This window comes from Buteo buteo, chromosome 3, assembly GCF_964188355.1.
Source record: "Buteo buteo chromosome 3, bButBut1.hap1.1, whole genome shotgun sequence".
Classification (NCBI taxonomy): domain Eukaryota; kingdom Metazoa; phylum Chordata; class Aves; order Accipitriformes; family Accipitridae; genus Buteo; species Buteo buteo.
In genome coordinates, this window is record NC_134173.1 from 10,764,364 (window position 1) to 10,820,746 (window position 56,383).

Sequence of the window (56,383 nt, forward strand, 5' to 3'; positions counted from 1 at the left end):
AACTAAAATTTTTCCTCTCCAGTCTCAAATTCACACAAATTATGCATGCAGAATCTCTATAAAGGGTAAGGGAGCTGGGGTCAAATAGTGAAATAATTTGGGAATTAGCTATGGATGGGCAGGCTGGTTTGTGCGAAGAGAATAAAAAGTTCTTATGTTCTCAGTGTTTTACAAGCAGACCTAATTATTGGCCTGCTGTGACCATCAGTGCTGTGTTCTGGTACTGAAAGGCTCACACGGAAACCCAGGGAACAAACTAACCCAGGGAGGATGTTCAGAGCTTTTCCAATTCCCTATGTGCCCACCACAGAAGCCAAGGTCGCTCCTAGCCCAGCAAAATTGATGCTCAGGGCTGTTACATATTTCACTGTGCAATAAGAAGGAATAATGCTGCTTGACATCACTGGTGGGGCAGTTTTCAATGTCTTCAGATACACCTCTGTAGCCACAACAGCATCTATGGCAGGACATGATCCCCAGTGCCCAGGCCAAGTGGCACCAAGAAGGGCTCATCCATGCCGCTCATGGTAGCCACCCCCAGTGCAGCCTGGTGACGCCTGCCCTGCAAAGTACGTGGCCTGGCTGTATTGTGCCCGATGTGGCACCCCAAAAATACCTTTATTTTTCATTTCAGCGCATCTGAAATGGATGTATTGCAGCCAGAGTGGGGGTTTTAATAGCAGGATAGCTGAAGTTAATGCATTGTATGCTCTAACACGTGGCATGAGGAACAGCCTGAGCGTACAAAACGCTGTGGCGGCGAGTGGGACTGAAACCCCGTGCGGTCCCAGTGTTGTTCTTTAGAACAGGAATCCTTTAGTCCTTTAGCAGATGAGCTCCAGACATTGTCCTAGGGGAAATCAGAGAGCTTGTTCCAAAGGGGACCCTTGGGACTCAGTATCCCCTGTGCAGTGCGGATGATTAAAGGACTACAACCCAGCAGCCGACCAGGCGACAAATTTATCTGGCATTTTAAATGTATTCTGACCACTTGCTGGTTCATAGGTTAGCTAGGCCAGAGTCAAATAACTCTTTGGCTCCATCCTTGTGAGGTAAATACTGCAGAGATCTGCCCATATGCTTCTCCTACAAGGAACAAACTATGCCATTGGAGAGCTCAGCAGCATGTCATTTTAGTAAACATGTGCTATGCTGATGAGTCAACCTTTATTGAGGTTTGTCACACTTTTTTGTGGATTTTGGCACCTTCTGCACTGTAAACAAAAGAAAAACTTGTGTTTTATAGGGCAAAGTTTGCCGTTGCAGCGTTAAAGGTACCTTTGTAATCTAAACTGCAATCCAACTGGAGAACTGCAGCAAAGCTCACCCAAACCTAATAAAATAAACAGTGGATGGAAAGAGTTTATATTGGAAATTATATCAATACCAGCATTAGCAAAGCAGGCTGCATGCAAGGGTGCTGAGAATCAGAAATTGTTCTGATGATCCTCAAATAACAAAGACTTATTCTTCTTTGTTTTTGTAACACATGCGATGGTGAATTTTCCAGTGCCCTTGCAGCCTGCCAAGAATGGGAAGAAGGAAAGGAAAATTAAGGGAAGAGAGGGGAATGTACTGCAAATACGGGATGACAGAGGGCAGAGAAATGTGGAATGAACTTTGATGTGGAGCAGATGTACCCCTGCATTCCACAGGCAAAACCGATGCCGAGGCCGCTCCGAAAACAATGAGGAGGGAAATGTCTCCTGTCTCCCTTTAGCTTTAACACAGAACCGTTTCAGAAACTAGGATGGGTAGCAGAAACATTTCTAATAAGCCCCCCCAAACTTTTCGCATTGAAGGAGGGGATGAAAAAGCAGGCAGAGAGAGAATTACACTCTCGGGTACACAGCAGTGCTTTTCCAAATGACTTCTGGATTCAGACACTTTGCCAAGTGCCCTATGTTACCCTCAATCTGGGGATATTTGCTCTGTCTCCTAGCGATAAAGCTAGAAAGTCATATTTAATGTGTTGTATAAAAGTGTTCAATTGACATAATATGCAAATCAGGAAATGTATCTATTTTTTAATATATTGCAATAGCAGAAAATAAAAGACAAGGGCATAAGCAATGGCAAATTACATTATTAGTTCAAATATTTTCTCTTCTTCTAATAACATTAGAGATGATCCTTTCAAGCTGTTAACAGTATTCAGAAAGGGATGGGGGGAGGGGATGTCCACAGATTATTTGGTATCAGCACTGAATCCAAACCCACGTGGAAAGCCTGTGATGTTAACCTTTCTGTTAATTCAGTCTGGGCAGAAATTGGAGTGTGATTCTGACCTTACAAGAAATTAATGGCAGAAGCTACGCTGACTCCAACAGAGCTGGTGTTTAACCCTTTGCATGGTTCTGCTTTATTAGAAACATCTGTCAAAGACACAAATTGCTGACAAGGAGATGAGAGGATTTTCCTTGTGGTTTTGCATCTAGAAGTATATTGAAATGTATACATATATGTGTTAAAACACATGCAATTATTTGGTATAGGAGTGTATGTACATATACACATATATGTAAAGATACGATGCTTTGAGATGCCTTTTTCCATGAGTCAGAATGAGTATATTTTAAAACTTTCAAAAATTTTTAGTAAGAGAAAAGAAGTGCCATTGAATTAGATGAATAGAAAAACTAAAAATGAATCCCAAAATAGGCAGCATCAGGGTTTTTTTTTTCAAACAGGAGTGACTTTTTCAGAGAATGAGCTGTGTATCATACATTATTCCTTTTCTGCCATTTATATGGTTGGAAGTTAGAAGTGTTTGCAATCTTTTAAATGAAAATACTCTTCCCTTTCTTCAGCCTAGTCAGTTCAATAGGAAGAAATTACATGTTCCAGCAATACAGCAATTTTATGTAAATTTTCTGCATGATTTAATCATTTCTATTGGATGTGTTAAGTAACAGTTAAAATAAAAAATCAAAACATAAGAGAACAATAAGAATGAGAATAGTTACTGAGGCTACATATAGTTATCAAAAATGCTCCCTACAGCATTCGGGGCTCCAGCACAACATGCTGTTACCTGTCCGTGCCAGCCCTGGTGTGCAAGAAGTCATGCAGGACCAGAGGTTTTGCAAGCAAGATATGTTTGTTAGCCAGGCTGGGCTCACACAAGAGGACGTTTGATGAATCAAGCAACCAGGGACAAGGAGTGGTGCGAGAAGGGCTACAAGCGCTCCTGTATTAGCGTACAACCCAAAGCGCTCAGCACCTTCAGAAATTTCTTCTCATGGGGAGAGGTGACATCTCCTGCACTTTCATCTGAAACGACTGATGGTGGCTACAGCCAGGAAAAGCAGCATGGGACCTTGCACTGGCTACACTGCGGTGGTAACCCCAAAGCCCCAGAGAACTGGGTTTTAGTAACTGGTTCTCCGAGGGCATGAGCGGCTGGTGGCATTTCTTCCCTTGGCTGTTATTACCACCAGCTCCTGGAAACCGGGAGAGGAGCTATGGGTGAATCTGCAGCTGAAAAGACCCCCTTATTGACTCAATGGGAGATGTCACGCTGGGACAGGGGGCTGTGATGGAGATGTCCCTGGTAGATCTGTGGGAGAGGTCCCCACAGAAGCCCCAGAGCCACCTACTAGGCAGGAGGTCTGAAGAAAACAGTGAATTAATACAATCCTTTTTGGTTCAGGACCCACGAGTCTTGTTGAATGAGTGCACAGAGGCCCACCAGGCTTTCAGAGCCTGCCCCAGCCAATGCTGCCCGTAGAGGAGCCCACGAGGGAGGCAGGATTAGGCCTGAGAACATCAGTTAAGATTTAAGCTGAAATAAAACTTGCCCCAAGGCAGCAAGCAAGGGCCGAGGTTTTATTTCGCATGTGCTGGGGCGTACGCAGAAAGGGGTTCTTTGGAGTCCCCAGTGCCTGAATGAATTTGACTGAAGTGCAAAAAAAGAGTCAGGTATTAAAAAAAAACCCTGAAAGCAAGGTAATTGCTGCCAGATGTTTTAAAATTACCTTCAGAAATGAATAATCAAATCCTGCACAAGCAAGACACAAAAGCAGAGGCAAGAAGAGTCAGGAATATTTATGAAGAATGCTGGGGAGGGCGCCTCTTCTTTCAGCAGGGGCATAAAAGACTTAACAGCCAACAGCACCCAAAAATCTGTGTTTTGGATGGTGGCTTGCTATAGAGTTTCAGACTGGCAGCCGGTTAAGCAGAAAGGATTGTCATGCTAATTACAAATGAACACAGCCATGACAAGTGTTGCTGGCCACAAGTTTTTCAGGCCTTAATTAAACGTGATAAGACACACAAAGCCTTGGTTTATTGAACCGACAGCATGAGGCCGCTGCCTGTCACTCATCTTTGCCTGTGGTCTTATAATAAACAGAAAGGTAAACTTAGAGCCTTATTTCCCTTTTGACTGATTTAGTACATGGAATACTTGGGATCATTTAACTTTATTGCAAAATTAGAATTTTCTTATTAGGTCAGTCTGCATTTTTTTTTTTTTTTTTTTTAATTCTTAAAAAAGATATCTGCATTGCACTTTACACTGTTACAGGCAGGTCACTGCAGAGACCTGGGTCCGATGCCTGCAAGCCGTCCTCTACATCTTGCCCTTCAGAACGGATCCCAGGCTCAGGTACCACAGTGCTCCACTGTGTCTTGAGTCACACAGTCAGCGTAAAGAACTGAATTGCCCAACAATGCGTATAAAAAAGCCCTAGAAGGCCTTCAACTTCCTAAATAAGATTTTTGAGAGACGGTGCCCCTGTTCATGGTGTCCTCAAGCCTGAACTGAGTACTGGAGAGTACTGTCTTAACAGCTTCAGTCCAAAAGCAATTTAATGGAACTGTTTTTCAAGCAAGCTGCATTCACTGTGAATGAGCAGTTTAAAACATAATCCATATCAGCAGGTATCATACTGATTGACAGACTTACACACAGTATGTAAATAATTCAATGGAGTATTGAAGGAAATGAGAGAAAAGATATGGCCACAGGAAAAACATCATATATAGATTTTCAATAACATTTACACAATCAGTTCTGTTGTGGGGATTTTGAGGGGCTTTGGAGTTGTTGGGTTTTTTTTAAAATGAACATCTGTATCTATGTATTCTTCAGCTTAAAAGGCAAGCAGAAAACAGAAGGCAAGACAGCTGAATGTGGTTCCTATACAGGGATCAACGTGGTTGGAGCAGAGCTAGTTCTTCCATGCCAAAGTGGGGCTGGAGAGGTAATCTGTCTCCCTCTGGGGTAGATGTTTGTAATTAAGATATGATTCCTCATCAGTCCCTAGCAAAAATAAAAGGTATTTTGTTCTCTGTGGTTCCAACAGGCAGCTGAGGGAAGGATTAAAGAGATTAAACCGAGCTGAACCGCCGGAGTAATTGTTTCTGAGGATGGACCATGCACTGGCCTACCTTGGAGCTCAGCAGCAGGTCCCTCCCTGGCAGCGGGGAGCTCCCCGAGCACGCGTGCACCACCGAGGGGAAGGGGAGTACGGGCAACAGGCAACGTTTCCAAGCCCATGCTCTTCATCTTCACCTCACTCTTCCCCTTCAGCATCACGACGAAGTTGGCGTGAGGCTTGTCCCTGGTACAGCACTTGCATGTTGGCGTGGTGCAGCTGCACCGCTGGAAGATGCTGCACGGCAGAGCTGCGGAGGCGGGATGAACGGAGTAGAGGGGCTGTGCCAAGGAACTTCTTTCTTGCACTCACAGGTCCAGCTCTCTACCATTTTGCCCACTTTAGAGTCATTTCCACTGATGCAGGTTAAATACGAGATATTCCAGGTATGGTTTTGTAGCACACTGCTTCTCTTACAATGATGTGAATGACCAGCTATTGCAAATGATGAAGTTAAAAATGTAGAGCCTGGTTCTGTCAGGCAATATTGTCCCAAAAGCTCAGAAAGTAATTTGTTGCTCCACCTGCCAATTTAGTCTTTGTTCAGGGCAGGGGAAGGAGAAGAGCTTTCTAAACTGTTTGCAGCCTAGAACTGTGTTTAAGTAACTTGCATTTCTGTAGAATATTTTAAGCAAAAGAAATTTTTTGTAAATGCCTTTATGACAAAGCTATAACTTATTTTTAAGAAAAGCTAAGACCATGGACCAGCTTCACTCTTAATGGCTTCAAATTTATTAAGATAGGTTATGTTGGGGTCTAAATTTGTTGATGAGGTCTGTACCACTTTGCAAAGGATCCTTACATCTGACATATAAAGGTACGTTCAGGACATGCCCATCACACTATATTCACAGCGATACTGCTGACATCTGCCCAGTCCTGAGTATCGTCATTTCTGACAAGGCTGACAGGCGACCAAGCTCTGCAGGACTTGCCCCCGTGGCTGGCTAATGATACTTCTGGTGCTTTACAAAAGCCAAATCCTGCGGGGGAGGAGACTCCTGATGCCTAGAAGGTACTCTGTCTGCGTGGGCAAAAGGTGCAGCCCGGGAGGAGCTTGGTCTGTGGCACTGTGTGCCCACACCAGGGATGAGGTGCCTTTCTTTTGGGCAGCCCTAGCCCCACCACCGCCCGGAGATCAGCCCAACACCCTCTTTTTGGCAGTCCGATGAAGCTGGCATTACATCCTCCTACTGAGCAAGGGGAGCAAAGCCAGACATCAACTTTCCCTCCCCAGCTTTTAACGTTTCGTGTCTTTCTGCCACCAGATCCCTCTCTGCGCCTTCCCCTGACCCTCACCAGGAGGACGCGGGTTTCAGGCTCGCAGCCCGCAGGTTCTCTCTGGTTCCCAAGCGAAGGCAGGCAGCTCTCGGCTCCTCTCCAGCCCTTCACACCCGCTCCCCGTCCCGGCACAAAGCGCGGCGTGCGGTCGCTTGCGGTGGAGAGAAGGGCAGCGACTCAGCCCCCTTGTCCCAAGGAGGAAGACTTCTGCTCCAGGGAGACTTAAGCTGAATGAATAAGTAAAACCTCCAGGTGAGAGAAGCCCACTGTGTTACCCGATTTAGCAGAACAGCTGATATAAGACAAAAACAAGAGGTCCCCGAAGATTAAGGGACACCAGGCTCTCTAGAGGAATTAAGGCTGATTCCAAGTTTATCCCTGGGCCTCACCCTCTGGCAGCCTGTTGATATGGCTGAGACTAATCAAAGCAAAGCCAGTTCCATCACAATCCACTTTCAGACATGCGCAGCGATACCCCGACGGTCGACAGCCTCCACGTCTTTCTATTTCCCCCCACTTGTATTAACAGGGCCCGTGACTGCGTCATGTGTTTTCCAACTAAGTTTCTGTTACATCGAATAAATCATGCCAGAAACAACCACTCGAGCAGCCTCTGCCTCCCTGTTATGCTGCAGGCAGTGTGCCTGGGAGCGTTCCCTCCGGAGCCAAAGGCTTTGACCTTCTCCCATCAGCAGCCAGCATTAAAGTGTTTGTCTCTCTGCGGCAATTGTGCACCAGGAGGAAAGGAGGAATGAAAACCTCCCGTAATCGAGCTTGCTTCTGCCTCTTTGATGAGTGATTTAATCTTTCTGACACAAATCCTCCCTCTTGCAAAGAAAACTTCTGCTTTTTTAAACAGCTCTAGCTACGCTGTTAAAAGAGGCATTTGAAAGCAGAGGCCATGGATTCACAGCTGGACTTCCCCTTAATTGTTCAGAGCTTATTTCATGGCTCATCTATGCTTGGACAGTCTCCTGCCTTCACAGGCACTCTGGAGAGCCAGGACTGATAGCAAAAGCAAGGGCAAAACTTTGTGTTGCTACAGTGCACAGAAATACTTCATTTTCCCTGTCTGAACAGCTCTCTTGATGTCAATGGGATGGGAAACCAGAGCACAGTTAAATACAAGCTTACATATTTGCAAGACTTCGACCTTAAGCAAGCAATGGGTTGTTCCACCTAGAAGGAATTGTTTGTGTTAGTCTTTCAGGGAAAGCAGGCAGAATTGAGCAATGGTTCAATACAAGATAAAGTTTTTGTGCAGTGAGACACAAGCCATTATCAGCACAGAATTAACTGGGAAAGTGATAAAGATCACAGTGATTTTCAAGATTCAGGATTGACTACATTTCTACACATCCTGCACAGCAAGCCTTTTGGCAGGTTAATTAGTGTGAAGATGTCTGCACAAACAAGAGACTATTGATAAAATGAAGACATTCATAAATGAAGTGGAATTCATTCTTTCTCTTTTGGATCATTTTCCTGTCTGTCAGATGTGGAGGGCCCTGTGCACGGGTCCTGTTAGTCCTTTTATTATCATCTAGGTTTATTTTGCCCTCCAGATTCTTCTCTTCCACTGGTTGCTTCTCTCCCAGTCTCTGCAAGGGGTACAGTATATAAGGATAGAAAGAATTCCCACCAGCACTGGTTGATCAAAATGATTTTCCAATATAAACAACCTAAAGGAAGGACCATGGGAAAACTTACATATGTTTAAAATAAATAAATAAATAAAAAATCAAACGGATTCACTTCCCATAGGGATACTCCCACTGTTTGGAGTTTGAAGATTGGCACAGACTTTGGTGCCAACACAGTCTGTATAAGCTACCACAACCTTTTGCAAACTGAATTTTTTGAGAAACTTTCCTGCTCTAGAACTCTGGCCTAATACTTCCATAAAATACCTTAGTACACAGTGTAGAGGAAGTACAAAAGATGATAGAAGCTCATAATGTGTGATACAAACCTCCTTTCTTTCAAATACCTACTGTTTACTCAATTAGATGGCCCCAGTTAGTTTTCTGGAAGAGAGACAAGTTAGTAAAGGAGATATAAAGCCAAGCAAAGGGAAAAGGTCTGCAACAAAATTCTTTTTCTCAGCCCTGCAATGAACACATGAAACACTAAGGAGATGATACCAGATAGTAAAGAGCAGCTCTGCCAAAAAAACACCAGGGAGACAGACAACATAACTTCCACCTGTTCAGTGCCTTCACCAAGCCTTGAGAGGGTTGTAAAGACAGCAAAGATTTTTCACAAGATAGCAGAACAGGGTCACTTTTGCTTTAACCCAGGAGAATTGTTGCTCTCCTGGCGACAGTAAATCAAGAGTAGAAAAGAATAATCGGGAGGGGCATTCCTGCAAGCTTTGCCATCTCATCAAATCTTCAGGCAAAGACGGCTGCTATCGCTGCCCAAATTTTTCATGTGATATAGCTGAGGACACCTGATAGCCTCCTGCTACTTTGAGGTCACCAGCTTTTAATCATCAGCAGCTGCATCTAGACCTGTTCTGAGGGCTAATCTCCAAACTCCTTGAGAGGCCCATGTTGTCCAGTTAACCCATTTTGAACTTCATCCCTTGTAGGCCAGTAGAAGCCTTGATTTTGCAGAAAAAGCCCTTATCTATAACTGTTCTTTCCTTTTATGGATCTTTTCCCCATCCCTCAGGTGCAGAGGACCCTGTGCATGGCTCCTGCTAGCCCTTTATTATAGTCTGGGTTTATTCTGCTCTCCATATGCTCCCATTGCACTGCATATTGTTCAGCTGTTTCCTGGTAGCAACTATATTTTCTTATTTACATCACATGTGCTTTGCGGTTTGAAATGCCTTGTTTTCAGTGTACACACCATGAGAATCAAATAGCACGAATATAATGTCGTCAGCAGTTGACTACGGCCTCCAAGGCATGATTAAGGGATACCCCTAGGCTAAGACAGTGGTTGGCAAAGGCTGAGTTCAGTCAACCTCAATCTTATATACTAAGCAAAACCGCATCATCCGTGTGCCACTGGAAGCCTAATTATGCATCTCCTATGCCTTTGTCACAGCAAGAACCTTATCTCTAGGTTACAGGCAAGAAATGAAATGAAGACATTGAGTGACTTCTAGGCCAGCAATGTTCAACCGGTATCCCCATGGGGTGTTAGCAGCCTCACGAGGGGCTCCTTGGGAAGCGGCAGGCTCCAGGCTGCCCTCCTTCCTGGGAGCACCTTGAGACCAGGCTGCCTTTCTGAGCAGCTCTCCTGGCCGTGAGTGTGAGTAGTCAGTCAGCAAGCTTCGATTGTTACTGCCTTTACTGCTCATACCTGCTTTAAAATCTTTGTCTTTAAAAGGGATGCTGGAAGTTTCTTCACCCAGCTGTCACCAGTTAATTACACTTAGGTGAGTTAGTTAAACATTCAGATTGGCATTATGTTAATAACACAAGCATCTGCTTATTTATCAGTATGTCTCATTAAAAGTAAGCAGATAATTATTTCCAAGACTATGTTGCAGTCATTTAAATATAAGATGCGTTAATGCTAGCAGAGAGAGCTTATATGGACCAGAGACAGGAGTTGTCTAGAAGCCACACTGCGCCCGAGTAGAGTAACTCTACAAGTTACTCTACAAGTAGGTTACACAGCAAGCATACACTTATCAGCAAGGATGCATTTGCTTCTCTGCTCAGGTGCCAGGGCAAATGGCCTTGGGAAAGCAAAGGCCTCACATGCACCTGCCCCAGTTGCTGCAATAAGTTTTCCTGGTTTGCTTCGTGAATTTTGCCACGTGTATGCTGTTCTTGACAGCTACCCAGCTGAGAAGCATCTAAATAGCTCTGAGGGCAAATTGTGTCCTTTAAGTGCCATTCTCGTTGCTCTGCCTTGAGAGGACTCAGCTAACTGAACTAGCACATTAAGTAAGCCCGTGATACTGCAGCTAAGCGATGTTTGCCCTGAACAGTTGGAGTTTATAGTTAGAAAAGCAGTGCCTTTTCTGTGAATTCATAGCTAAGCCAATGTCCTTGGCCCAGGAATCCTGCCCTGCAGAAGTCCATGTGCAACTACGCGCTCTAGGAGCAAAGCTATGGACAAGTATGGAGACCTTCTATTATAGTTTTCATTTTATTGGGATACCAACTTTTTGCTATGAACACTGTAGGTAGCCTTGGCCTGGCAATTTGAGAGCAGACGGTCTGAACGGCTTATCACAGCCTTGGCATTAATTGCCAGAGCTGGGACATGGGGGTGAGGCACTTCTTGCAGGAGGCCTGAATACAGGGCAATGGCCAAGGACTTTGAAGGAGCCTGAATTTCCCCATATGCCTTCACCCCTACTTTTGTACATCTTGTACATGTTACTGATGGCAGGGCAGTTTTACAGGGTAGATTAACTCAGAGATGTGAGTAACTGAAACCTGAAATGATCCTGGCTTCTCAGCTAACACCACACAGCAGCAAGAGCACCTCAGCTCCTCTAAGAATGTAGAAAAGGTACATTTGTGAATCCCCAAATTAATTAAAAGTAACAGAATGGAAATGAGTAATAAATTATTTTACAGCATTACCACAACCTGGGATTTAAGATAGGGTATTAATATTATCAAATATTACAAAAGACTAGCTCCCGCTGTCTAGAAGTCTGGCTTAGGAGCAGTGACGACTGTTAACTGGAAAAATGGTAATTGCTGTTAACGTCTGACACATGTTCCTCCTCTGAGCTTTCTTCTCAGTGCAACTTTTTTGAAGAGATGAAACAAATTCTGTCAACTGAACTTTGGCCCTTCAGGGCCACTTACTCACCTGCCACGGAGTACCTTGATCCAGGGCATCCTTTGGGGGCCATTTTGAAGCAGAACGGTTTTGTCTGCCCAGCTCTCTCCTTCCCCTAGATGGTCTCTGCAGGGATTTAACTTCACAGCTGTGTGTGATCAGTGAGGTGTTCTCCCCCACCATTACCCTCTGAGGATTAGTAGCACTCAAAGGGTATTCAAAGTTAGTGGTGAGTCTGTGGCCTTTGGAAACCTCTTAGTGCATAGAGGGTTCAGATGAAGTGGGAGAGATTTCATATTTTGGCATTGGTGTGCCGCAGTGGGTATGCCTTTATATCAGAGAAAGATCATCACAGTGCGAGGTGAAGGAAGCAGGTTATCTTGTTTCCACCAGCCCTATCACCAGTAACAGATAATAGACCAGTCTGTGGGTGCTGTAGAAATTATGCCTGCTTGTGTCCTCAGCATCTCTTCTTGTCAATTCAGGAATAACAGCCTTCCATAATACTGTGACAAAGGACCTCAGTGCATTCATGTATTTGGCTAGGGTGAAGGAGAGCAGCATAAGAAAAGAGTAAAAAAAGACATTTGCTCAGAGGAGAAAAGTGCTCTCTGGTTAGTGGGACAGAGGATACTTCCACTGGCCAAGTGCATTTCCCCTTTATATTTTATGAAGAGCAGTTGCATCGTAACAGCCTGAATTTCAGGTGCTGTGGCTGAAGCTATGGCATGGCACTGTCACAGCTTAAGAGCTTCACTCCGGGTCTGTCTTCTCACCCCAGCAGACAGGGCTCTCCGCGGTGCTTTGGTTGTGCCCTTGAAACACATTTACTTGCCCTCCCTGGCCGTAGCTCTGGTCAGGCTGAGGTTGAATGTTCAAAGCAACATGCGATGAGCCGTACGTGGCTACGAGGGAGTTTCTACCTCCTCACAGCTGCATGCGATTTTCCCCTCTCTGTGCTCAGCCAGATGCTGACAGTACCAACCATAGTCATCATCAGTCTTCAACAAGTGTCTGAAGGTCTGGTAGGAAGAGGTTAAGAGAAAAAGAGTCTGAAATCCTCCCAGCCAGGCAGCTATTTATGGACAGTGCCTAGCACGGCAGCGGCCCTGATCTAATTTGGCATCCCTGGGGCAATATCTTTTAAATGCCATTACTTCAACAGCAATGATGTTGATGTGTAATGGACAAATGAACCCAGGCACAATAACATAGTAGATTTCGTAAACTAAGGCAAAGCTTTAAGGGAACAAGCCAGACATAAGCATTTCTTCAGAGCAGAGGGTAAATGGATTTTCTGACTGAGCAGGCCTGCAAAATGACCTCACAACAACGTCTTTCTGGGATTGATACTGGGACCCCATGTGTCTGGTTTGCTTCTGCTCAGGCAGGTTTTCACAACTGGCCAAAAACCACACACCTCAAAAGGATTTGCCTTTTTATGATCTTCACTTGAAATGCAGGACTGAGAAGAGGAGAAGACCCTGACCCCCAAAGGAAAGGGCCACCCGCTCTGCAAAGGGCCAGCAGTGCAGGAGCCCAAGTAGAGTGCGGACCACTCCAGCTCCCCAAAATGAATCCTAACTGGGGTTAATCCCCTCAGGCTGACTTTCTGAGCCCTTACATGTGTCATTCTAAGCCATCATGCAAGATGGTTTAGCCCCTCTTAGCATGTCAATAGTCTGTAATGACAGCCTGAGAAAAAGCTGCCGTCTATCCCAGTGGTGGTGGGATACTTTTTTTACTTAAAAAATTTAGTGGTGATTTCTGTGATGAGAAATCATAACCAGACAGAAATGGATTGAAATCCTTTTCTTGTTTTACACTGTACACTGCAATGATTATATGAAGACAACTTTGAACAAGTAGTCCCCTAGGACCATGACGCTATGTAATCCAAACCCTGTCCTTAATCCACTCTGCGACCGCACAGAAACAATTCCAATCAGGCCGAACGCAGTGAAAGGATGCTTTTCATCTATATGTCATCACCTAGTCTCGCTATATTTTGCAGTTATTTAATGCTTTACACACTTCCTTGCAAAATGTTGGATGTGCTTATCCCTCTCGAGAGACAGTAAGGGAGGCTGGCTCAGCAATCTACTGGTTGCAGGGAGCCAGCAAGAGCCTAGAGCTGAGACGAAATTATTCGTGTCAGGTTGCTTGTGGAACCCCTTGTTGTTATAAGGCTGTTATAAGGTGGGATGCTCGCCCCAAATTTGTTTGCAAGGCTTTTTGCAAACTTCCTTTCCACCAGCTCACCTTTGTGAGTCATGGTACCCAGCGGCTGAGGGGCATGTGGGATCTGTAAGTGCTTATTACAGAATTTGCCGTGAACTATAAAGCTCGAAACATATTTTGTGTTTTTCTGGCCACACCCTGGGAGCAGTCACCAAACAAGGCTGTAAGAACTTGGGGCAAGGATGTCTTTCCTCAGGTATATTGATTCAGGAGCTGGCACAACAAGGTTTTCCAGCCTAATATAATAATTACTTGCTAATAATAATTACCACCTGTGTGCTAATAATCCTGTAGGATAGCTTTAACAATCGGTTGGTCTGAAAGGTGCTGTTAAAGCCAGGCACCCTGTTTACACAAGGGACTCTACCCGGCAGCGCTGCAGAGCTCCCTGGCCACGTGGCCGTCGGATGCGTCCTGCCCAGTCCTGCAGATGGGAAGATGGGATGTCAGAGCCTTCATCCCCCACCAACAGCAGAAATTGGCTGCTGGAGCGGGCTGGACCAGACTCGGAGGCAGCCAGCTATTCCCAGCTCTGCAGTGGCTTCACGGTTCCAAACCATCGAAATTAAATGTCGGTCTGACTGAGTTGCTTACACCAGAAATGCTAAATTACAGCGTAAAACAAACCTCCAGAAGACTTGGATTGCTCAGAGGGTAATTTTACTGTGTCTCTGGCATCCTGAGTGTGCTTCCATTATGGTTGTCCCAATAAGACATCCCTGTTGGTTTTTGTTTGATTGAAGAGTACATGCAACCTCAGAATAAAATAAATATGCACATGTGTAGATACTATACAGAAATTCTGGCATTTAATCTGTGCACATGTATTAATATATTTGCATATACACAGCCACTATATGTAGCAATGTGTGACTGATGTAAGTTGCCCCCAGAAATTTGGGGTTGTCTAATTCAAGTTACAACCGAATCTTGGATTCCTGCCCGTGAAGCCCTGTCGCACGCCCCAGGTGTCACTGGCACTAATGCCTCCTTGGTACGCAGAGTACCGAGCACACTTCAAAAGTCAGAGGCAGGTGCTCTCAGTCCAAACTGTACCCACTGGAAAGCGTTCCTGAGCCAGGAAAGTCTGGCAAACCTGCAGGTTGTGGCTCTGTCCTCATACAGACGTAAGCAGAAGTATTAACCTGTTTTAGCAAACCAGGCTAAATAAGATAGATAAGAAACCAGGAAAAATTCTGGAATGCATAATTTGTTTTGATGTCGGGGTAGGAGTAAAGCATATCTTGTTACTGCTAACCATCAACCTTTAAGAGCCTCTGTCCTGACTTCACATACGCTTCTAGACTACATATTAGGAGCTCACTTACAGTGATGCTCAAGTGTCTTCTGTAAAATATTTGCTCCAAGTTTGATCAGTTGTGAGCACCTGGAAAGTGTTAACATGGCATTTGTAGCATTAACCGAACACTCTACCCCCAGTCCAGAAAAGAGCTTAAAGCTCGTGCCACTGAGCTATCTTTTTATCTCTGGCCAGTAAGATAAAAAGATTTTTTACTTCTGTTGTGCCAAACAGCAGCTGAGCAGCCTCCGAGCTGGGGACACAGCACTAACGCTGCTGCCGTGCCCGGTTCCTTCCCCACCACCTGCAGCCCCCACGAGTCCCCTGTGCATCTCCCTTCCCTGCCGGGTAAGGGTCGTTTGGGAGCACCCTGGAAAAGAGCTTTGTGGAGAGTGGGGAAAGCAGGTGAAATGCCTGGATAAGCCTTGCTAATTCTGCATGACCTCTTCTGCTGGTTTAACGCTGGCTCCCAGTGTTCATACAAGGTGGGATGAGAGCAGTGAAAGCCTCATGGTTAAGAGCCAATTCCTCACCCGCTGTAATTACCTGAACTAGTCTCCTGGCTTTCACTGCTCCTTCATCTCCAGTTATGAAAAAAGCAGCCCCTCGCTACGGCTGCTCAGCGTAGCTGCTGTAAATGCAGCTTTATTATCCTTCAGCATCATTTATAAATTGGAAAAAAAAGAACCGAATTGCCTGTTCTCAAAGGAGAAAAGCACAGAATAAAATGAAGAGGGATGTGAAGGCACCAGTTGCCTCCTGGAAAATGAAGCTGCGAATGGCATGGGGGGGGTCCTGCACCAGCGGGAGACTGGCATGTTGGCTTAAAATGAAAGGAAGAGCTCGGCTTGGCACAGGCTCGGCACTGCAGGATGCCACCCCTGTGCTACTGCTGGATCCACCCGGGAGGCTTCGGCCACATGCTGTTGGATGGAGGCACAGGTGGCAGCTTGTGCTGTAGTCAAAATCATACAAACATCACCCCTGGCTTTGCTGTGTTGGATAGAAATCTTCCTAGGCCGCTTTTAGCAAGCAAGTGCATAGCTTGTGAAATCAAGGTTAAGACAAGCTTAAGCTGATACTTAAAAAGTGTTATCAGCCATATCCTCCTTGGAAAAAGCTGCACTCTGAGGGAGGTGGCTCTAGCTGACCCAATGCAGCACGATAATGCTATTTTTCTGTATTCAAAGAGAAACCCAGAAAAAATCCTTGCAAAGCTACTAAATGCTCTATGAGCCCACAGGCCAGCATAGAAGCCTGACTATGGCCCATGGTGATTTAAATATACCGCATTTAACTGCAATTGCAGATCATAAAGGGATGGTTGTGCAGCCCACTGCAGGTACAGCAATATATTCCAGCAAGGAACAAATGCCCCAAAATCTGCCCCCCCCCCCTCAAGCCTGGGCACTGTGGGCATATGTTCTTCAGGTGGCATTTTCAGCACATCTCCCTCTGTGTTGCTCCATGTGTTCACCTTTGCAAAACCTCTAATTTGTGCGTGAAATGGCCATTTCCTTGAGTGCCGTAAGGCAATCGCATCTAATTTTCTAATTTGTAGTTTCAAATGCTTGTTCACACAAGGAGTCATGTCTGCGGGCAAGGGGGCCCAACCATGCAAGCAGAGACCGCTACGCATCTGGACTGTGGCATTTAAAGACCACCGGCAAAATAACGAACCTCATGAAAAGGCTTCAAAAAATAACATGACCTTTAAGTGGCAGGATTACCAATAGAAAACTTAAAGGGAAGGAAATGGGGACTCATTTAGTTTGAGTTGATTCTCAAATATAATGTAGTTCATTTAAATTTAATTTCATTTAATGTTAATTTTAATTAGCAACATCTGTTGCAGAGATCCACAGGACCAATTTAACCCGTGAACTTTGGCTGCTTTTCCTGGCACTCCTTTACATAAATTACAAAATCCCACCACACCGTAATGCTACACATCTAATTGTTCCCCTGGGAAAGAAGCAGGGACAGAATGAGCTATGCGGGACGGACACTGGTTGTGTTGCTTAATGTACAGCTATGAGACATATAGATTCTGTGCTGACAAGAAGGAAACAGCTCCAACATACACAAGACAGAGGCTACTCAGAGCTATAATTCATCTTAATATTGACGCATGCACAGTTTTCTGTAGAAATGAAGAAGTGGAAATACTTCCATAAGTACTGGCTGAAATTTAAAAGAGCTTTGGCCACTGGTCTCAGTTCTTTTCTTGCACGCTTATGACTGGCTGAAGTCTGCTTTTCACACTTGCTCGTGGTAGGTGAATTTTAAGACTGTGAAATAGTACACACTGGAAAATTGCACTGGGGACTCAAATAAGCTAGGCAAAAATGATTTTTCAAAGCCAGATTAGATTTTTCAAAGCTGATGTTATGCACTGTGATGATTTTATATGGATGTAGTACTGCAGTTTACGGGAACGTTAGCAGAATTGAGATCTGGATGCTCTGAGTACCCTTAAAACAACTCTTAAATGAAATGTGCAGCAATTTAAGCTAACCAATCACTAATTTCCCTTTGTTTCAAAAAATTCCCTTTACTGTAATAATACTTCATAAAAATGCATGTACACATGCCTGTTTGTTTAGTGGCTGAGCCTAAAAGCCTCAAACAGGACGATTAAATGGGACCAAGAACAGACGAGTGGTGCAGTTGCACCCATGATGGGCTTCGTAATCTCTGCACCCAAGCACTGCATTTTATAGCGCACTCATTTCTTGAAGGCGGCACCTATGGAAAGCTTACATGACCCTTAAAGGGAAGGCTTTGACATTTAAAAAATTTCCAGTTCTTCGTAGACTGAAATCTAAGCCTGGCAGATTCATGGGCTAAATTAATTCCTTAAGCCCTTTGTCCAATGACAAAACTTATCTGAATCAGAAAATGGAAATGTACAGTGTGTTTTACACAGCTGATCAAAGATCCCCCAGAAAGTGTTGAAGCAATCAGAATGAATGATCTGCTCCCATGAATAGGAAAAGTGGATATTTTAATTGCATCAATTATTCACCACCAATTATTTGAGAGAAGTCATTTATGTGCAGGAGATTGAGAAGCATATCTGTGTCTGTTAAAATAAGCTGAGTTTTCTATCATTTTTCTGTGGACACCATTAGCTGTGGTGATGATTCAAATACAGAGATGGAGGAGCCTGCTGAAGTTCGGAGCCGACAGCTACTGCATGGCTCCTGCCCTACCAAAACTCAAAAGAAGTTAACAGTATGGTAGGAAACTGCTGCTTACTGAGCTGGCCTTTAAAATAAAGAAAAATAGACAATCTCCTGAAGAAGATGACCATGTACTGTACTTTAGCATACTAATATGTTATTATCTGGCAGAAGATAACACACACACACACGCAGGGGATGCTAACACAAGGCATTTCTTTTTGTTATTCTTCCAGGAAATTACAAAACACCTTTGTCCCCAACTAATCCATCACTCTCTTCACATCCATTTCTACCCCAACACAACATGATTTGGGGCACTTCTGCTTTCCTGTGTTTTTGCCAAATAGTTCTTTGCTGCTGAGGAAGAGCGGTGCCCACCCGGTTAATGGGAAGGGAGCTCATCCCTCCTCGGTGCTTGTCCCCCCTGTGGGGACCCTTGGCTCTCTCACCTTGCACAGCCAGGTATTGGGCTCCCCAAAGCCAGGTATAGCACCTGCACTGCTGGTTGGCTTTCAACAACTCAGCAGGGGAGTTTATAGCCCAGCCTATTGCATCTGGAATCATAGAATCATTTCATAGAATCCTTTAGGTTGGAAAAGACCCATGAGATCATCAGGTTTAACCAAACTGTGGTGCCCCTTACAGATACGAGGTTGGACTTCTCCTCAATTGACGTTAATGGGCTTGCATGGGTTGACATGAGGACAGGATTTGACCTGGGAAGTGTCCAACTGTGCAGCCTGAAAGGATGAATGCGAGTGTGGGTAAATCAGCCAGCTTACTCACATCATTGGCGATAGATGAACCTGAGATATTTCTGTGACATCTGGGAACAGTCCCTGCTTGACAGCTGCTGTACCTGGCAGGGATTGTCCACGGCATTTCATATGGAGCACATACGTACAGCATATCCTACTTTTTGAAAAAGCCTGTACAGACCCAGCATCTCTAGAAACAGCAAGATGTCCTCTTCCCAAGCTGTTTTCTGAACCAATCTCTATTTTCTGTGATGCTGCTGTCAGCCAGCTGCGGTTGGCACGAGCAGCAGTTAGCACACATAACCCGTGGCTGAACCCCAAATCCCCCTGAGACGGTAGTTGCCACAGAGTGATTTAAGACTCCTTAAGCAGAGCAGCAAGAGATCAAAAAGCAGAGGAAAGTCTATTTGCAAAGCTGAAGAAAGGCATCATATAGCTAGAACGGGAAGAGCAACAGCTGAGAGGGAACTGGAGGAATTGCCAGGCACAGGCACAGGACTGGTAAAGTGATAACAAAGTCCCAAGAGCAGAGGAGCTGTGAACCTGCAAACACTCTGGGGCTTGTGACTACTTGGACGCAAAGGTGTCAGCCCTGCCAGGTGCCCCTGACCAAGGGATGGCCAACCAACACAGTGGCCCAAATTTATCACTTTAGGAAGATTGCTGTTATCTATTTGATAAGTGTCCTATGCTGAAGTGATACACATTTCTATATGTTTATTATGGCATTAGAGCCGAATTTTTTTTTTTTTTTTTGATGAAAAGCTACAGTTGAACTCGATGATCTTAAAGGTCTTTTCCAATCTAAATGAGTCCATGCTTCTATGATTCTATCATGAAGTGGCAAAAATCAGCATCAACAAATAGGCCCATTGTGAATGAATTTTTGTTGCATTTTTTATGGAAAAAATGATTTGCAGGAAAAAGCTTGAAGTTCACGAGAGCATAAAAATCACTCCATTGGTGTAAGCCGTCCCCTCCTTTGGGACGGCTATGGTGCTGAGCCATCAGTTGTGCACTGCTGGTGCTCCTCGGTAAGGTACTTGATAGAAGATGTATTAGGGAAAAGCTGTGTGGCAGATGCCAGGGACTTTTGGCTCTTCAGCTACCTGCTCCCACTGTGGCCACAGCATCTCTCCAGGCAGCCCTGGGGGGGGCTCCATGCTTGGCATGGAGCATTTTGCATTTTGCATTTTGCAGCTTCCTTTCCAAATTCTTTCCAGCTGAGAGGCAAAGTCCTCACCGCTCTTGGGGCACTTTGCCTGGGTTGCTTTGAAATGCCAGAGGTACAAGGAATTTTCTCAGCTCCTCTGCTGCAGCCCCTCACACACAGCTTTTGAGGGTCTCGTGGTCAAGAACAGCTTCAGCAATGTGGTTTCCTCTGCTGGAGCCCAAGCAGTGTCCGCCCCTGCCTCTAAAAACCCAGCAGGATCATGAGGACTCTTAAAAACTAGGAGTGTAACCAACAAATTCTATATTTAAGGTTGCAGCAGAGGACACCCCCCAGCACCAGCAACCTCACAGGCAGTGGAAAGAAGTTGAGAGGAAAGCCTCAGGCATCCCTCAGAGCTGTGCTTGTGCCATCCCTTACACCCCTCTCCGTGTTGGACCAAAAACCCGTACACCTCCTTGCTTCATTGAGCTTGAGCTCTAATGGGGCCTGCTGAGATTTTAACCAGCACTCCAGCAGCTCTAAGAAGAGACATCACCCAAGTGCAGGGGAAGGAGAGCTGGGCTGCCAGCAGAGTCGACAGAGGTACCTAAAGGTGTGAATTTAGGCAAGGATGCTTTCTTGGTGATGGCATGGCATATATCTCTGCCTTAGACTGGCATGCTGTTACCTTTCCTTTCTTCTTTCCACCTACCAGTCTGGATTTCTGTCTCTCCCAGGGCAATGAATTAAGGAAGAGCAAAGCCTGCAGATGTGGCGGCCAAGAAGCTTCAGACCCAGAAGGCATGATAGAAACAATCCCACAGGTTCCTTTAAAAAGGAAAAGCAAGGCAGAGATGAAGGAGGGCAAGAAGAGAAGGGGAAATGAGAGATTTCAGAGGTTTTAAAGCTAACTGCTTGATCTTTTGTGGCCTGATTCATAACCACGGCATGCCAGGTGTTGGCAGTAGCACCTCTGGATCCCAACAGCCAGAGAGTGGAAATGGTGGCCAAGGCAAAGCATATGCTAAATTTCATAGTCAGCAAGAGGGACGAGGCAGAACATGCACTATAATGTATTGCAACCTGAAAATAACACCTACAAGACACTTTTAAAACTAGGCAATTTCTAGCTCTTAAAAATTAAAACAGCTATCTGAATGTCCTGAATGTCATTAATCGTAAGCCCATAGGATCTTCCATTCTTTAGATGTAGAAAGAAATCCTTGCTGAAAAAATACCAACTCTATTATATGGAGATGGTTAAAGAAATTCTAGAATGAGTCTCTAAATGCCATCCTGTCATTGTATCAATCAAACTTAAGGTCCTTGTAATATGGCGTGCTTATTAGCATTTTATGCCTTATGATAAAAGTTGAAGTATCTATTGATTTTCTACATAGCCCAAACCCAAGCAGATCATTCTCAGCTTAATAACCAGGAAACATCCCGGACTCATGCCCGTGCTCCTGTGCACATTTACTCATCAGGAAGGAGGAAACAGTTGCCTTTGACGATCTCATTAATTAGGTCTTAGGCAAACAATCAAGTTATTGTGGTGCCTTGGCAAGCGCCACGTGTCATCTGAGCCGTCGCGTGCGTGCTCGCCGCTTGCAGGAAGAACTGAAAAAATGGATTGGCCTGAGCTTCACGTGCGTTCATGGGTTTCCCAACGATCCGGTGAGCGTGTCTGAAGCGGTTGCTCTTCCCCTAAGCTGTGGCAAGCAGCTGCCCTCGCTCCGGCTGCCAGATGAAGCAAGGCTCCCCTAAACCACAGGTGCTATCATCCTCCAGGCTCTGCTGCCCGGCTCCCGCCTGGATCTTCATCCCAAAACAAGATTTTTCCAGGCACATCCTGCTGGCACGGAAAGCCCTGGCAGTCTGTTGTCTCCTGATTTTTATGTGCTGGAGAAATGAACCCGTTTCCTAAGGATTAACAATGTTAAATAAAAACTGTTTGGCCACACCATCAACGTTAGAGGCATGTTAGCCAAAGTGACAGATGACAACAATCTGTTCAAACAGCCACCCAAACGGGAATTCTGGGTGCATCTCTCTTCTCCATCTTTGTCTCTATGAGGTGCTGGGAGGGATGTCTTACACGAGACTTCGCAGGGAATCAGAAGATGAGGACATGTTCTCCTTAGCTCCAACGACCACAAGAAACCCCTTGACAACTGAGTTACAGCCCTTTATTCGTATAAAGCAGACACCGGCCTAGTAACGGCTTCTCTCAGATCTAGAGGTGTTCGACTGTGGTGTCAGCTTGAAAGAGCCTTGATGCTGCCGCTTTTTAGCACTGGCAGTCCTTAATTTAGAAACCCCCAGGTTTAAAAGCTTTAAAATGCATCTGGTAGTGGAGCCGTGGCCACGTCTCTGTCCTCCCTGAGCTGGTCCGGCTCCGCCAGAGCCAAGGGGACTCAGCTGGGGATGGAGGACTAGGCCTCGTGCAACTTCTGCCTGCCCAGCACCATTAAAACCCTTCTCCCACCTCACAGAGAAATGGGGGAAGGACGATTTCTTCAGACCCCATCAGCAGTGGAGACCTATTTCTCTCTTTACACTCCGGCATTGATTATTTTACAAAGCAGAACTGTGAAGAGTTGGTACAAACCTTACTGTACAGGGATATGGTCTGCAGCTGCATTTAAAATTAATTTAGGGCTTAGATTCCTTGTGTTCCCCCATAACGCCTGGAGGTCCTTCCCTGGGCTTTGTAACCAGGGTCTGGTGAGGGAGGACCTCAAAGAGGCAACCAGGTTCACCCCAAAGCGCAGCCCATGCAGTCCCTCAAGTCACCAACACCTCTAGCTCTCCTTTATTTGGGAACATGGTGGCCATTATTGTAAACATACCCCTCAAAAGTACACTTCCAAACCAAAGTGTCTGGCTTTCAACATGCGGTTATGTGCTCTCCTCATCCATAACAGAAACCTTCCCCCAGTAAGACCAAGCATGTCGAAATCATTTGAGCCTCACAGCCGTGATGCCAGGCAGAGCAGGGACCCCAAACCAGGTGTCTTTGAGCCTGGGGCAGATGCCTGTTCTCCAGACGCGTTGCCTAATAACAGTAGCTCTAGTGGGCTGTGATGACTCCATCACATCCTATCGAATTCATTTTTTCCTGAAACAGCTAATCTAAAGAGATGCCAGAAATGCAGCCTGAGCATTTGTCTGCACCGTGCGTGCCGTCGCGCCAGCTGTTTTTCCTGGGCAGAGACATCCGCTCCAGTTCACCCATCACCTCTGCAAAGTTTCCAGCACAGCAGCAGGGCAGGGAAAAGCTTTTTTTTTTTTTTTTGGAGAACAGCAAATGGGAAGGAACAAACCCAAGAGGAAGGGCAATGCCTGAAGCTGGCGTAAAGGCTGAGTGTGGGGCAGGTGGGCAGCGGATGCGTCACCATGGGATGAACGCGTGAAAATCAGTGCTGCCCAGCTAAGTGAGAGAGGGCAGGGAAGTGGTTCTACCTCTGGGACCCAGTGGGAGCTCCCTGTAGATGCCTCTTGGCATTAGGCAAATGGTTCCCTTATTTTCTCTCATAATGGTTGAAACTGGCACTCTTTTCTCCCCCTTCTCCCATGTGCAAATGTTGCTTAAAATGAGACACAATTCTCCACGGAATTACTGAAAATACAGGTGCCACGAAATGAGAGCTTTTCATTAGCAGTCAGTGTAGCCCTCATACAAAAATGACTTTCACAATTACTTTACCCCATGTAATTACACAGCAAAGCCCCATTTAACATCCACTACATAACAGCAACTTTCTGTTTCAAATCAGATTAATGTAAGAGTTACCCAGCCATTTTAAGAGATAATAGCTGTAATTAAGGTGTTTCTCATGATGGGTTCCTATTATATTGTGGCAGATGATTCTCTGATAGTCTTGTTGGCTGCATTAGTCACAACTGTTTTCATTAATATTGACACTATTCTCTTGCCACACAAACAGAAAAGCAGATTAATCAAAATATTGTGCTGGTTTCCTATGCTCTGAGCCCTTCTTTGGGGCTGATGCTCAACTCAGCTTTCAGTAGGAATAAAAAGCAGTTTCTGTAAGATGTGCAGGCAGCTTCACCCATGTTATTTAAAGCAATATTGTGAGAACAAAGGGAGAGAATTATTTTACTGCAAATCTTAAAATAAAGCACTGGTGAAACTCAAATGTTACGATTTCTAAACAACTCATCTGGTTCCAGTTTGGGTGTCAGTGATGTGAGACTGCTGGAGTGTATTCAGACTGGGGAATGAAGTGAGAGCATGTGCATTTGGGTTCATTATTATGGGGAAAAAATTGCACAGACCAGGGGACAAGATGGCACGTGAGCAATTTGGCTTTGTGAGGCTGGCTCAGGAAATTGGGGGTCTCCAGTGGCAGATCTCCATGGTGATGGTGCAGGATAAGCAAGCAGCTTGTTGAGGTCCAAAATGATGGGAGAAAAGATTGTGTCTTTGTAACGTCATTTCCAGTGAAACCAATGAAGATAAATGAGGGATGGATTTGAGTTAAAAAGCCCCATAAATGTTCATTTTTCATGGGTATTGATTCTACACAGTCAACTGAAACTGTCAGAGGCAGCATCTCCTGAATAAAGTTATCATGACAAGTCATCCAGAAAAAAAACTATGTCAAGTGCCAAAAATGAGAAAGACCAAGACGAGCAGGGAGCATGATGGGAGTGCAGGGCATAATCTCCAATAACTCACAGTGAAAAGGGAGGTAAAGGAACAGCTTTGCTTCAAGTAATTTCACACATTGATTTCCAGATCCAGCAGTTTGCCAGTTAAACAAGGAAAGGAAGAAACCAACATTAAAATGACACATTTGGGAGCACTGTGATTATTGACCACTACACGCGGGGTAGCTAAATGTCTTTCGAAAATATACCTGTTAAATATGATGATATAAGTCAGTTAAATTTGATTTCAGTAAATTTGCATATTGTGAAGAAATAGGAAACTGTGAATCCCTTAATCCCAGTTTTCTTGAGAAAAAACATGATAATACCAAGGGAAAATATCTTGGCAAAAATTTTCATTCACTTTCTGCATTCAAATTCTAGTTACCAAGATGCAGGCTCCTAAATATTGTGATATCCACAAAATTTTGTTGGCGGAGGATGCACTGATCGGACAGCCCCAAGCCTTCCTTGTGTACCTTCAACATATTTACAGTGCAGAAGGCATCATGGTGTGTAAATGCTTTTGCTTTTGTAGGCACTAAGTTTTCATATAATTAATGGAAAACAGGTATTTTCACGTAACCATTCAAATGTGTATAATCCACACTGCACATAAAAGTACCCTTCAAATTTGCAAAATGGCAAATAGCTATGTTTTATCAAAATGTATTGCATTGCCTATCTATATATCTAGCAGCTTAAAGGGATGAAATCACCAGAGCCTGACACCAAAGGGCCTTACAGATCATTCATTATTGAAGTGAAAATAATAATTAAAAAAAAAAATCTCTGGAAGCAAGGAACGCATCTTCTCTACGGGAAGTCTCAAAATGCCTATCTCCTGCAATAACATTGACTTTTAGAGGCTAGAGGGTTATAAGAGCATGGCTCGTTAATAATTGCCTTGCTGACCTTTGTAACATGGACTCAAATCCCACTGCATCTCCTGACATTTGGTGTTGCTTATAGAGGACCTGCGGCTCACTTGGGCTGGAGTCCCACTGGGATATGGCTCTCCCTTATGGTCCCCACAAGCAAGGCAGCATGCATGATTGTTTTCCTGCTCTCTAGTTTCTGCCCTGGACACAAAAAATATCCTCATGGGAATGCAAAACTAAGTCTTTTAAAATCATAAAAAAACCCTCTTCTGAGTTCTGTATATAAAATTTTAATCTATGACCCCCAATTATTTTTTGCTAATGTTTTGTAAAATGTTCTTGTAAACTCACTTACTGAAGGCTACGCACTTACTTTTTTAAAGCTAATAAAACTATTTGCATGAACTTGCAGAGAGGAAGGCTTCAGCAAACTCAGTATTAAAAAAAAAATATCCCAGAGTTGTACAAAAGAAGCAAAATACATTGTGACACCGACATATCAAATTCATTACTGCTCAGTGTCTGTTGAATAAAAACTATTGTCTGTAGAGGATGTGAAAAGCATAAGGTTTCAATAAAGATGAAGCGTTGTATAACTCTTGAAATGAGAGCTGCGGTTGTATACAGTCTTTAAAAGATTATTTTCATTTTAGGTTAAAAGTTCGTGTATTTTTGGCAAGGCAAGGCAGGATATTCTTGAATTTATACTTTAATAAATGAGAAAAAGTACTACTGATATCAGTAGGATTAAACAGGGGTAAAACAGAATGGACGTGTTTTAACTGAAAAATACAAATAGCATAAAGATCATACATCTATGAGTGGAAATATATTGTAGGGGATGGTGTCCAAAGTAACAGAAACTGTAGTTTAAGAAAATAATAGTAACAATGAGAATGATATAAAGACCGAACAAAGAGAGAGAAACAGAAGAATATACTTAAAGGCATAATTATTTTGGCCCATAAGTCACATCATATTGCAGGTACGATGTAAAGTTGGTTGGTGATGCATTTAGCACTTGTTCTTATCATCAATGTAAATAGAAAATAAGCACATCTCTAAAGTTGTGTATGTTCTTAAGCATTTTACTGACTCACGTCTCCACTTCTATTTGTGTCGACAGAAGGTAATTTCTGATTAATTTTTATAAAACTGAGTATAAAAGGAGTGTTTCATTGTACCATCTTCTGCAAAGAACATAACCAGAAGGACACTTGTAGTGTCAAATCTGGGCCTCTCATCTGTCGGAGACATAAATGCTGAAATGTGCGGGAATTTTGCCAACAACCCTTCCTCCACAGTTTTCTCTTCAGAAATGAAGAAAGGATCATTTGGGCATGATAGTGTAGGTGTGGCACTTTCCAAAAAAAAACAGTCAAAGCCTTTGGAATAGGGAAATACAGGCACAAATGATGCTGTTGCCATTAGGCTCCAGGACCACACTCATGGCCCAGGAGTGATGGGTAGCTTTAAGTTCAATACAGGTTAAAAGTCTTTACTAACTCTTAAAGATTTAAAAAACTAAGCATGTGCTTAAGAGCTTTGCTCTAATTAGGCTTGTGTCCTTCCGGTTTTTCAGCTTATGGAAAACTTGTATACTGTTTCAGTTTGGGTTGGAAGAAAGGCTGATAGGCATCACAAAACCTGGTGCCATTTAATGTGTTTCACATAAAATGGCTACAATGTATGGTCTGCCAGTCTGTGGCAGATGGCTTTCCGTACATAACAGATAAACTCCAATCTTAATGAATTTCTGTAATTGCCATTTTTTATTTCTGCACATATACACTGTCATCCATCCACTATTTTAAAAGCACAAACAAAGCGCGATGCTCACCAAAGGACTGACTTCACACGTAGGGCGACCATCAGAAACACCTAGCAGCTGCACTCCGACAGCACCAACACAGCATTTTTAAGGAGATGCTTGTCCCTATCCTAGGGGGTGGGCAGGGAAGCATTTTGTGGGGAGCAGGAGAATAAAAGCAACCCTTTTTCTGAGCAGCTGGTGTGCTCGTGGACAGAGACATTGCTAAGGGGACCCACAAGCAGCGGCAGCAAGCGAACACCACAAAGGGACTGGTGGAGCGGGGATGCTCTCCGTGCGAATCCCAATCTGACATGTCTTTGTGCAGCCACTCTCCAGCCCACTTGCACGGACACACTTCTATGAGGAGCAGCAAGCAAATCTCACAAGGGAAACACAACCACGAGCACCCTCCTGGCTACGGGTTCATTTTAAGCCCGAGACACAAAGCCAGTTCGGATTTCTGAATTTTCCCATCCTTGTTCACGTCACAGTGGTTGAGCAGGATCTGGCGGAACTTGTCCAGGTCCACCCCACTAATGCTGGGCTGCAGGCAAAAGAGAAAAACGTGGCTCAGAGAGAAAACAGCTCTGGATTTCCCCAGCCCTGTAAAGCAGCAGGCTGTGCAGCGGCTGGGAAATCCACCCATGGAGGAGTGACCAAACAGCCTGACCCCCACATTAGCTCATACAAGGTGGGGAAGTGAACAGAGAATGGGCTGCAAAAACAGAAGAGGTATGGGACTGTGAGTAACTGAAAGGAAATGCAACGTGATTTCTGTGCTTAGTCAAGGCCATCAGTATCATCTGGTCCGTATCAAACAAAAGTCTGCAGAAAGTTGTTCAATACAGATCCCTGCACTACTGGACCTGTGCTTTCCTCTGGTTTCCTCTTTCAAACCTGCTACGTGAGGAGTGATGCGGCATTTCTGTCAGCAGGCTCCTATTTCACAGGCTAGCCAGCAACTTAAAAATACCTTTAGTGGATCAAACAAATGCTAAAGACATACTTTACAGGCTATATTGTCTCTGTATGCTCCTAATGCTGTACCACTTCCTCTGCTTCCCACTTTCTCAGGAGGAGATCAAATTCCCATGCACAGCTTGCAGTGCCCAAGGACGATGCCGATGAAGGGAAGTACAACCTTTGCTCCTTTGAACACACATGCATAGAGCACAAATCCAACCTCCTGCCTGTCCTCACACCCTTCCCTACACACCCCATGGCTATAATGTACATACACACGCAGCCGTCAGCACACAGCTGCAGTCTCTGCTCTCCGCTAAACGGACATGGGAACGCAGGCATCCCTGCGTTGGGTCACATCATGTAGAAATGCACCAGCTCAGGCTCAGGGGGAGCCAAAGACCAGACTATATTTGCATCAAAAGCTCTATCTCAGACTGTATCTGGAAACTCAAGGTAATCCAATGCAGACTGATTCTGCTGTCTCTAAGAAACTGGTGACACACAGGGCATGGTGCTCTTGATTAGAGGTAGAGCTCAAGTCATTTTCAAGTGTAGCCCTTTCTTCACTGAAAGGGTTGTGAGGCGTTGGAACAGGCTGCCCAGGGAAGTGGTTGAGTCACCATCCCTGGAGGTGTTCAAAAACCGCGTAGACAAGGCACTTCAGGACATGGTTTAGTGGGCATGGTTGATGGTTGGACTCAATAATCTTAAAGGTTTTTTCCAACCTAAACAATTCTATGATTCTGTGATTCTATGATGACCTAATAAACCATGAGGTCATGCTGGTGAGGACCATATCTGCAGTGAAAACAGAAGAAAGGACTTCTGATGGCTGATCCATGTCGGCACAGTTTGTGATGCTGTAACATCTGCCTAATTCATAGTGTGAGCTAGAATGGACCTTTCTTAAACACAGTTGCTGAGTGAAGGTGTATTAGTTTGTCAGGCAGAATTTCTGTGATATGGTGAAATGCTCTATAGTGTTTATGTTGAGACCATGACATTCATTTCTGCTGCTGATCCAAGTGAAATTTGACTCTGTGTTCTCACTAGCCTCTCTATTTACATAACTTTACCAAAACAACCACCTTCGTCTCGGAAATATAAGGTATTAGTAAATAGAAAGAGCCAGGAAGCTACCTTGACCAGTTCCATCATGTCTTTGACAAACCCATCCACTTCTGGGCCTTCAAGTGCTCCTGTTTTACTCTAAAAGATGGAATAAACATCAAAACACTCCAGTAAGTCAAAACCACAACGTTTACCGCTCAGTAGGTCCACCTGGTCACTGAGCTCTATACCACTAAGATCCCTTCCTTTTTCCCCAACCATCTCTTCCCCTCAAACGGGAGAAACACCTCCCGCCATTTTGTGAGGCTTGCTGATCACCACCACCCTGAGGGAGTTACGCGACTGTCAGAAGCGGCACCGGGTCGCTGCTTTCTAACAGGCAGCTGGGTGGTCATGTCTGTCCTGGGCCAGACTCCCTAAAAAACCCTCGGTTCAGTACTGGAAGGGGTTTTATTTCTCAAAGTGGTGGTGATGCAGGTCCCAAACTGCCCGAGACTGCTAGAGCTAAAGCCACCACCCCCTCTACAGCCCTCGCGTCTCCTGCAGAGAGATACTGCTAATGCAGCAGTGTCGGCCACGGCAATGGAGAAAGTCAAAACGTGTCCTTTGCCAGGAGGTCTCTGACCATCGCTCCCCTCTGTCCCCACCTTATCCCCCAGTCTGGTGCCTGGGCCCCCCTGGTCCATGGGCTCGGGCACAGCCGCGGCTCCTGAGTGACCCCACAGCACCCCACGGGAGGAAGAAGTCTGAGCAGCGTGTGCTAAACCTGTGTCATTTAAAGACCCCAAGGGAACAACCTCTGGAACTCACAACATCGTAGTGTGCAAAGATCTTCTCAAAATCTCTCCTCCTTTCTTCCGTGCTGCAAGCCTGCATGTGGAGAGGACAAGCAAATGAAAAAAGAAAAAGATTCAAGTCTGGGCCCAGGTTATCTTAGCTGAGAGAGATGGGAACAATGCATCATAAAACTGAGCTACTTACATCCATTTTAAATTGAAGAAGGAAATTTTCCTGGAGAGCCAGAATCCTGAATGGAGAGATTTAAATTACAATCTTTCCGCTTTATCATCTGCACACAAACTATTCTGAACTCTTTTGGTTCGTAAAGCAAAGGGAATTTAGATTATAGGCCTTTAAAAAAGAAAATCGCCTGCGGGGTTATTTATGGAGGGCTGTTACAGGTACACACGCTTCCCTCCCTGTCTGACTGGGAATGGCAGCGCCCTTTGGCTCGCTGCAAATGTGTTTCTTAGCACCATTGCTTCTCCCAGAGCATTTCTGGTGCTCCAGCCCAGTGGAGGTGGTCAGCCTCCAAAGCAAGAGCTACCAGACAATCATTGCTCGTAACTAGATTGTTGTGCTGCACTAAAGGAAAGAGTAATTTATCACTCTCTGTTGGAGGGAGAATTGGTGGCTGTAAAAGTAAAGGACAAAGTAATACTGGCCTGAGCACTGAGACCAGCCAAATTCCTCTCCTTTCCCCTCCTCCCTCCCAAAGCCCCTCATAGCACCAATAAAATCTTTTTTCTCTCCAGCCGCTCTGCTGACCCCAAGGGTTTTAGAGCCTGTGGCACAGGGCATGCTGAGCTGTGTCCCACATGCTGAAGGGTTTCAGGTATGAGAAATGCGCTCAGACCAGAGGGGAGCCTCAGCTGCCCTGGGTAATGGGTCTGTAGGGAACCATATTTAAGAGGAAAATGCAAGGGCAAACCCCTTTATTCTCCATTCTGCCTCTATTTCTCTCTCTCTTCATATAGTCAGTGGTCAAAGGGAACTGCCACATGCACTGCAGTTATTTGTGCTGGCATTCGCTGTGATCCCAAGCAGAAAGTAACAGTGGCAAACCAGCGCCTGTCTCCTCTCATCCCCCAAACCAGTGTTTTAAGACTGTACCTGCATGTTTAAAGTCCCATCCAGTCACTGCATGTACATTTACAGACAGAGGCATACTCTCTATCTGTATGCAGTGAAAAATCCCATAAAAGCCTCTGAGGTATCAAGGACAGAAAAGAGACAGAGGCCCGTGACTGAGTTCCAAGCTTCATTCACAAGCGTCTTCACCTTGTCTTTCCAAATACTTTCTTACTGCCATTGGCAAACTCCTTTGTGGTGCCACTTTTATTCCTCAAACAAGCAGAAAAATTCTTTGCAGTCCCTGCTGCACATAATGATGTGAAATAAATGCACATCTGTGACCCTGCTGAAGGGGATTGTCATCCTTCTTTTGGAGAAATGGTGTCACTGGCTGCTTCATCACATCCTGAGGAGCATCGCAGAGGTAGCACGGGTCATGCCAGAGGGTTTTGGTGATGCACAAACAGGTTCTGGCATTGCTCAGTGTCACCAGCTCTAGGTTCTCAGGCTATTGTGATGGGGACCATACGTTAGTGACCTGGGATACCTACATTAGAGCACCCGATTTAATTTGGAAGGAGGTAGGATTCAAATGCCCACAGGGAGATCTTCACCCTTGCCCAGATCTGCCATTGTGACCTAAAAAACCCCACCAATATTATTAAAGCCTACCTTGCCAGGTCATTCAGGTCCAGCCGTCCATCTTTGTTTTTGTCAAAGATTTTCATCTAAAAATCAAGAAGGCAGAGATAAGATAGATAGGCCATGAGGAAAGCACACATACAAAAAAAGCCAACATACATTTTGCTCTGCCCTGTGCCCTCACCTCTGCTTGCTCAGGGTGCTTTGCCTGAGCCTCGGCCAGCACGGCGTCCTCTGCTATCACCAGGGGCAAGGGTGGCCCAAGAGCACAGCAAAACCCTCCTGCTTTCTGACAGCAAAAACCCAAGCAATCAAATACCAGCACCGCTGCCTTCCCTCCTTACGCAGGGATAAAGGCAGGTCTCCAGCAAACACCTTAAGAAACCAAATACTGGCCTTGCCACGGCCCCTGAAAAAAAATGCCGAAAAAAGGGGGGAACTTCCGAACACTTCCAGCTCAGCTCCATCCTTATCTTTGACTGTTGCTGCAGCTACCGAGCGGCTGAGGTGCAAATGTCACCTTCTGATAGACACTCAGGTCAGGGTTTTACGCTGCTAAAGCCAGTGGGCTTTGCTTGGCTCAAAGCCTGCCATCGGAAAGTGCTAAGACTGGGAAGAAGGTTCAGGCTGCCAATGTCAAGAGGTTAATCTGTGCAAATGAATATAAAACTTCTCCTTTCCTTAATAGTGCCTTTTCCTTAATATGATCTTTTTGATGAGTCACCACCAGAAATTATGTATTTATTTATTGTATTTGGTACTGTGTTTCTCTGCAAGGCACAAAAATGAGTCTGTTACAGGGAAAGAGGGGGAGAAGTTTAATGAGTTGCAAACCTGAATAACTCATGGCTCAAAGTTCTGGAAAAAAATTGTATTCCACATTGAAGCTGGGGGGGAAGATTAATACTTTACTAACACAGGTTGCCATCCTTTGCCAGATACTCAGTAATGGAATATGCATTAATCTTACCTTGATAAATCTCATTTGCTTATTTAGTGGATATAAGTAATCAGGTCACTACAAATCTTTGGTGTAATTGCACACGTGCTAGAGAAGGCCCATACCAGTCCCTATCTCAGGAGGCTTGGAGGGAGAGGACCATCGCTATGACACAGCCCGAACACGTGGGAGCCAGCAGCAGGTCCCAAGCACTTCCCAGCAGTGAAATCAGGACAGAGCCCGAGACTTGCGTCAGGAGAGATAGTATCTGGAGAGCTGCCGTTTCTCAGGGAGACCTTGCCTATTTTGTCAGTGCTGCCTCCTCCCTGCCCCTTGCTCAAAGGCAGGCAGCTATGCTGAGGACAGGGAGTCTCTGGTAACCCTTTATTGGACTGGGTTTAGATTAAAATTCTGCGACAGGATTTTATTCCATTCATTATTCTAAGTGCTTTACACTCCTGAGGTTTGGATGGGATTTTTGAAGAGCACTCGGTATGGGCTCACTTTTCCTCCCATTGAAAGACACTATAAAAGTCCTATAAACGATTGAAGCTCCATATTGAGATCTTTGGAAAAAATGACACCCTGATAGCCATGCGGGTGTTCAGTGGCACAAGGAAAGCCACTTTTCTGTCTCACTGGCCTCTGCCGAGCACACACTCTGTGCAGAGCCACTAAATGACAGAAGAAAGGCTTCTGAATCTCTTGCTCTAGAGCGGGAGAGATGAATAAAGCTGCTGAGCTATCCTAAGCACTTTGTGTTTTCAAGTTGTTTGGCCTTTTTCTGCAACAAGTATCCTGAATAAATTTTTCAAACATATGCAATATTTTGATTATCCATACCAGTCAACAGAGAGAAAATAGAAGTCTGGTTGGAAGAGCTAGGCTGAGCTAATTCTTGTCCAGTAACTTCCATATGAAAGATGGAAAACATGTAGGGAAGATGGACTAGCGTTGACTGAATTAGTTCAGGTACCACAGCTAATAAGATAGACCTAATCCTATTAGCTGGACAACTGGAGCTCATGCATGCCCACCACATGGCAATCTTGGGCTGCATTACTCCGGAAAAGCCTGGGGAAATGTTTATTAATTAAACTTTCGAATTTCAAGCACGCGAGTGTTTGATCTGATCTGCTAATTGTGTATGTAAGCACACAAAGAATGACAGAGGGTACCCACCCCATGTGACAAAGCATACATCATGGGAGACGTTATGAGATTGTTTCTAATTTAAACTTTTGCCTTTACACACCATCTTGATATGTTAAACTTGATGGATTTTCAGTTTACACTCTTGAAAGGTATATTTATGCTGCCAGGCTGATATGAAACATCTCCATGTGGTTAAGGATAAGGTCTGGCATGTTTAAATAGCACTCCATTTTACTAAAAGCTTTGTTGCATCTAGCAGTATACTTTATAAAATGATGCATTTATTTTACTGTCAAGCTACCCCATGTTTTAAAGTGTTTGCACAAATTAATTCACTGACATTTTAATGGCAGTGCACCAGGGAAGCCTTAGTTCTATTTGTTTGAATGTAGTCCATGCACTCTGAGGCAGACAGAGCATAAGTAAAAGCTGGGTTTGCAAAGTAAAAGTTGTTACATCTTGGGCTTTGAAGAACAAAATCAAAACTGCCATTGGCTTTGGATTCAGCAAAGGAAATACCTCTGCTTTCCCAGTCCAGTGTTGTAAAGAAGGCCACTGAAACACCATGATATGACAAACACATGCATGCTTTGAAGAGCAATATAAGATTATAAATCTGAATTATTTTCCGTGACAGAGATAAGGAAGGAAGTAAACAACTAAAATAAATAGTTCTGCCATCACTGGACTCACTAAAACCTGCTTTTAAACCTTCTCTGGTTCTGGTTCTCTGTGTATAATAAAGTGTTTTATCCCTCAGGTGGGACACGGAAAGAGTCGGCTCTTGCCTGACCTTCTTCTCTCACAGATATGTACCTTGGGGGCACCTATACCTGACAGCTGTGACTAAAATTGGCCAGTGAGTACAAAAGTTATTAAGGGTATATAAAGACAGGCACGTGCTCGAGCTGCAGGACTGCCTATGGTTTCTTTCCTTAGGGAAGGACAGGGGCATAAAAGGTTTTGCAGAGTGACAGGAGGGCCCTATGGCCAGCAAGTTACCCTCAGGACAAAAACTCAGTGCTCTGCCCGACCAGATTGCCTGTGGAATCTAGATGAGTTGTTTAGTGCAGCATTTCTAAGAGTGTTTTGGTTCCTAAAAGACCAAGGCGTTATCTGCTGGAGTTTTCAAAAGCCTGCAGGCTCCTGAGTTCTGTTGGTTTTGATCTTCAGAAATGAAGTTTCAGCTTTAATGGGATTTTCTGCTTCCCCTGGTTTATGCAGGAGCGAGGGTGGCGCAAACCTGGAGACGACAGCACTGCCAGAATTAAGTCTAGAAGGGAGGTGGGAGGCAGATTTCCCTCCATCACGTTCAGCAGCTGTGCGGGTCCTCTCTTTATCGCACACGGCAAAGCAACAAGAGGAACTGCACCCCCCCCAAAGCCAGGAGGAAGCTCTCCAAGGATGGGGGGGCTCCCATAGACGGTGGCTGGAGTTAGGAGATGTGATGGTTGCAGTGCCAGTGCCTCGCTAGAGATGCAGTCTCTTGGGGGCCACGGCATCTTTACGGAGCTACCTGGGAGGGAGGCCAGCATGGACCACTACCAGGAGAAGGGATGCACAAAGACTGCTCCTTTAGGCAACCAGTCTTTTAGGCTATACTCCACTCCTGTCCTATTTCTAGAGCTTTGGGAAGTGTGCTCCGTGTGTTAACGAACATAACGAACTCTGCTTAGGCTTTTGCCAATATAATAAATATTTGTCTTTCCTTTATTAGACCATTTCTTTGGTGGTCATAAGAGACTTCATTAACACAGATAAGCTAGCTTGGCCAGTAAGGTGTTAAGGGGCTAAATCACCTGGATTTTCTGTGCTCTGACTTCTATTTCCCTACATAAGCACACCGGCCTCGGCACTGACCACAGACAGACAGACAGACTTTCACAGCCAGACAAGTGACCACACTGAGCCTCTAGCATTGTCCTCGCCGTGGGGACAGGCAGCAGCCAGAAATCCCCCCAAGGTACCGTAAAGGTAGTCTGCGATGCACACTCAAGGACGCAGACTATCTTCAGGGAGAAGTCAACCTGTTCCCCATTGCACTGAGAAGATGAGGAGCCCTCAGCTGGTCAGCTGCAGGCTTGTGTGCTCGGGGTACGTAGCTCAGTCCTCAGGAGAACCTTTGCAGATAAGCACGGCAAAACCCTGGCATCATTACAGCTGGGAGGATTTCTATATTGTCTTCTCTGGGGCTAAGATTTCATCCTCAGCTACCTCCATCTCCAAACTTTCAAATGCTGTAGTTCATGACCAATGCTTGTTGAATTATTAGTTCACTTACGTTATTGCCTCTCTAGAATTTTAGCTTGTGGTGGGCAAAGATGTTATGCTGGCTTGAGGGGGTTTATCCTATACATTTTGCTAAAATATAATAATGCTCAAACTAAAGGACTTTCATACGCTCAGTCTGACATTATCAACATAAGGCAATACAAAAAGTGAATGTCAGTGTTGCAGGTGTGACAGTTTCAGCAGTATATATAACTTAATTTGCTGAAGTTTGCCTCAGTAATGACCTTGCCCTGCATGTGGCTAGTAGACGTTGGGATTACAAACTAGAAGAAGCATGCTGCTATCCGGGAAGCTACGAGCTATCAGTGTTTCTATGAACAAGGTAATAGCATATGCCAAGATGCAAAAGCTGAGTGAGAATTTTGTTCTTACCAAACGAAAAAGGATGAATACTTAATTTCATCGGAAACTATGTCTTAATTCTAGTTCATGTTCTGGCATTTACAATATTCTGCTTGAGTACCCAGCTACGTGCATGCACAGGTATGGAAGCTGTCACTCAAGACAAAATGTTGTCAAACGCACGTGTGAGCTGGGTAGTCATGGGCTGAAACTTCACCGGGACCCAGAAGCCTAATAATAGCTTGACTTTGGGGGCTGAGGGGATGTTGGGAGGGATTGGGAAAGGTTGTTAGTACTACTGTCATCCTCCACAGCCTCCTCATCATAAAGCACCAAGGGGGCAAATCTTCATTTCTCCAGCTTGTGTTACTTCAGGAAGGCAGAATATTCTCACCATGCTCTTAAAGCCCTCCATTTTCAGCTATGCCCACCCTTTCTCCCAGAGCACACATTGCAGGACCCCTGGGGCATCTTCTCATGGCCCCGAGAGGCTCAGAGCAATACAAGGCTTCGCTTCAGCCTCCGAGCACCTGCTCCCTGCCAACAGCTCAGTCTATGCCCATGGGAAGGCGACGAACCTACAGAATCTTTTCAAGGATTCAGAACTGCACGTGACTCTGTATCTTCTCATGCAAGTGGGTGCATGTAAATAAATATTAATACACACTTAATGACTATTAATACAAACACATATACACATAGGCATGAAAACTAACAAGAACTGTGCCTGCAAAGGGGCTTCCTCAGCACAGGGTTGCTACTTTAATTCCCCCATGAAGAGTCTTGAGAACTCGAATGTTTTTCTTTCGTGACCTTCCCCAGTGGTTTTAGTGTTCTTTAAGGTTTGATTTAGCAGACTCACAGGGCTTGTGCAATGCCAATGCATTCACTACCTGTTTTCTTTCCAGGGGTTCATCACTCGTTCATCAAATCCCTGATCTGTATCAGTGTTCTCCAAAGAGAGGATGTCAAGGTCACAAGGAAACAGAATAGCCTCTTAAGAAATGTCTCCTAAGCAACCTGATAAAATGATGTTCCTTTCTAGAGACAACCAATCTCTTCCAAAAGAAATACTTTCTCCCTCTTCCCAGCTTTTTTTTTTTTAATGTGGTGTAAGATCATCCATAGCAGCATAGGTAAGTGGCAAGTATTTAGCATGCCCTGGTGGGTATGATGTCTGCTCACACCTCGCACAAGCTAAAGCTGCAAATACCCAACACAGAATCATAAATTGCCTTTTTTCTTTTTTTTTTTCTTCTCATGCCTGGGCTAGCTTCTTTAAAATGATAGTTTCTTTTTCCCTTTATCCCTATGTCCAGAAGGCTCTAGGGTCCACTCAGTATATCAGTAGCTGCATAAGATGTGTGCAGCCGGCTATAGATGTACAGAAAAGAGAGCAGAGATCTGTAGATTCCTCTGGAGACAGATGGGTTTATAGCTCCTTAGGACACAGCTGATTTCAACTGAATGTTATTACAGTGGCACTTGAAAGCCCTGAGTTGGATAGACAGGCCACCCTGAGAGACCCTGTAGCTGTGTGCAGCAGAAACAGGTCCTTGTCCCAAAGACCTTGGGCTCTAAACAGATAAAAGCATGGGAGAAAAGTAATAAGGGAGAGAAATACAAGTGTTTCCATTCTGCAGTAAAGGAATTGGTGCTGCTGGTTGCTGAAGATACACCAGAAAGTCCACGAAAGCCTCAGGAATGAAATGTAAGGGCCACTGTCCACCTGTTTTCCCAGATGGTGGTGATGGTGGCAGAGTCCCATCAGGATTCTGCACTTCAGCAGCTCCCTGCTCCACACGGAAAGTAGAGAGAAAGCAAAGAGCTGTCATTGCCCTGGGCCGTCACATCATACCTTTGCTCTTGGCTCCTTGAGTCACTTCTCGCTTTTTAATCCAGCCCTGCAGATGTAGGACTGAATCTTTCTTCCCTACTTATAATTTTTCCCTCCTGCTTCAGATAAGTTCCCATGCACTCACTTCATGCAGCGTATCTGCTACTGTAGAGGTGCCATTCATGTGGATACTTTGCTGAGACGTACAGAATTCATACCCTCTATTTTACTACAGCATATCACAGGGTAAGATTATGTGTGTTGTAATTCCACCCTGCCTTAGCTCTTGGGATCAGGTGTGTTTGTAAACATCCTTGATCTTCAGTTTATAGCAAAGAATCACAAGGAAAAAAAATCATCTTCCATATCCTTATTTTCTAATAACCATTAACATCCCTGATTCTTTTGGCATTGCAGCTTTGCAAACTTTTGTGCTCACGAGCCAGGTTTGCATTTCAGATCATAGATTTCCCCAGATATACAAAGCATCCCTTTTCCCAGATCAAATCTTATCCTGTAACATAGAGACTAAACTACCTTTCCAAAGATACAAAGCCAATCTATAAAAAACCATGGGAATAGAAACCAGACCTCCTGGCTGTCTGCCCTGGGCTGCATTGATATCTAGCTGTGTTGGGGCAGCAGAAGTCGCAGATCTTCCTTGGGACATTATGGGAAAGGGAAAGAAGTTGAAAGAAATGAACCGCCCAATGTCTACAAGCTTCAGATCGCCTGTTCCCCAGCACCTGATCAGAGATTAGCCACTGGGGATGGAAACCTTAATGGAGCAGCATAAAAGCTATTTGCTACCTGCAAACACTACCAGAAAGATTTTTTGTTCTAGCTGTAGCTTCTGGCGTTTTATTGTTTTCAAGCTCTGCCAGTTGGAAAACAATTTCTGTAGCTTGCATTCCTCTCCCGTCACTGTCCTATAAATATGAAAAAGAATCTACACTCTTCTGTAATGGTACAGTTTTTCACTTTGCTCTAAAGGGTCACATTTCTAGGCACAGATGCATCATGCATACATAACATGCTATTGCAAAATATGTGGAGAGCTCCTTGTTTGCTTGCATACCAAGCTGGTTTTTAGGTACAAACACAGACTTTGTGCCAAGAATCAAGGCAGTCCCATCTGAAAATCATTTAGAAAATTGCAATGGTAGATGTCTGCTAGTGGAACTCAAATAATACCCTTGAAAATGACTTCAGAAATGAGCTTTTTTTTTTTTCTTTTCTTGTTTTTAAACAGTTAGATATAATAAGTTGCTCTGAAATCCAGGTGACTGATGCTAAACTTTTACACCAAATATTATATTGTTCATTGCAGTACAAAAACTATAGTGTGATAAGGCAGGAGAAGAGTTGAAGCTTTCAACCTCCCAGCCTTTCAGGGAAGAAGCAGGGAGCCAGCAAGGCTTGCTGAGCTTTGCAGAGCAGAAGAGCCGGATACTTGTGTGTCTTGGGAGCAAAAGGATTCACTAGGAGGGAGGGAGGGAAGGACCTGGGGATGCGGTTGAGGCTGAACATACCCTGAAGAAGGGTGCACCTCACCTATTTTTTAAAGGGGTTTTAATGCTCAGTTTGCTTTGGTGTAAAGTCGAGCTGTTTTCTCGTAGGAAACAGTTCTACTGAAAACACAATATTTGAAATGCTGTTCACAGCCGATATGCAGAGCAAAGAAACAGCAGCAGCATGTGCTAAATTTCCACAGGGATCTCCTGGAGACGATACACCTTTTAAGAGGGCATTTGTGGCCTTATAGACATTGACCCTGAAGAAGATTTTGAGGCAGTACTATAATCCAAACAATACTGACACTATCTTTTCTTACCATGGTATCAGTATATTCTTCCAGCTTTACTTCAGCAACCATCTTGTTATGCTGCAAAAAGAGATCTCGCAGGAAATCCTGTAGTAAGGAAAGAGACAAATTTTACTCTTAGAGTAAATTCAAGAAATAAGAGTATGAAATTAAATCCAAATTCAGCAGGGTTACATGAATCTAATTTCACATTCCTAATTAGTATTAATGTTGTCAGTGTCACATAAATTTCACATTTTGTTAGGTGAAACATATTTTTTCAAATAAATTAGAAAATAACCAGATTTCCCCAGAGCAGGCATACAGGAATGAGTCATAATTAACTCACAAAATAAGCAAAAGATAACATAAGTCCTGCAATATTTGCTAACTGATCTCAAATCAAAATATTTGCCATTCAGCAAAATGCTTAAACATCCTCTTATGTTTTCGCTGGGCCACAGGCTGGAGCCACACACTGAGACGTCAGTGCAGGGTCTGCAGATGGACTTCTATGCCCGGCTGGTTCAAAGTGTTTGAGTTACAGTTTCCAAACAGGCTTCTGCCTCAATAGCCTGAGCTTTAGAAAGAAATCAGTGTTCAGAAAATCTGCAGGCTCAGGGAGAGGTTGTGAAGAAGTCCCATTAATAAAACACAACAGCTTTGGCTCTGTTTAGCTGGGAGAGAGGCACATGCACAAAGCCAAGGTGAGGCAGCGTTTGGGGGGCTCCTTGGCTGCTTGGGGGTCACCAAGACAAGTGAGGTCGTGGGACAAGGCAAGAGGGAAGCATGACAACAAGGACAACAGCAGAGCATCCTCCCTCCTGGCAGGGTCCCTGCAACCGTGTCAGAAAGCTGGAGGGTCCCCAGTCCTTAAACGTACTGTGAACAGCCTACAAATGCCACTTGGCAACTGCACAAAAAAGGCAGCAAAACGTACTGTGAACAGCCTAGAAATGCCACTTGGCAACTGCACAAAAAAGGCAGCAAACTGGTAAAGCCGATGGAAAGGCTCCCATTGACATCAGTGAGCTGTAGACCAAGCCCAAAGAGACTCGTTAGAGTAACTTACTTTGAGCTCGCCAGCTGAAATAAATCCACTGCTATCAGCATCGTAACTGCGCCAGATCTGAATGGGGATAGAGTGATACGATCACATAAATATTGCAGTTAATCATCTGCTCGGGTGATAGATCGTAAAGATTCAAATCAGGACTTCCATAATGAGCAAGCTGTTGCATTATCCAATATTTAATTAAATGTAGATGAAATAAAATAAACTTTCCACACAATAGTTTTTACTTGGATGTTATACATGTGACATGCTGCTACCACATACTTAATGCAGACACAGTGTCTATAAAAGGAAGAAAAGACTAAGAAACCGCTCTTTCTTACCTAATTTGTACATGCAGCTTCTTTCATTGCCCTGAGTAAAAGTCAAGGCTGTACCCAACTGGCCATTGATCTGCAGAAGTCCCTAGTTTGGATGTGAAATAAAAGTTCCTGCAAGCAGCCTTGGAAAAATTGAAATTCTGTGCTGGGATACTTAGAGGCAGACATTGGAGGGAGGTTGGGCAAGGCTTGTGCTCCTCAGTTGGCCCAACTTATGGAGATTTCCACTCCACACCCTGCCAGGCTAATACTTCAGGATAAAATGGTGCTTAAAACATGCCTGGTCTGCCCTCTCGGTCTGTGCTATGCTGCAGGTGAGGAACTGCAGCTTTGGCTGTAGCTCCCAACAGGGCTGGATTTATCAGTGGGTAGGTACTACCGTAAGGTTTTGTCTCTGGTGGCATGACTGATAAGTGGCTGAGAGCACTTGCAAAATCTAATGAACTCTCCGGGTGCCCTTGGTCCAGTCCTAGCTACCACATCTCTGCTTCGCTGGTATAAATAATGTACAACCTTCTCTACCTGAACAGGTCAGAACGAGGTTTGCTTCCACAATACCCATGTATTTCCCATGCTATGCTCTACCGAGGGTGGAAGTGTATGTATTGAAGAAACTGTTAGTGTGCAAGGGGAAGAGGCAATGCGGGGATACAGACCCGCATGAATTCCACACTGTTGTCCAAGGGAGTTTCCCGTCGGAAAAGCAGCAGAAAGTTCTCATCATCCGGCAAGATCATATTTGCAAGCTGGAAAAAAACACATTAAAAAAAACCCAAAGCAAATCCAAACCACGAAAGTAAAGATAACACTTGGGTGGCTGCTGACCCCGTATGGGAAAATATAAGCTGGGCATGTTGCTGCCTTGGAAATAGACCCCAGACCAACAGATCTGGCTAATGTAGTACTCCATGATTCACCTCCTTCCCACCCAAGCTCTGTCTTGCATATCTCCCAAGTCTGCTATAGGCCCTAAACATAGAATCATAGAACGGCTTGGGTTGGAAGGGACCTTTAAAGTTCATCCCTGCAATGAGCAGGTACATCTTCAACTAGATCAGGTTGTTCAAACCCCTGTCCAACCTGATGTTGAATGCATCTACCACCTCCCTAGGCAACCTGTTCCAGTGTTTCACCACCCTCATCGTAAAAAATTTCTTTCTTCTATCTAGTCTGAATCTACCCTCCTTTAGTTTAAAACTGTTACTCCTTGTCCTATTGCTACAGGCCCTAAGAAAAAGTCTGTCCTAATTCTCTGTCTTTCTACAAAAGAAATCCTGGGCTGGGAAGAGATACCTCTTGGATTTGCAAGCGTCCATCTGTGGTGACATCGTAGGCAGACACGAATTGCTCCTTCATCCTCTGAACTTCTTCTTCTGTGATGGTGTTCTGCCACGGGGAAAACAACACACACATGAAAATTGCTGAGGGCACTAGAAGAGTCTCCCGGAGGAAATCTCTCCTCACTCACAGATAACCGGCAGGATCACTGCATCCTTACAATTGAGGATAATGCTTCTAAAAGCCCACAAACACACCACTGTGGCTGAATTTTTGGAAATAAGTCCTACGCATAGCTTTTGGTTGGAAGACTGAGTTTGGAGACCCCAAAATATTTCAGTGACACCTGCTTCTTTAGCCAACTGCTCCCACAATATCACTGGGGTTTGGTTTTGCCTGAGTGTGCCTTACAGCAGTTTCCACTCAGCAAATTTTCCACTTGTGCTTTTCAGGAAGGTGTCCTTATCCTTGAACTACATCTCTGTAGTTCATTAGATCATCAGCCTTGAAAGGTGTCAGTGGAGTTAGACTGTTGCTTATTATTGCCTGTCAACTGGTTCAAGACTTGGCACCAAGCCCTGTTGATGTTTCTGGGTTAATAGCATGGAATTCCAAGTAATTCACATTCCCTTTGCATCTGCTCAAGCCCATAATCAATTTATACCTAGTGAGGAGTTTTCAGGACTTGTCAGGTTATATGTTTCGACAGGCATCGCTGTGACAGGTGAAATACAACGCTTAGGTTCATCAGGCATGATTTCTTTTTCTTAGCAGTAACCATTAGGGTATCTGGTCTGACTGGGCTACACAAAGCACAATTTCCCCACCCTGGGGAAAAGCTTTTGGTCAAATGAGCTTTGTGGCTGGGCTGGGAAGCTCACCGAGTTAATCTCACCCAAGCAATTAATGAAGTCCAATGTTACCCTCTGCACCCACACTGAGCAGGTCCTGGCTCCTCTTCCAGTCCCGTGGGAGGTGTCCCTCTCCGGGAGAGGAGGGAGGGAGGAGGAGAACCCAGACAGGCTCTTGGCATCTTGCAGCATTTTTTACAAGATAATAAATGAAGTTCTTCCCAACCCCTGAAGAAAAGCCCTACAGCTGTGTCTTCTGGGTCTTCTAACCCAGTTTCTCATCCTTTCAGCTACTATCGCAGGCCCATCAGGTTGTACAATCCCTTTCTTAATACGGTGACGCAAGACCATGAGTGACTTTCTCAAATTTACTCAGTGCGTAGCTCGGTGCAGCCTACCTGGCTGTTCAGAGGCTAAGCAAATCTAAACCCCGCTCTTAGGAAAGGACCTCGTTGCCCTGCCCAGGCAGAGTGAACAGCGGGTGTGCACACCCTGCGCGATGCCCTGCATGTTACGTGTCCAAGCCTCAGATAATTCGCTGCCTTATGTGCTCCTTTAGGCCGTGATTCTGCATGAACTGGAGCAGCAATTGTGCTGTTCTGCAAAAAGTTGCACGGGGTAGAAGGAGATCTTTCTGTAAGGTTTGTCACCTCTGAGCAGAGTAATATGGCCAGGCTTCACGCTCAGCAACTGCAGCTCACATTCTCACTTCGGATGGGTCTTTGAAACCACCACCCTGGAAACTGAACGTGCCTCACACCCCAAAACTTCCTTGGCAGTACACACATGCAGTAGTAGCCAGCTGACGATAGCAATTTCTAGCTCCTCTCAAGCAGTACAGCTGCAGAGCCTTTGCTCAGCAGCAGCTGCCACAGTCAGAGGTGTAGAAACACACTAGAAGCAAGAAGAAAATGAGATCTCTTTGGCTTAGGTTCATTAAGGTAAGGTCTACCTTTGCACCCACTTTGTCACCACCTTTCCCCATGTGTTTAGATGTGACTGCTATTTCCCAAAAGCTTTAATTTGCTGCCAGGAATAACAGAAAAAAAGATCTCTATAGGTGGATGGATAGGCAGATAGTGTGAGTGATAATTTATGATATAATTTAATTTCCCTTCACCTTATTTCAGAGCAGCCTTAGAGCTCATGAGCACTTACCTGCACAAAGTCATTTTGAGCTTATAGAGAAATCTTTAATAGCACTGCCAGTACAGAGGATCCTACACTGAAATCAGGGAGAAAGAGTTAATTGGCTTTGATTTATAAATGTCAAGTCAAAACAACCTAGAGGGAGCTCTGCTTAGAACAAGCAAAACTCTTTGATCTCGCCACTATCTGGGGTAATACAGGACTAGGATGTGCCAGATGATGGAAAGTTTGGGAATCTGGGAGTGGGAAGGGGAGGACGGGGGCAGACACATGGATCTTTGCAGGGTAGGTTGAGTGCATCCCCTGGGGCGCATCCTTGGGTTACAAAGCTGAGGGCTGGCAGCTCCCAGCTAGGGGATGAATCGCCCAGCAGCGATCCCCCAGGGATGTGCCCGAGGTGGACCTGAGCAGGTCCCAGGGCATGGCTGCAGGATGCTCCATCCCCGCGGTGGTGGCCAGCAAGCCCTGCGGGCTTCGTGGCTGGGTGCCCACACCACTGCCCCGGGTGGTCCTCACTGCTGGGCCCCCCAGGTGCGGGCATCGGGGGCACAGCACACCACTGAACACATACGGTTTTCTTTCCCTTGGGCATTATAACTCGCCCTCGTGCTATTTAAATTGCCTTCTGACGGCACCTTGACGCTTTGAGACACCTCCCAGGAGTTAGGCAAGCCTATCAGTTGCTGACTTCAATAGGCTTGCAAAGTACTCTGAAATTATCCTCCTCCGTGCCCAGTAGGATAAGTTATTTCTGAAACGATAATCATAGATGATATTTGAAAAGTGCGCTGTGGAGTTCAGACTAGTCATTTGTTAAGAAAGCTTATTGCTTAACTTCGTGTCAGCTATTAACCACCACTTCATTGAGCTTTGTGTAGCAGGAACATTGTTATCTGCATAAAAATAGGACTGCCTCTTTTTTTTATTTTTAACTGATTTAAACTATGGGATACATCAAGTAAATACCTGAAATACTTATAATATTTACATAGCTCCAACTGCTTTTAGTCCAATGGGTTACACTGCAGTGGACTTTTTTTAATTGGACAATCTCTCTCTGTTCATAAATATTCTACTTATGAAACACAAGTGGTAATGGATCTACTAAAACCCAACCTTTAGTCCCAAAGAATAGAAGCAAACTAAAAGGTACTGCCCAAACTGGCTTTCCCAAGATGCGCGTTCAAGGCAAAATTATTTGTATATTACAAATTTTTACACTGAGAATGATACAACTGGGTTTATGACCATTAGGTTTCAAAGGTCACCTTGATGTTTACCAAAAAAAACCCCACTCCCAGAAGATTAAAAAAAATTAAAAATCAAATAAGCCATGCCACTTCCAAGCAGAAACCAAGGTTGGGAGACCCGGTCTCCAAGATCAACCTACTCCTGGTGCAGACTCTTGGAGCCCCAGCAGGGGTTGCCTTTGGTTGCTCTGGTTGCCTTTCCATTCCAAAAACATTTAAATAGTTGGAAAAACCTCGCACGTAATCTGCATGATTTGTTCCCTTTGTCCAAGCAATGACATGAACTGCAGACTCCTGCTGCATTTGCTGACTCTGTAATTCGATTTTGGAGGCTGCAGGGCAGAGCCAGGACAGTGGGGCAGATGGCCGGAGTTGCCAATCCTTCCCTGAAGGCTTAGGGAGCAAGTTCAATTCTCTGGCTTGCTTAGATCTTGTTCGTGTATGGTTTTGCCTCCAAATCAGGGCTGCAGCATTGCTACAGCAAGGCAGAGGCACTGGGAAGCTTGTGTGTGGTTTAGCGCTCAGCATGCCTAGACAAGAGCATGCTCCAGAAACAGGGGGAGAAGAGCATTTGGGCAAAAGTACTGTCTATGCAATAGTCCAGGATTTATGGAGCTGAGGCAGGGTTTTACTAGCCAAACGTGTTGTCCCTGGTATTATTTGTACTGGTGCAATGTCCCAGCAGCCCTAGGAAGACTTCAGGAGGGGACACCCCTGCTGGGGCTCCAAGCTCTGCTCCAAAGAAAGGAGATGGACAGAGACAAATAGCAGGCAAAGCCAGTCAGCAGGGAAATTAAAGAGAGACAATATGAAGACTATTACATTTTTTAAAAGCCTTGTAGATATAGCAACCAATTACAGTCATGTAAACATGTTAAGCAGATTTTTTTTTCCAATAGTATCGGTGGTTTGTACAGACAAGATTCAGGTATTCCTAAAAGGGACAAAATAACTATGCACAGGTAAGAAATTACAGTCGAAGCAGTTTCTGCAGGCACAGCCTGGGCAGGGAACCAGCAACCAGCCGGCGGTGTCAGAGGGCATCTCTCACCCAACGCTGGGGCCGAGGCTGGTTTGGGGGTACGGGGACCCCCTCGCTGCCTCGGCCACCCTGCGATGAGGTTGCTGAGGGGAGGCAGAAGGTAAAAGCTTGGCAGCTCACTGGTAGAGAGGCCTGACTTTTTTTATTCTCTGCCTTTGGGCTCCTACAAATATTTCCTTGCGTCCCAGATGGGGGCAAGTCCTGCGGTAGAGGCAGAAAGATCAGGAGAGCAAGAAGGGGGGGACATCCCCGTGTTTACAGGGAAACACAGGTGCTGCGCCAAGGGCTATGGCCACCAGCTTCCTGGGGAAGTTTGTTTTTCCCTCCTTCCCTTTAATTATTAACTCACTGTTCAACTACAGATTGCAACAAGCAGGAAAGCCTAGAAGCCAAACACGCTCTGCTTGCAAATGCCTCAGGCTCACGCTTCGTGTGTTCAAATGCTATGAATTACGGGAGGGGTAATAAAAAAAAAAAATACACCACCTTTCTGCTCTGGAAAGCAACTGTACAAATAGCACAATACAAATTCGTGCCTCTTGTCTCTATCATCTGGGACAGGGGAAATGGCTTTGCAGCAAGTAATGGCTGTAGCTGAGCCCAGCTTTTTTTATCAGAGCTGATGCTGTCTTGACTGGGTTGCCTGTGTCAAACAGCAGATCCCTCCCCAGTTTCAAAGGTTTGCAAAGCTTTCTGAAGTGTTCACTGCTTGGACTACAATTTTGCAGACTTGTTGCATCCTTTCTGGTAGCTGTCTGTATGGGGAGGCCTTTTTTGTCATCTCATGTTTTCCCTGCTGCAATGCACCTCTCTGAGTCAATCAAGAAGTAATAGCCCTAATTGACAGAAGAGCACAATTTCCCCTGAACTGCTGCCTACTTAAGGCAGAAACAGCTATAGAGATGCTTATGTTTAGCATCAGTCAACATTATAATGAAAAAGATTCCCTGCCACAGTCTGGGAAACATACCTGAACTAGGACCTGCCTCCAGTTTTGCTCAGGGTTGGACTGAGGAAGAGTGTGGTTCCTAGGAGAGCAAGTACTTGGCAAGAAAGGGTCCTGCAGCAGAAGTAAACCCCCAGCAATATCTTCCTGATGCTCATTTAAGGGAAAAAATACACCCCAACCCTCTGCTAATTTCCATGAAATACGATCTTCATTGGACTATAATGATGATGGGAGCTAGCCTGGAATGGAGAGACGCTTTAACCCCTTTTCAGGTTGCTTCATAGGAGTTGTCAAGCTTCAGCTGCCCTGGTCCCTCACAGGTCGGATGCTGCGTGGTTTCCAGAGCTGCTGCATATTCTCACTGTGCAGTCAAGGAAGAAATCCTTACTACGTACCATGAGGAGAAGGCCATGTCCTTTTTGTCCTCATAAAAGCACACAGTTTAAAATATTGCTATGGCTTTGTTCATACGTTTCTTGGGGTTAAGGAGTAAATGTCCTAACTATGGATGGTCTTCCACAGAGTTTTGCAGAGAAAAGCTTCTATGTTTCACGTTGCCATAACAAATTAATTTTCTGCTTTCGCCTTTCCATGTCCAGTCTTCATCTTCCCTTTTGCAAAAACCCTTTAGCAGTATTTAGCATCACAAAGGTAATCTTGGTTTTAATACTGTTTGTAATAATGGAAAGGGCATGCTCACATTTTTTTTTCTGTTCTCCACAGCATTTAATTTCTTTGTCATGGTTGGTTATGATGCTTTGGAAACCTGGCTGTAATCTGTCTTCTTTGTTAACCCATTCCTTTTATATTGTCGTACTCTTTGCCTTGTGCTGTCTAATTAAATTTTTGCTCCTTAAGGGATCCATGTGCTTGGCAGCAGCTTGTCTTGATGAAAACACTACTATAAGTCATTTGTTTTGGGGGGTACAAAGCAAATGTATGGAGCAGTGTGGAGCCTTTCCTACTTGATGAAAGAGGACATCTCATTTAATTCGTGCTGATCAAGACAGTCTTGTCATAAATTGATTTATTTTTTTTTCCTCCTTGACATGATTTTTGGAAGCAAGCCACAGTATTGATAAGGGTATAAAAGGCAAGAAGAAACTAAATGTAAGTGACCCTGTTTCTTGAAAAAAAAATGAGGCTTATCTGAAAATGCTGGCTTGAGCACATGTTTCTCCTAACAACGTTTCAGCCAAGTTTGATAGAAGGGCAAAGGATTCCAGCGATATCAAGTTCCTACAAGATCTATGAAAATAAATTATGTCTGCCAAGAAGGCTAGTTGGAAAACAAACTCAACAACTATTACCATGCCAAAAGCCACACAGTACAGACAGGAGGCCAGCAAAGACCAGATGAGACATCAGTAACATACACTTTGACCTTAGAAGAAGAACCATTTTTTTGGCCAAACATTTCTTCTTTAAATCCCGTAGCATTAAAAAACATGAATCACACGAATGACTTCATTTCATCCATGCAGCTGCACGTTGGATTGCCTGCATTAGCGTGGGATTTCACCCTGCAGTTCCTGGGCCAACTTCTCATTTGGACCAATCTTGCTTACTTAACTGCAGTGCTATCACTTGAGCATTTGGCCCTGTATTTTGGTTAGGATTTACTGTAATCCTGCATGCTACAATAGATGAGTGCTTATCCTGTCATCCCGTATTGTGTTTTGGTTCTTTTTTTAGCTCTCATCAGCACATATGTGGGAAATATTTTTTCACGTAGTAGACATCAGCATCCAACAAAGGCTATTACAGCCTTCCCTGTGCCATCACGGTTTTGTGGTTAGGCTTTGGATAGGTTCTTTGTTCTGCCCTTTCTGCTAGGCTGAAAGTTTTTTGACATGCCTTTGGGCAATGAAAACACATCATGTCTGTTTTTTTCTCACAGGCACGTTGCGTTTGCATTTAGAGATACTTCCAGGCATTTGCATTGCCCTGCCTTAATGTGCAGGAACAGGAATAGGACCTGGTCAGGCTAATCAAGGCTGACAAAAAGCACACCTAAAGAAATAGCTGTATTTGGCAATAAGCAGAATCATAGAATGGTTTGAGTTGGAAGACACCTTAAAGATCATGTAGTTCCACCCCCCCTGCCATGGGCAGGGACACCTTCCACTAGAACAGGTTGCTCAAAGCCCCATCCAACCTGGCCTTGGACACTGCCAGGGATGGGGCATCCACAACCTCTCTGGGCAACCTGTTCCAGTGCCTCATCACCCTCACAGTGAAAAGAATGTCTTCCTCATGTCTAAACAATCAGGATCGACTCAGCGTTTAGACTTCTGAATTAGTCTGAAGGAGGATGCAAGATGAATGCTTTCTGCTAGGGGACTTCTTGCTGTTGACCTGCTGGTCACCAGACACCTGGTCTGTGATCCTGGGTCTCTTAGGGTGGCAAAACCCCCCTAAAAATAGAGGAAGTCTGCTTTGGATAGCTTGGAGGCTGGCTGATATTTTGGCCATTAAACTTTGTTTGAATGACTAGCTGCTGCATTCCTGACCATACTAAGTTAAACACCTAATTTACATAGACAATACATTGTGCAAAGCAAGGATGAAGTGCAAGAGTAGCTGGAGGCTGCTCATCTTCTTTGGAAGTAAAAAGCAAAGACAAATCCTTTAAGGCTATTCAGGGTGAGCTCCTGAAGATTAACTTCAGTCCCTTTCAGTCATAACTGTCCAAATCAAAACTATGGTTTGGGGGCAGGGGCATTATAACAAGGCTCATACCTGTCTTGCCTGATCAAATTTACACTTCACAAATTTTTACATGTGGTCACTTACAGACTTACAGTTAGGTGAGGGCAACCGACTGTTATCTGAAAGTCTTCTGTCTAATTTTAGTACAATTTAAGCAAAGTGAAGTACCTTTCTGTGAAAGCCCTACAAGCATAAGGGCAATGTGCATTTCCTTCTGTATCTGCCCAGACATCATTGGTTTTATGGAAACTTTCAGTAATCGAAACCCCAAATTTATAGCCATTCATCTATAAAACTCTTCTTGCCTAATTATTATGAGACGATACATAGAGCTTCATTAAAACTATAGCAAAGAGCAAGCAAGGAAGATGCTGAATGATGTCTATACTGATAAAGAAAGATGTACAGCAATATAAGAGAGAAAGGCAGGGGCTGTAGTTCCTGTTCCAATAAAATTACTTCTTCAGTGCTGAAAGAAACTGTCCTTTCCACTAAGTTTTCACCTCAGTATAAAACCTTTTAGAAAATGCATAGAAAGGTGGCCATAATGTAGAAGAAAGAAGTTTATGAGTGAGCAGGAGAGAGCACAGGCAGCTCACAGCAGCCATGCAGCAACAGGTTGGAAGCTGGAGGCTCAAATGGTTAGAGAGAAGTCATAGGAGTAATAATGGCAGCAGATGGGTAATGCCAGCAGTTCGCAAATCTGTGCTGGTGCATGGCTGAATTATCCTCGATTCTGCCTCATATCCCCCAAACAAACCAAATCACAGAAGCCCTTCTAGCTGATGGAGAATTTATATAAACTTTAGTGTTATAAATCGCTGAAGCGTTAGGGATATGTAACACGCACCTGGAAATTGAAGGCATTTTCTTTAGAATGGAATGGAATGGAATAGAATATTTCAGTTGGAAGGGACCTAAACCGATCATCTAGTCCAACTGCCTGACCACTTCAGGGCTGACCAAAAGTTAAAGCATGTTATTAAGGACATTGTCCAATGCCTCCAGCAATTGCCCGTTGCTGGAGGAGGAGAGACAGAAAGCAGCATCTGGAATTTGGGTCGGTTTATTGTAGGTCTACCTTTGTTGCAAAGTTTTCCCTTTCTCCCCTCCAAATTCTTGATGGTTCAATAAAAGATGATGAATTAGCCTCCCTCCCTGGATGGTATTTCAAGTTTCCTTCCTCGGTCGGAGCTGTCAGGAAGAGCTGTGCCTCTCAGCTTCCCGACGGGCTCCCTTTTGCATTGTTTTCCGAGCTGCTCCCATCCCCTGGCATTTAGTGTCAGCTGGGGATGCTGCAGAGTAGCTGGGAAGGAAAACAGAGCTGAAGGAGTACAGTGGTCATTAAGAAAAATAACAGCTTAGAGAGTGCAGGCTGAAAAAATATAATTATGAAGCCATTCGCTATTCAAGCAGAGACAACTTCCAGTGCTGATAACATTGTTTATCATTTGTATAGCACTTCAGACACAGTCACTAATTAATCCTTGTGACACATCTGGAAGTTATGCCAGTGTACTACTGTCTCCCTCTTTTACTGTGCAAGGAAACAGGCGTTAAGAGCCCAAAGAAGAAGTAAAGGTCAAAACGAGCTCAGTCCCAGCTCACAGCTTGTATCATGAAGGACACTTTCTTTCTGAAGGATGGTGAAAACCAATGCAAAGGGGATCCTTTACCCCTCTCACTATAACAACAAGCCTGTATAACACAAATCATGGGAAAGGGAGAAAAATGGCTCAATACTGTTAGACAAACACATTGTACAAAGGTAGTAGAGACCTTTCTTTAATCCAGTGCTCCAGGCGATCCCCCTACCTAGGATCTCAGCCCCCCCAGGACAAATCTCCCCTTGGGTTTTCTGCCACTGAGGCAGACTGCTCTGCCTGCTGGATAGGAGTCCGTTTTGTCCCTACATGACCATGAGAACCAAAACCAGACTGCTGGCAAAGGGGAACAAGGCAACACATCGGGGTAATACTACTTGAGCAGAAATACTGCCAAAAATAGGCAAGAAAACCAGGGGAGAAGATTGAAACCACTTGAGAGCCTGTTTGAGCACCATGGCAGGTAGTGAGCGCTGTCTTCTGGAATTAGCCTATTTCTTCTGTTTAATACGGAGAGGAGGAGTTGGTTCTTTTCTTTGTTCAATTTGTTAAGCTTTTTCTTTTAATGGCAAAACCTAGACAGCAGAACCAAAGGAGATAGAAGCTAGATGAGGGTGCTGGTTTAAGCTGGAGCCATGTGAGCAACGACTTTTGGCAATCAGTGAAACTGTTCTTGATTTCTTGAAGCAGAACCGTTCATTGCTACAACACCCTCATTCTGCGTGTTCTGTGTGCTGATACCTAACACAGTATAACAGAGTTCACGTCGATATCAGCAAGACCACAAAACCTGCTATAACACACCGGGTTTGCAACCCAGCTGGTGTGATACTGTCTCCAAAATCTCATGGGAGGGACGTGTAAGGGCAGCTATGGGCGAGAGTGGGGCTGGGAGTTTCCTCTTGACCTCTCATCATTAGGAAGCCGCCTGCAGCGTGAGATCCCTGGCTAAACCTCGGTTTTATTGCCAGGTACAGCTCACTCCAGAGAGCCCACCTTGGGGGTCCCTTGCTTCAGTGACCCCCTGCAGCGTTGAGCTCTGCGGCCACATTTTAAGCCTCCCCTTCAAGATCTCGCGTTTGCTGTCACTGGGTTCATTTGAGCATGTTTTGTGCTGGTGTTTCAATACCCCAAAACAAGCAGCTCCCAATTTCATCTTTTGTTCCTGGGTAAATGATCATGAGCTTTTCAATTTCTCTTCAAGTCAGTTTTTCTGTGTCCCTAATGACTCTTAGTGCTTATTGTTGAATCTTTTTTTATTTGCTTTGAAGTCTTTTTACGTGCCTATCTGTTCATCTAACCATCCATGCACTAGAAAGACATTTCTGCAGAAACTGTCGATATTTTTATCCAAATCTACTTGCAAATTAAACAAAAACATGCTTGAAAAATTATTCACAGCTTCTATTTTTTTATTGCAGCCCCAAAGACCCAAGAATCCTAATTAGCTTGTCAGTATAATTCTGATTTTACACTTGATACTCATGAATTTATGCCTTTTATCAGCTACCTTTTCCCTTTTTTGTTAATTACTTTTTGCTTAAAGCAATTGTTTCATCTCTGTTTTTTTGGCACACCCTCCCCTTTCATTTGGAAGATGCTTACTCATTTTCTCTTCCTAGTTGGGCGCACGCTGTGTAGCAAAAATATTAAGCCCATTATCAGAATATATTCTCAGAATATACTTCTGAGCAGCTGACCTGAGTGGTAGGATTTCTCCTTCACTGATGGCGACAGTCAAAGGCAACGCATGACCTGGAGCTAAGGAAACCAGCCCCTGTAAGTTGTTGTGCAACTTCTGGTAGAACTGGGATGCAGAGAGTGAGAGAGGGGAAATGCTGCCAAAAATAGGAGAGGAAACCAGGGGAGAATCCCAGAAACACATGAGAGCCAGGTCTTGACCTTACGAGCAACAGAATAGATTCTTGCTTGGCTTCTAGCCGTTTTCAGCAATAGAGACATACGTCTTCTTCCTAAGCACCGTTTAAGATAAATGACAGCATATTTGTTTAAAACTGACCTTGGAAAGAAACCTATCATATTAACAAAACTAATCAGCGCTTGCTTGAATACGTCAAGACCCTTGTCCTCCCGCTCGCCCTGCCAGACTGTGTGATGGTGCTTTTTCATTTGTTTCTATTCAATGGCAGTAAATGACTTTCTCTCCGCGCTTCCTACCAGCCCCTTCAGCTGGTGCCCACTGCAATCTCACCGTGACAGCAGTTGTTGGACTGAAAGCAACTGATCAAACTTCTCAGGTGATTGCGCTTGTTGTCATACCTGCTTAAAGGCCACCTTGTTGCCAAAGAGAAAAGCTCTTCGCCTCGGGGATTGCTAAGGAAGCTCGCAACCAGAGAACAACAAACACAAATCACCTCTCAGCATAACGACCCTTTTGCTTGGACTTGGTGCACAACTAACGCAGCAGTGCAGTACTTACTTCTGGTCCCAGTTTTTCCAGGAGGTGATGAAAAAAACTGTCGAGCTCCTTCCCTTCTATGTAACCCTTGTCTAAAGAAAAGTCAAATATATTAACGGTCAGGTGGCACTGCCTGAGCTCTGGGAAACCATATCGTGGGCTGCATGGTAGGGGTCTCAGCTGGGGGCCCTGCCTGCCCCCTCGGGGGGTTTCCTATTCAATTTGATCAGTTCACGTCGATGTGGGTGCTGGGCACGGCGTTGCAGAGCAACCGTAGGAGTTTTCCTTCCAGAAAACTTTTCAGGAAAAAATTCCCACAAACAGGGACCACGAGAGGGACCGGCAGAAGGAGTGGGGAGGTGATGAAAAGGCCGCAATTCCGGAGCAAAAAGGGGGATTTTTCAGACCCGGTACCAGGGCATGACGAGGAGGAAGAGTGGGGCTCCGAAACACCCGCAGGACCCCGTGGGAGTGAAGCTTGGATGCATCGGCAGGCACCCCACGCTGCACCCGCGCCCAGACGGCCACCCACCCGGGCGGTCTCCCCCCCCCTCGCGTGTCCCCCACCCACCCCAGCACCCACGCAGCTTCACCCACCCACCCCAGCACCCCCCCACACAGCACCCACCCGCCTGGCCACCCTCTAAGCGGCACCCACCCAGCCGGGCACCCACCCAGCAGACACCCCCTGCGTGGGTGTCCCGTCCCCCACGCGTGTCCCCCGCCCCCCCCACGCGTGCTTCCCACTTGCCGTCGGCGTCGCAGCGCCGCCAGGCGCCGAGGAAGGCGGCGGCGTCGAGGCGGCGGTCGGTGCCGCTCTCCATGGTGCTGCCGGCGGCTCCCGCTCCCCCCCCCCCACCGCGCCCGCGCAAACCCCGCGCAAAACCCGCGCAAACCCCACGCAGGCTCTGCCCGCCGTCCGCCGGCGGCCCCGGCCTTTGAGGGCGGCGGCTCCGCCCCGGGGGCGGCCCCGTGGGGGGGCGCGGAGAGGAAGGGGTGGGGAAGACACGCACAAACACACACGCACACACACCCCCCCCCCCCCCCCCCCCCCCCCACTCCCTGGCCACGCGTGAGGGTCGGTCCCGTGGGGACCGTCTCAGCCGGCGCTTCGAAAGAGCCGTGCGCCGTTTGCTGACAGCCTTAAAAGTTTTCAAACTCCCCCCCTGGGAGGAAGGCAGGAGCGCTGGAGGGAAACGTGAGACTTTAAAGATGAGGTGGTGTTTGGGGGTGGGGGGGAGGAAAAAAAAATTTTTTTTAAAAAAAAGTTCGCTACAACTTGTAACCCTCCTCCTCGGTTTATGAAAATGAAGCAGCAGCAGGCAGGGATCTCGCCCCTTCTCATCCCCCCCAAGCCCTCAGGAGGGTTTCCCTCACAGGAGTGAAGACGGATGGAA

At 45.1% G+C, this 56,383-nt stretch overlaps 1 protein-coding gene across 1 annotated transcript; it reads right to left on the reverse strand.

The window, feature by feature from the left end:
* Positions 1-27,849: 27,849 nt before the first annotated feature.
* Positions 27,850-55,810, reverse strand: SCGN (secretagogin, EF-hand calcium binding protein). The gene is made up of 11 exons (XM_075024283.1): positions 55,738-55,810; positions 55,008-55,078; positions 43,026-43,118; positions 42,389-42,478; positions 41,410-41,466; positions 40,368-40,445; positions 31,998-32,053; positions 30,453-30,498; positions 30,282-30,341; positions 29,541-29,609; positions 27,850-27,978 (listed from the first exon to the last, which is right to left on the reverse strand). Exons 1-11 carry the CDS (start codon positions 55,808-55,810, stop codon positions 27,850-27,852), a joined length of 822 nt encoding a protein of 273 aa, XP_074880384.1.
* Between the last annotated feature and the right edge of the window lie 573 nt (positions 55,811-56,383).

Bases quoted from the DNA above. Each gene is read 5' to 3' on its own strand.
- SCGN (XM_075024283.1), bottom strand. From the start codon at position 55,810: ATGGAGAGCGGCACCGACCGCCGCCTCGACGCCGCCGCCTTCCTCGGC. The intron at 30,499-31,997 runs GTAGGCTTTAAT...CTCTCCATTCAG, and splicing joins GACCTGAATGACCTGGCAAG to GATTCTGGCTCTCCAGGAAA. The intron at 30,342-30,452 runs GTAAGTAGCTCA...CTCCACATGCAG, and splicing joins TTCTTCAATTTAAAATGGAT to GCTTGCAGCACGGAAGAAAG.